This window comes from Pelophylax lessonae (assembly GCF_965119305.1).
Source record: "Pelophylax lessonae genome assembly, chromosome: 5".
Taxonomy (NCBI): Eukaryota; Metazoa; Chordata; class Amphibia; order Anura; family Ranidae; genus Pelophylax; species Pelophylax lessonae.
The window spans coordinates 556,636,218-556,705,325 of record NC_138772.1 but is presented as its reverse complement, the minus strand read 5'-3'; the positions used below and the strand labels follow the sequence as shown (position 1 = coordinate 556,705,325).

Genomic DNA, 69,108 nt, shown 5'->3' with positions numbered 1-69,108 from the left:
ACTAAACAATTAGATCACCTACTTCAAGCTCTTTATAAAACAGAAGCAAAACATAAACATGCACCATCAGCGGAGGGAAAGGATGAGCTTTTGAAAATAAGGAGAGATATTAATGAACTCTTATCCTTCAGAGCTAAAGCAGCAATTCAGAAAACTAAAAGGATTTTCTATGAAGCAGGGGATAAATGTGGGAAGTTACTAGCAAAATCACTTAAAGACCAAAATTCGACAACTTATGTACCACATATAGTTACAGACGCAGGACAGAAACTTACATACCCCAAGCAGATAACTCAAGAATTTAAAAAATATTATGAAACATTATATAATTTAAAAACCCAAACAGTCCTACAAACGCAGATGGAGGAATATGTACATACCTCACAAATGCCCCAGTTGTCAGAAGAGGAGAGTTAAAAACATAAAAACACAATACACGTTAGGAGGGGAGCCCTTGGGGGAATCAAAAATGGAGAAAGATCTGGGAGTCTTGGTTGATGATAGATTAGGAAACAGCATGCAATGTCAAGCGGCAGCTTCCAAAGCCAACAGAATATTAGCATGCATAAAGAAAGAGATGCATTCCAGAGATAAGACTATAATCCTTCCACTTTATAAAACTCTGGTCCGACCGCATCTGGAGTATTCCGTCCAGTTCTGGTCGCCAGTCCTCAGGATGGATGTGTTGGAGCTGGAGAGAGTCCAGAGAAGGGCAACTAAACTAATTAGGGGATTGGAGGACCTTGACTATGAAGAGCGTCTACAATCGCTCGATTTATTCTCCCTGGAGAAGAGACGTCTGAGGGGGGACATGATAGCAATTTATAAATATCTTAATGGGGATCCCAGCTTAGAAAAAAAGCTGTTCATTCGAAGGGATTGCATGAGGACTCGAGGGCATACAATGCGATTAGAGGAGAAGAGTTTTAACCTCAGGCAACGCGGGGGGTTCTTTACTGTTAGGGCTACAAGATTGTGGAATTCTCTACCACAAGAGGTGGTTTCTGCGGGAAGTATGGTGGCTTTCAAAAGACTCTTAGACGTACATCTCAAGGATCAGAACATTCAGGGGTATGAGAGATGATTACAGCCACACACACCTACACAGGTTGAACTAGATGGACTATTGTCTTTATTCAACCTCACCTACTATGTAACTATGTAACTATGTAAATACTCGAATCCCCAATTACACCTGCGGAGATAATGGAAACTATAAAAAATATTAAAGTAGGGAAGGCACCTGGACCTGACGGGTTTACTATTCATTACTATAAGAAGTTAATGCCATATCTGAAGGAATTTATGAGGGATATGTTCAACGCTTGGGGGGCAGAGAATAGAATCCCCAAAGAAACCATACATGCACATATATCGGTAATCCCTAAGGAAGGGAAAGACCCTACCTCGTGCAAAAGCTACAGACCAATTTCCCTGTTGAATGCTGATTTTAAAATTTTCACAAAGATTCTAGCAGTTAGACTACAGAAATACCTGATAAAGCTGATCCATTTGGACCAGGTCGGATTTGTCCCAACCCGAGAGGCAAGGGACAACACGACCAAGCTATTGAGCTTATTACATATAACACACCAAAATAAGATACCAACTGTCTTGCTTAACACCGACGCAGAGAAAGCGTTTGACAGGGTCAGGTGGGAGTATATGTTCACGGTCCTCCGCTATATAGGGATAGGTGAGAAAATGTTAAAATGGATAACACAGAGCTATTCAATCCCTTCTGCAAAAGTAAGGGTAAACGGAATCTTATCCACAGAGTTTTTAATTACAAACGGAACGAGACAGGGGTGTCCCCTGTCCCCGCTCCTGTTTGTATTATCACTGGAACCCTTCCTGTGCAGAATCCGAATGAATCCGGATATTTCGGGTATCAGCGTGGGGAGGGACCAATATAAAATATCAGCGTATGCCGACTATTTTCGATCACGAATCCAACTATATCACTCCCCAACTTGTTACGCGAGTTAGAGAGATACGGAACCCAATCTAATATGAAGATAAACTTCATTACATCCGAAACAATGGGAATAGAACTTACAGGGACACTCCAACAACAGTTAAGTGCAAACTTTAAATTGAACTGGACTAAGATAGCCTTAAAATACTTAGGGACATCGATCACACCAAAAATATCGCAATTGTTTAATCTGAACTTCATTCCCTTACTAAAACGTATAAGATTACTACTGCAAAAGTGGAGAGGAGGAATGCACTCATGGATTGGAAGGTGCAACATAATCAAAATGAGTGTCTTACCAAAACTCCTGCATATTTTTCAGGCACTTCCCATCCACATTCCACCTCGATACTTGTTACAGACTGAAACCATGATAATGAATTTCATATGGAATTCAAAACGTCCGAGAGTAGGGAAAAAATATTTATTTAAATCTAAAACAGATGGGGGGTTGGCGGTCCCGAACATAAAGAAATACTACCAAGCCATTCAACTGGGAAGAGTGATTGACTGGTGTCAACACAGAGAATATAAGCTTTGGCCAAACTTAGAGCAGGCACAATGTGAGATCTTGTTGAAAAGAGCCCCATGGTGTTATAAAATCCTACCAGCGTAACTAGAACCTTCAGGGCCCCGGTGCAAGAAACCATGAAGGCCCCCCCCCCGGAACCCCTGCCCGGGGCCCTTCCCTTCAATCACTGATCCTGGGGCCCTTTACTCTCGTTGCGGGGCCCTTTATTACAGCCCTGCAGCGGGACCCTTTCACAAGTTCTGCAGTGGGCCCCCTTCCTGCCATCTTGGGGGCCTCCCCGCGGTGGTGGAATGCCAGGGCCCAGTCGCAAGTGTGACCTTTGCGACCCTGGAAGTTCACCCACTGGTGTCAGTAGTTTTTATTTTTTGGTATTTTAATTGTATTATTTTTTATCATTTCATTTTATTTTTTTTTTATAGTGTGACTGACTATGACTCTGTCCATTCAGAAAAGGAAGGAGCTGGTAAATTACATATTTACCGACCCATTCCTGGTTCTCTATTGTGACACATCCCCTGCAGAAGCAGGAGAGGAAAGGGAGCACACAGGGGCCCAGAGACGGCAGAACACGAGTGAACTGGATAGGAGGAGTGGCGGGGGCAGCATACAGAGGAACCAATCTCCTCCATTTTCCTCCTGCAGCTACAGAAGGAAAAAGGAGGACAGTGATTTCTCTACATGCTTCCCCCGCCACTCCTCCTATCCAGGTGTACAGGGGAGCCACACAGGCCCCCTGGAGCATGGGGCCTGGTTGCAATTGCAACCCCTGCAACCCCTGTAGTTACGCCCCTGATAGGAAACACGATCAAAACATGCGCAAAAATATTTAAACAGGATAAATTAATACGGGAGAACTCCTTACTGTATCCAGTATTGGGAAACCCCCACTTTGAGACAGGATATCAAGACAGGAAATTTAAGGCCCTAGCAGAGAGAGGAATTATACAGATATCTGACTTCCTAACAGAGACAGGATGGGTAACGATAGAGGAATTAACAGACGTCTCAGGCCATTTTGGCCTAGATCCATGGAGGGCCTTTCAACTACGCCATTTTTTGGGAACATTGCAAGTTCCCTCTCAGGGCGATAAAGAGGTAACACCTTATGAAAAATTATGCACCCAAAATGGAATTCTGGAACACACCATATCTAAAATGTACTCCCTGCTAATGACATCAGTAGAACGGCGTAAACTTCCTTTTTTGAGGGAGTGGGAGAGGGAAATGGGTATTGTCTTCTCACTAGAACAGGAGAATCAAATAATTAAGTCAGTATTCTCAATGTGCGTTAGAATTCAAGAACTGAATTATAAAAATTTTTCCAGATGGTACTATACCCCGGTTAAAATGAATAAAATTTCTATATCAAATACAGATTTGTGCTGGAGATGTGGGACAGAGAGAGGGACAATGCTCCATATATTCTGGGAATGTCCTAAATTAGAAAAGTTTTGGGAACAGATTTGGAGGACAATACAGGAAATTATGAAATGTCATATTCCCAAAGAACCTGCCCTCTTTCTGCTCCATGCCCCCAGCATACTGATACAAAATTACAAAAAATCCATTATACCACATCTGGTGAACGCTGCCAGGATATGTATCCCTCTCAAATGGAAAGAGACTGAACCACCTAACATAAACATGTGGCTAAGGAAAGTTGAGGAAATAAATAACTTAGAAAAATTGGTTCTATCTGCTCATCAACAAACTGACAAATATGAGAAGAAATGGAAACAGTGGAAAGATTATGTTAATTCAGAAGAAAGGTAATCTCTAAGTACAAGACAAGAACTTGCGCGCAGAAAATAGATATATAATAACATAGGAGTATTGAGACCTATGTGCCCTCTTTCCCCCTTTTTTTTTTTTTTTTTAGGGGGACAGGGGGGAGAGGTGGAGAGAAGGAAAAGGAACGAAATGGGAGTTTTGGGTTCGGTTATAGAATGCCAAAGAAAGGCTAGTGTTCCTTTCAAGGGAATAAATGTTCTGTAATTATAACCCTGAAAGTTAAAATGTAATGAATATACTGTATATGTAACTGAACTTAAAGAAATAAAGATATAATTTGAAAAAAAAAAAAAAAAAAATTAAAATAAAATAATAAGAAAAAAATAAAATAAGAAAATACAGGCATTGCACAGTATGTACAGGCATGGCACAGTAGGTAAAGGCATGGCACAGTATGTACAGGCATGGCACAGTAGGTAAAGGCATGGCACAGTAGGTAAAGGCACGGCACAGTAAGTACAGGCATGGCACAGTATGTACAGGCATGGCACAGTATTTAAAGGCATGGCACAGTATTTAAAGGCATGGCACAGTAGGTAAAGGCACGGCACAGTAAGTACAGGCATGGCACAGTAAGTACAGGCATTGCACAGTATGTACAGGCATGGCACAGTATTTAAAGGCATGGCACAGTAGGTAAAGGCACGGCACAGTAAGTACAGGCACGGCACAGTATGTACAGGCATGGCACAGGAGATGCAGTGCTGCGGGCATGGTACAGGAGAATGTCCTGTACCATGCCCGCAGCACTGCATGAGGAAATGCAGGGGCTGCAGAGGAGTCTCACTTACCTGTCGGTGAGGCGCCTTTGATTTAAAAATCGCGCCACCCGGCGCCAATACATCACCGCAAATGCGCCGCCGATGCTCGGGAAAGCCCGAACACGTTCGGCTATTCCCGGGCATGCGGCACATGCGCAGTGACACTTCGGCGCAGAGCGGCGCCATTTTTAAAAAGACACTGAAGCCAGTGACTCGAGTATAAGCCAAGGGGGGCATTTTCAGCATGAAAAACCATGCTGAAAAACTTGGCTTATACTCAAGTATATGCGGTAGTATCAGGGTCAATGTATGTTTTAGGTAGGATAAAACAAAAAGCAAAATGCGTACCATTGTTTCTGGGCTGTACTACGGGTACAAGCAACAACTGACATACACATATGTGGTATCGCTGCGATTGACAGAAGAATCTGTTTTAGGTTGTTGTTTGGTGGAAGGTTATGGTAGTAGCAAGAAATATACAGCTACATTCGAAAAAATTTTTTTTTTTTTTTTTTTTTACTATTTTGGGCCGATTTTCCTTTGATAATAAAAACAATTTAGGAGATAGTCATTGCCCTTTACCACCATATAAAAACCCAATTTGTCCTTAAAAAAAACTAGGTATATACCACCTGGATGCACAAAGTAGTTGTGATGATATGTATGGTTTTACTAACACACGTAACAGTTGCAAAATTGTGCTTAGGCATTAAGATTTGTTTTACCCTTAGGAGTGAAGGGGTTAAGCCAAACACCATGGAAAGTGTCAAGGCAGATGATTGCCCCAAGAAGATTATGGGAAGGTGGGGAACTTTGTAAAACCACCCTCTGCTAGCTACATAATCTAATCACCATGGTGAAATGACGTTTGAAACAGGTAATCATTTTGCAAGTTAATTTTCAATCATTTTTATTGATTTTTAGAAAAAGTACAACAGAGTGTAACGAGCCAAAATGGCCCAACCATAGACATTGAAAACAACATGGAGCACATGGTGCAGAAAGCATTAAATGTGTACAAGTAAATATTGTGGATAGCAGGAGTCGAGAAAAAAAAACAAATAATAATAACAATGGCAGTCAAACCAGTGTGAAGCAGGTACTGATCGCTCTCTTCAGTGCTTAAAGGAGCGGGCCGTCCAGGCCCCCCCCCCCCCGGGTGCCCCTTACGGGAACACACTGCGCCCCCAGGGGGAAGCGGAACCCGACCCCCACCCGCAGTCTCATGGACCTGACTACAAAATACGACATCCCGCCATCAATACACAACAAAAGAAAAGAGAAAGCAGAGAAAGGGAAAAGGAAAGAAAGGAAGGGAAGTCAAGGAGAGCGGCAGCGGCTGGTTAAGAAGGAAAAAAGTCGACATCCAGGTTCAGCACCCTCCCAGGGAACGAGTCCCCGGAGCGTGCGGTCCGGCAATAGTAAAGAGCCGGAAAAAATCCCCCTAAGAGGGGCCTGCCAAATAGCGGATCCACGGTTCCCAGGTCTTGTCAAATATTTTCATCTTATCATTCAATATGGCTACCATCCGTTCATTTATCATAATCCAAGACAGCTTGGCTTTGAGCAGCTCGAGCGGCACTACTGAGGTGCGCCAGGATCGTGCGATTGCAATCTTGGCCGCTATAAACACGAAAGCTATAAGGCGTTTGTTATGCTTAGAAATCCCCGCTATCGGTTTGCCCAGGAGAGCTTGCAGGGGATCCTTGGTCAAGTTGACTTGCGTCAATGAGTAAATGAAATTGTAAACACGAATCCAGAATCGGCGCACCTTAGAACAGGTCCACCAAATATGGAGCACCGTGCCTGCCAGACCACATCCCCGAAAACAGTTGGGAGACGCAGTGTGGACCGCTGCAGCCAGCCTGACCGGGACCATGTACCATCTCAAAAGTACCTTGTAATTAGCTTCAATTAGAGAGGTGTTAAGGATGGATTTAGAACTACATTGAGCTAGAGCATTGCAATCAGCCCGGTCCAGGTCCTCACCCAGGTCCTCCTCCCAACGCTGCATATAAGACAGTTTAGTGTCATCGCTCTGCAATATATTATAAATCGTGGATATGTAACTCTTTTGTTTATCTAGCGTTCGGCAGAGGTTCTCCATCTGAGAGGAGGTGGTGATATCACTGGTACGTTTAAGGGAGGCAGCAAAATGGGATATCTCATTTTGCAAGTTAAATGACTACACAGTATCTCACAAAAGTAAGTACACCCCTCACATTTTTGTAAATATTTTATTCTATCTTTTCATGTGACAACACTGAAGAAATGACACTTTGCTACAATGTAAAGTAGTGAGTGCACAGCTTGTATAAGTGCTGGTTAACACTGTTCCGACTTGTCAGGCGACTTGGTCGCCTGACAAGTCGCAGGCCGTGCTGTGCAATTGGAACCGTTCTAATAGGAGTGACTCAAGTCACTCCGACTTAGAAAAAGGTTGCTGCACTACTTTTGGACAAAGTCGGAGCGACTTGCATTGACTTCCATTATGTGAAGTCGGTGCAAGTGAAGCCAAAGTCGCGGTGCACGGATACTTCATTAAGTCACCCCGAAGTCGTGTCGCCATAGTGTGAACCGACACTAACAGTGTCAATTTGCTGTCCCCTCAAAATAACTCAACACACAGCCATTAATGTCTAAACCATGAGGGGGAACCATGAATGCCAACATGTACTGTGACATACTGAAGCAGAGCATGTTCCCCTCCCTTCGGAGACTGGGCCGCAGGGCAGTATTCCAACATGATAACGACCCCCCAAACACACCTCCAAGACGACCGCTGCCGTGCTAAAGAAGCTGAGGGTAAAGGTGATGGACTGGCCAAGCATGTCTCCAGACCTAAACCCTATTGAGCATCTGTGGAGCATCCTCAAACAGAAAGTGGAGGAGCGCAAGGTCTCTAACATTATTTGCTGATTATTTGCAGCTTTCTGATTAGTCATGTCCATTATAAGGTGGTCCCCTCGAGTTTATGAATGTTATCTTCTCTTGAAGGCACTGTGCCAAGGCTCCATCTTTCTTCTAACATTCCATTGTCGGTGGTGGTGGGGGGGGGGGGGGGGTGGTATCTAGTAACGGCCATTTTGAGTAAGGAAGACAGAAAAAGATATGTACATGTACAGAAAAATACACATAGAAAAATAGACATTTTGCTAAATTCACAAGTGTTCATCACATTCCTTCACACAAGCTGTACACTCACTACTTTACATTGTAGCAAAGTGTCATTTCTTCAGTGTTGTCACATGAAAAGAAAGAATAAAATATTTACAGAAATGTGAGGGGTGTACTTACTTCTGTGAGATACTGTATATATAAATGTATACACTCACCGGCCACTTTATTAGGTACACCTTACTAGTAACGGGTTGGACCCCCTTTTGCCTTCATTCTTGGTGGCATAGATACAACAAGGTGAGGGAAACGTTCCTCAGAGATTTTGCTCCATAGTGACATGATAGCATCACGCAGTTGCTGCAGATTTGTCGGCTGGACATCCATGATGCCAATCCCCCGTTCCTCCACATCCCAAAGGTGCTCTATTGGATGAGATCTGGTGAGTGTGGAGGCCATTGGAGGACAGGGACCTCATTGTCATGGTGGAGAAACCAGTGGTGAGATGATTGGAGCTTTGTGACATGGTGCATTATCCTGCTGGAAGGAGCCATCAGAAGATGGGGACACTGGAGTCATAAAGGGATGGACATGGTCAGCAACAATGCTCAGGTAGACCGTGGAATTTAATCCATGCTCAATTGGTACTAAGGGGCCCAAAGTGTGCCAAGAAAATATCCCCCACACCATTACACCACCACCAGCCTGAACCGTTACCCCCCCTCCACATCATTATACCACCACCACCACCAGCCTGAACCATTACACCCCCCCCTTCCACATCATTACATCACCACCAGCCTGAACCGGTGATACAGGGCAGGATGGATCCGTGCGACAAATTCTGAACCTACCATCTAAATGTCTCAGCTGAAATCCAGACTCATCAGACCAGGCAACGTTTTTACAATTTTCCATTGTCCAATTTTGGTGATCCTGTGCCAATTGTAGCCTCAGTTTCCCGTTCTTATCTGACAGGAGTGGCACCCGGTGTGGTCTTCTGCTGCCGAAGCCCATCTGCTTCAATGAGATATAACGAGGGGTTATTTGAGTTACTGTTGCCTTTCTATCATCTGGAACCAATCTGCCCATTCTCCCCTGACATCAACAAGGCATTTTCCTCCACACAACTGCCGCTCACTGGATATTTTCTCTTTTTCCCACCATTCTCTTTAAACCAGAGAGATGGTTGTGTGTGAAAATCCCAGAAATACTCAGACCAGCCCAATTGCCACCAACAACCATGCCACGTTCAAAATCACTTCAATCCCCTTTCTTCCCCATTCTGATGCTCAGTTTGAACTTCAGCAAGTCATCTTCACCACATCTAGATGCCTAAATGCATTGAGTTGCTGCCATGGGATTGGCTGATTAGCAATATGTGTTACCAAGCAATTGAAAATGTGTTCCTAATAAAGTGGCCGGTGAGTTTATATATTAATGAATACAGAACTACAACAATCTACGTATTTTATATCTTTTTATAGCTTTAAATTTTTATTGGACTTCCATTTTTTTTTTTATTATTATAAATTTTTCTATACTAACATAAAAAATTCAAACTATTATTTAGAAAATATAAATTGAGAAATTAACATGATGACGTTTTCCTATCGCTCTGTTGTGTAGCGCAGGAAATTGAATTATTAATTAGCAGCTTTGTTTACTAATTAGTCTTTCTTTATAATCTGCTGATTTAAAACTCTGATTTATTATGTATTAAATGGAAAGCAATGGTGTGCAGATCTGATTATTACTATAATGTTCAACTTTTTTCTGTACATTAATTATAATAAAATAAATACTAATGGCACAATAATGGAGCTGATTGTGTTTGAACAATGGCTGGATGATGGATGTGGTGAAGGATGCCTATTTAAAGCTAAGAGGTTTTTATTTTTTTCAATAGAGTTGTAAAACCCTCTCAGGCTTTTTTGATATTTTCTATTTATTCGGGGAGATTTCCCTTCACTTCCCGTCCAAGAAACACAACAGGAAGTGGGGGAGACAATCTGGGAGTCAGTTGTCCCAACTACCAATTTCCCCATTAGAAGATTTCTCCTTCTATTCCTGTTCTAGAGACAACTGTCAATTTTGCATTGTCCCTCAATTTTAGTCTGGGTTTTAATGCTCACAAGAACAAAAAGAGAGGGTGAATCTCCCCAGTGGGGGTACAGATAGGAATAATGACCTGATGGGGGGTCTAATCCCTTTCACATCCTAGACCAGTGATGGTGAACCTTGGCGCCCCAGATGTTTTGGAACTACATTTCCTATGATGTTCAACTACACTGCAGAGCACATGAGCATCATGGGAAATGTAGTTCCAAAACATCTGGGGTGCCAAGGTTTGCCATTACAGAACTCTAGACAAAAGAAGAAAAAACACTTTTAGCATTATATACACTTTACTTCTCAGATCAATGTTGATAAAGACATGTATGAGCGAATTTGGGGTGGAGGAACTTGACTGGCCTGCACAGAGTTCTGACCTTAACCCAAAAGAACGCTTTTGTAATGAATTAGAGCGGAGACTGCGAGCCAGGCCTTCTTGTCCAACATCAGTGCCTGACTTCACAAATGTTCTTCTGGAAGAATGGTCAAACATTCCCATAGACACACTCCTAAACCTTGTGGACGGCCTTCCTAGAAGAGTTGAAGCTGTTATAGCTGCAAAGGGTGGAGCCAACTCAATATTGAACCCTACGGACTAAAACTGGGATGCCATTTAAGTTCATGTGCGTGTAAAGGCAGGTGTCCCAATACTTTTGGCAATATAGTGTATCTGGCTCTGGGGCTCCAGTTTTATGTTGAGGCACCACTGGATAGTTTGAGCCCTCCTGCACTGGTCCAGTGATGACCCACCCCGTACCTGGACACATGTGATACCAACACAACTGGAACTTTTGAAATGGACTTTATTAACAGGAAAAACCCTGTAATGAAAAGATTGGGTATGCAATAAAATACAGCAATGGACCATACAGAATGGGACAGTGCTGTGCCCTGCTATTGTGCTAGAACAGGTAAATGTCACACAGGGTTCCCGCAGACGCAAGCAAAAAGAACAATCTCCTAGACAATTACTCTGTGTTGGAAAAAAATAGATTTTGGTAAGAACTTACCGTAAAATCCTTTTCTCTGCTGTTCATCGACAGATGCAGCTCCATCTCTTCAGAGACTATAGGGTTATGCTCCTCTAATCAGGAATAGGCACTATGCAGGAAGAAAGCTTAACCACCCCTATGGGGGCTGTCCCTGCAGGTATAACCCCTCACACGCTATCATCAATCAGTTTAGTTGCAAGCAGTGTTTAGAATACAAAAAAAAACCCCATTCACTCAGATGTAGATGGGCCGTTGCTGCGTCTGTCAATGAACTTCAGAGAAAAGGATTTTACGGTAAGTTCGTACAAAAATTCATTTTTCGTTCATTGCCAGACGCAGATCCATCTATTCAGAGACTATAGGGATGTCCCAAAGCAGTATATTAATGAGGGGTGGGAAGACAACGCAAAGAAGCCATAATTCCCTAAAGGCTAAACTTAGCCAACCAGGTAACATGGAGCTCAACCAGGAACAATAGGAGCTCACCCAGAAAAAACACACACCCTCAAAGAGAAACAAAAAAAAGATTCTCTTCCAACAGCAGCCTGCAAAACCTTGCGGCCAAAGGAAGCATCCGAAGATGCCAACACATCTACTTTGTAGAATATTGTGAAAGTATGCACTGATGACCAAGTTGCCTCCCTGCAAACATGCATTACTGACGCCTGATGGAGAAAAACCCAAGAGGCACTCAGCACTCTCGTAGAATGTGCCTTCACAGGTAAAGGAGGAGCCTGACCCTTCAGTGAATAAGCCTGAACTACTGTCTGCCTGATCCATCTGGATATGGTAGCAGCAGATGCAGCCAATCCTTTTAGAGGTCCTTCGGTAATCACAAAAAGAGAGGCCGATTTTCTGAAAAATTCAGTAGCCACCAGGTAATCTCTAATGGCCCGAACCACATCCAAAGAATGCAAGGCAATTTCCTTAGGATGCTTGGGCTTAGAACAGAGTGAAGGCAACACAATGTCTTCATTCAAATGGAAATCAGAAACCACTATAGGAAGAAATTACTGATTAGATCAAAGTACCACTTTATCTCTGTGGACCACCAGATAAGGTGAGCGGCATGACAGCGCCGCCAATTCAGACACTCTGTGGGCAGATACCAACTAACACAAATTTCCCTGTTAAAGCTAAGACCGAAGTCCCAGCAAGGAGCTAGGTCCTATTGCAATGCCAAGCCGCTGCAAGCAAAGCCAACAGAATACTGGGATGTATAAAAAAGGGTATTCACTCCAGAAATAAAGAGATTATTCTCCCACTCTACAAGACTCTGGTCCAGCCACATCTGGAGTATGCTGTCCAGTTCTGGGCACCGGTCCTCAGGAAGGATGTGCTGGAACTGGAGAGAGTCCAGAGAAGGGCAACAAAAATAATTAGGGGAATGGAGGACATCAGCTATGAGGAAAGACTACAAGCACTGAACCTATTCTCTCTGGAGAAAAGACGATTGAGGGGGATATGATATCAATGTACAAATACTGTACTGGCGACCCTAGCATAAGGAACAAACTATTCAGAGAAAGGGAAAACAATAAGACACGTGGCCACTCACTAAAACTAGAGGAAAAGCGGTTTAACCTTAAAGTGCGTAAGGAGTTCTTCACTGTAGGAGCGGTAAGCATGTGGAATTCTCTTCCACAAGCAGTCGTATCAGCAGGGAGCATTGATAGTTTCAAAAAACTATTAGATGTACACCTTAAAGACCACAACATACAGGGGTATACAATATACAACATACAGGGGTATACAATGTACGGTTAACAGCAAACACACACACACATCATAGGTTGAACTGGATGGACTGATGTCTTTTTTCAACCTCACTAACTAACTAACTATTCCTAAAACTAGAAAGAAACAAACTGATGCTGATAGCAGAGTGTGAGGGGTTATGCCTGCAGGGACAGTCCCATAGGCGTGGTTAAGTTTTTTTCCTGCCTAGTGCCTATTCCTGATTGGAGGAGCATAACCCTATAATCTCTGAAGAGATGGAGCTGTGTCTGTCGATGAACGATAGAGAAAACCCTCTCCTTCCTCAGTCCAATACTGGCACTAACAGGTTTATGGCCCTTCCTTTTTTCTTAACCACTTAAGCCCTGGAAGATTTGGCTGCTCAAAGACCAGGCCCTATTTTGCGATTCGGCAATGTGTGATTTTAACGGACAATTGCGCGGCCGTGCGACGCTGTACCCAAACAAAATTTACGTCCTTTTTTTCCCACAAATAGAGCTTTCTTTTGGTGGTATTTCATCACATGTGCAATTTTTATTTTTTGCGCTATAAACAAAAAAAGAGCGACAATTTTGAAAAAATAACAATATTTTTCACACTTTTTTATATAAATTCTCAAAAATAATGTAAAAATCTAAATTTTTTTAACATTTTAGGCCAATTTGTTTTCTGCTACATATGTTTGGTAAAAAAAATCGCAATAAGCGTATTTTGATTGGTTTGCGCAAAAGTTATTGCGTTTACTAACTACGGGAAAGATTTATGTAATTTTTTTTTTTACTAGTAATGGCCGCGATGGCGGGACTGCGACATTGCGGCGGACAGATCGGACCCCTGACTGACATTTTTGACACTTTTGGGAATACCAGTGACATTACTACAGTAATCAGTGCTATAAATATGCACTGTTACTGTAAAAATGACACTGTCAGGGAAGGGGTTAACTTTACTGGTGATCAAGGGGTTAAGTGTGTCCCTAGGGGCGTGATTCTAACTGGGGGGGGGCATGGCTTGTGATGTAACCACAGAGACATACGATCCTACATAGCAGGATCGTATAGTCTCTGCACTTACATCAGGGAGAATGACAGACGGCTGTGTTTACATCAGTTGTCTGCCTTTCTCCCTCTCCTGCAGGAGATCGCGAGTGGTCGGTGATCATCGGAGCCGCCGGTCACTCATGCGGGGATGGCTGTGAACGAGCATGGGCGGGAGCGCACCTCAGGGGGAGCGCGCTTGCCCCCTACAGGCGGCTGAGCGAGTGACGTACCCCTACGTCACTTTGCCCAGCAGCGGCTGCCTGCCGCTGTATATCTGCGGTGGGTGGTCGTTATGTGGTTAAGGAATTAATTGATCTGGTCATGAGGGCTGCACACCACAATTGCAAATCTTTAGCCCGACTAGCAGTTGAACGCAAACACTCCAAAGCTACTGCTAGCTGGTCTTCTAATGCCTTAATTTCTGCCTCTGCCTTCTCCCTCCTTTGTGATTCAGTATAGAGAGCATGAAGAAAGTGCCATCCCACTGTCGATACTGTCCTCTTCTCTGCTTTACCTAAATCTAACCCCTTAAGGCTAAAATCTACAAAATGATCTGAGACTTTATCGCCCCAAGTCTTATTCAAGGGAGAAGCATCATTTTGCAAATTCTTCAGCAAAAGGGCTCCCACTTATCGTCTCCTCCAGGCTGCCTCCAGCTGCTCTCAGCCTCAGACAGTTCCTCCTCAGGACACCAGAAACCTCTGCAGCCTTGCTTCTACTAAACAGGTTACACAGCATTTTTACCTAGCACAATCTCGGTATTTGCAGACGATACTAAGATAAGCATGCCAATATCTTCTACACAGGATGTGGAAACCTTACAAGAAGACCCTAAATAAATAATGGGGTGGGCAACTACATGGCAGATGAGGTTTAATGTTGGAAAATGTAAGGTAATGCACTTGGGTGTCAGAAATATGAACTCTAGTTACTCGCTGGGGGGGGGGGGGGGGGGGACCTCTGGCTAAATCTAAGATAGAAAAGGACCTGGGGGTCTTAGTAGACAACAGGCTTGGCAATGGCATGCAAAGCCAAGCTTCTGCAAGCAAAGCCAACAGAGTACTGGCATGTATAAAAAAAAAAAAAGGGGATTCACTCCAGAAATAAAGAGATTATTCTCCCACTCTACAAGACTCTGGTCCAGTCACATCTTGTGTATGCCATCCAGTTCTGGGCACCGGTCCTAAGAAAGGATGTGCTGGAACTGGAGAGAGACCAGAGAAGGGCAACAAAGATAATTAGGGGAATGGAGGACATCAGCTATGAGGAAAGACTACAAGCACTGAACTTATTCTCTCTGGAGAAGAGACGATTGAGAGGGGATATGATATCAATGTTCAAATACCTATTTCAGTTCCTAGCATAGGGAACAAACTTTACAGAAAAAGGGAATTCTATAAGACACGTGGCCACTCACTAAAAGTAGAAGAAAAGCTGTTTAACCTTAAATTGCGTAAAGGGTTCTTTACTGTCAGAGCAGTAAGGAAGTGGAACTCTCATCCACAAGCAGTGGTATCAGTAGGGAGCATCAAAAGTTTAAAAAAACTATTAGATGGGCACCTTAAAGGCCACAACATACAGGGGTATACAATGTACAACATACAGGGGTATACAATGTACAACATAGAGGGGTATACAATGTACAACATACAGGGGTATACAATGTACAACATACAGGGGTATACAATGTAAGGTTAACAGCAAACACACACCCACATCAAAGGTTGAACTGGATGGATAACTATGAAACTATGTAACTAAGCTACACAACACACCACAGAAAACAGGTCTGCTTCAATTGAACTTAAGCGCAAATCCCGGACAAGCCCCCAATTGTTTTACTTACATAGTTACATAGTTACATAGTTAGTGAGGCTGAAAAAAGACACAAGTCCATCCAGTTCAACCTATGTGTGTGTGTTTGCTTTTAACCGTACATTGTATACCCCTGTATGTTGTGGTCTTTAAGGTGTCCATCCAATAGTTTTTTGAAACTATCAATGCTCCCCGCTGATACGACTGCTTGCGGAAGAGAATTCCACATCCTTACCGCTCTTACAGTGAAGAACCCCTTACACACTTTAAGGTTAAACCGCCTTTCCTCTAGTTTTAGTGAGTGGCCACGTGTCTTATTGTATTCCCTTACTCTAAATAGTTTGTTCCTTATGCTCGGGTCGCCAGTACAGTATTTGTACATTGATATCATATCCCCCCTCAATCGTCTCTTCTCCAGAGAGAATAGGTTCAGTGCTTGTAGTCTTTCCTCATAGCCGATGTCCTCCATTCCCCTAATTATTTTTGTTGCCCTTCTCTGGACTTTCTCCAGTTCCAGCACATCCTTCCTGAGGACCGGTGCCCAGAACTGGACAGCATACTCCAGATGTGGCCGGACCAGAGTCTTGTAGAGTGGAAGAATAATCTCTTTATTTCTGGAGTGAATCCCCTTTTTTATACAACCCAGTATTCTGTTGGCTTTGCTTGCAGCGGCTTGGCATTGCATGCCACTTCCAAGCCTGTTGTCTACCAGTACCCCCAGGTCCCTTTCCATCCTAGACTCACCCAGAGGTTCCCCCCCTAGTGAGTAGCTTGCTTTCTGGTTTCTGGCCCCCAAGTGCATTACTTTACATTTTTCTACATTAAATCTCATCTGCCATGTAGTTGCCCACCCCGTTATTTTGTTCAGGTCTGCTTGCAAGATTTCCACATCCTGCATAGAAGATATTGGCATGCCTAATTTAGTATCATCTGCAAATACTGAGATTGTACTAGATATCCCCTCCTCTAGATCATTTATGAATAAATTAAACAGGATTGGTCCCAGGACAGAACCCTGGGGGACCCCACTTTCCACACCCGCCCAATCCGAGTACTCCCCATTAATCACCACCCTCTGTACTCTCCCCTGGAGCCAGTTCTCTATCCAGGTACTCACCTTATGGTCCATACCTATCTTCCTTAGTTTGTACAGTAAGCGTTTGTGGGGAACGGTGTCAAAGGCCTTTGCAAAGTCCAGATACACCACATCCACAGGCTTACCTTTATCTAAGTGGCAGCTCACTTCATCGTAGAAGGTTAATAGATTGGTTTGGCATGAACGATTTTTCATGAATCCATGCTGATTACTACTTATAATACCGTTTTCATTACTTGCGTCTTTCTAGTAAGGTTGTTTTGTGGTAAAAGCAAGGAAGCTCAGACCTCTGCAGTGTATAAATGTGCTTTTACTAAACAAAAATGCTTTACATACAAAACCATTACAATTATAGGAAAACAATACAAGACTGACAGGTATACCTAAAACAAGCAAAATGATACCTACTTCCTAGAAAATAGGAAGCCTATGGTCTGTAAACAGTAGAAATACTCTTACTTACTCAGGTTATAGTGGGTTTATGATTTCCTGGTAACGAGGACCCAGGTCTCTAAAAGGAATTTCTGAAGATCACGCTAAAGCAGCTTCAGGTATCTTATTCTGGCTGGTACAACCTTCCTTCATCTTATGGCATTATGGAGTCTTGCTCTCATTTTCTGTTCTTCGTTTTTATTTGGAAAGTTTTGAGAAGAAAATCCCACCTGGGCTTATCCTTTTCTGCCTTTTTACACTGAGAACATCCTGCCGCAAGTTCAGGTGTTCGTCAAATGGGCGAACAGGCAATGTTGGGGCTGAAATTTTGCTCCCCTTGAACAGTGTGTCCAACACTAACGGTCAGTGGGATGAACGCTCCTTACATTGGTGGTCAGTAGAAAGAATGCTCCTTACATTGGTGGTCAGTGGGAAGAATGTTCCTTACATTGGTGGTCAGTGGGAAGAATGCTGCTTACATTGGTGGTCAGTGGGAAGAAGGAGGAGGACACACCCAAGGAGCTCTCTGTGAGAACCAGCCCTTTTCAAGCCTGGGCCTTGCTTGCTAGCTTGGCCCAGGAACAATGCCTGATCCTGGGGGAGGCCCTGGGAGGGATCCCCCTGATGACACGGGGCCTAGTGAGGAGGAGGTGGAGGACCTGTCTGTGGGTCCAGGCCCTGGTGAGAATGCGGATGTCTTCAGCCAGAAGGTTATCAATCGTTTTAGGGCGATTGGAAGAGCTGAAGAAAAACTTAAAGTTTTGAAGGCTGAACACAAATCCTTCAGAGCCAAATACTGCCAGGCCTGGAGTAAAAATCGCACAGCCATGAAGCCTGAGCTACAGGAATTGGAAGATAAGGTAAAGAAACAATCTTTATTACTGGAAAAGTTAAAAGACAGAAGCGGAGTGTTTAAAGAAAAATTTGACAATGAGAGGCGATTTGCCAGCCAAGCATCAGCATCTGTGGATCAGCAGCCTCCGTTAATGGATGACCAGGCTCCATCTGCCTCTGCACCTTTCCCCCCATATCAGGACTGGGAATCGCCAGCGGTAACCAGCCAGGGGGTTGAGAGTGGACATGGATCCCTGACATTTATCCAGGAGATGGAGTTACCCCTGAAAGCAGACAAGTTTGTCTTTTCTGATGATCCATCAGAAATCCCTGAGGACGGGCAGAGGAGATTCAAACCAGCAAAGCCAGTACTGGTGGAGAAATCCCAGTACACCATGTTGCCTTCCAGCATGTCTGCCCCACCTGCTGTAGTGGATGGTGTCCCAGGTGAGAAGGAACTGCATATTGGAGTTACTGCTGAGGATAAATCCGGTGCAGACATGCAGGGTAAATCCCTGACCGAATCACCAGATTGTGAGAAAAATGTGGATGGACCTGCATCTAACACCCCAGGCATGGATTTTTCTGCTCCTGCTGAGACCAGTAGTCCCTCTGCAAGCAAAATGGCTGCAAACTCCATAGAGTTTGCTTCAGCTGAGTTTCCCAGTGTTCCAGGGCTGATTGACCAGCTGATTGCTAGGGGGGGAGGGGATCAACATGGTGCTGCGAGTGGAATGGAAGTAGCAATGGAAATATCCTGCAATGCTTTACCTGCTGCTGTGTTAAAACAGGATTCTGTTTCTACAACTGAAAACTCTGTCCCAGTGGAAGAGAAGATGATCGCTGAAACTCTTACCAGTGCAGCAGCAGCTATGGATTCTGCTGTGAAGACAACAGCAATAATAAATATCCCAGCAAGTATAAAAAATGACATTAATGTTAAAGCAATGAATGTGGTGGGTGGTGGTGAAGGGGTTAGTAATGCTGGGAAAAATAAAAATGACATTTCTCCTCCTGCTCAGCAGAGGAAAGATTCAATTGCACAGATCAATCCCGAATCTGTGCAATCGTTATCTGCTAAGTGTGTGTCAGATAATTTAAAAAAAACTGATGGATTTTCTGCTGGGAGGAATGTTGGAAGCTATGCTTCAGCTTTGGGGAGTCACACCAGGGTGGGTGGTGGGAATTCTGTTATTAGTCAAAATTCAGGGAGGTTTGGTGGGTATAGGAGGAGGAATGTGGTACAGTTGAGGTGGGTGGGGGATGGAACTCCACCAGTAAGGGGGAGGGTGGCTGAGTTGATTTTGGAAATGGGGTTTAAAGCTTGTGATATTTTTGCTTTAATTTGCCCGGTGGGGAGTTATGAATTTGATTTGCCGTTTGTAAAACCTGAAAGTTTGGATCTCTTCTGGGAGAGATTTAGGAGGTGCAAGGGCCTTCAGCAGTGGAGTGGTTTGGTGCCAAAAGTGATCTCAAGGCAGCCTCTGATAAAATCAGTGACCATTTTGGTGCGTAACGAATCCATACCAGAGGCTGATTTATTAGTATGGCTACGCCGATATGGCGAGGTCCTCACTCCACTGCGGAAGGTCCTTGATGAGCATGGGATATGGACAGGGGCCTGGACAGTGTCACTAAAATTGGGGGTGCTGGGCGATGTAGTTCAGCACCTTCCCTGCTCAGCCTTTCTGGGTAGGGATAGGCTGACCATTTTCTACCAAGGTCAGCCAAAGGTGTGCAATAAATGTGGTGATAAAGGCCACTTTGCATCGTCCTGCACCCACAAGAAGTGCTCACTGTGCCAGGATTTAGGCCATTTGGCCAGAGAATGCACCCAGATTCGGTGCAATTTGTGCCAGCAGCTGGGTCATCCATATAGCCAGTGAGTGCCCAGAGGCACTGCATAACTTGCCAGGATTGGAGACTGAGCTGCAGAGGCTTGATAAAGAAGATGAAGCAGCTGAAGTTAGAGAGGAAATTGCTGCTGCCCCTCCTGTGTCTGTTGTGTCAGATTCTGTTTCCCCTAGTGAGGTGGTCCCTGAGTCTGTCCTTCCTGTGTCTGTTGTGTCAGATTTTGTTTCCCCTGGTGATGTGGTCCCTGAGTCTGTCCCTCCTGTGGTTGTTCCTACATCTACTGTGCGTAGATCCTCCAGACTAACGGAAGCTGCTGGGGGGGCGGGTATAGTGGATCTTCCCCCTCGGCCTACTCCACCTCCAGTCCCTGTCTCTCGACACCGCAAACGCGGCCAAGAGGGTGCAGGGGTGCTGGATGGTGGTGGGGTCGATGGGGTTGAGGGAGGGGTGTCCCATGTCCCATGTCTCACCCTCTGTTGTGGAGGATTCGGATGAGGAGGGGTGGGAGAGGACAAGGAGGAAGAAAAAGAAAAAGAGGAAAACCAGTAAAGCGGTCGTTTCCTCCTTACAGTTAGAGCCAGGAGGGGTTCCTCTTGGCAACTCATTTTCTGTGTTATCAGGGGAGGAGTTAGTATCCGATTTATGCATTTCTTTATCATCTATGGATGAGGGGGAGTCACATAGTGTAAAAAGAGCTGTCTCGGGTGATGAGAGTGTGGTGGAGGTTAAGAAACGACTACCCCAATCATCCTGATGGCAGTGCCCGCTCTGATAAAGGTGGCGACCATTAATGTCGCCAGCGTGAAATCTGCAAGAGCTCGTGATATTGCCTTATTTTTGCTCAGTGAGTTTAATGCTGAGATTTTATTTTTGCAAGAGACCTGGCTCAATACTTTGGCCGATGTCCATCTAGCAAAAAGGGAGTGGAGATGCGGTCCCTCCTTTTGGTCTCTTGCGGCTGAGCCTTGCAGCGGAGTTGCGGTTCTTTTTAAAACCGATATGGTAACGTGCCGGCGGGTAATTGAGGTAGAAATGGGGAGATGCATGGTCTTAGACATCTCTGTTAGGGGGCAGGACCTGCGCCTGATTAATATCTATGGACCGCAGTCAAAATGGGACAGGAAATGCCTCTTCACAAAGATCAAGCCCTTCCTTTTTACATCCCAGCAGGTTGTCTTTGGAGGTGACTTTAACACCATAATTAGGCCTGAATACAGGAGGGTCTCCATAGACAGGCTGGGTTATGATAGCGTTTTTCTTAGAGATATGGTTAGACAAGCAGGCCTAGTAGATGAGCACATTAAGCACTGCCCTGGCAGCACAGGATTCACATTTCAGAGAGGGAATAGTCAGAGTAGGATAGACAGGTTTTTTTTAAAGGAGAACTCTGCTTTCTCGGCTCCTGAGTTGAGGGCGGTGGAGTTCTCTGACCACTGTATGCTGTCTGTGACTCTGAATGCCTCGGACACTCCACCCAGGGGAAGGGGTACCTGGAAACTGAATTCGGCTCTCCTGGAAGATGTAGAGGTAAGACAATCCTTTGAGGATTTTTTTCAGGCACAGGTTTCTATTCTGGACTTTTGCAGCAGTAAGTCAGAGTGGTGGGAGCTTGTGAAACAAAGGGCGATTGGACTTTTCAAGGCCATAAGTAAGAAGAAGCAGCTTGGTATGTATATTGCCTACCAGCATTTGAGGAGGAAGCTTGATCGTCTTGTCTCGTATGGAGGAGATCCAGGGGAGATCTCGGAGGTAAAGCTTCTTCTTAGGAAGTGTCAATACGACCGGCATGCCTCCTTGGTTCTGGAGAGAGATTACGGGAAATATCACTCGCCTGATCCTTACCAGAACTGTAAGCAAGGCATAGCAGTTAAGACGGTCATAGGTCTGAGGGATAGTACGGGTTCCCTGGTGAAGTCCAGATCAGGGATCCTGGAGATCTTCAGGTCATATTACGCAGACCTTCTGGGAAGAAAGGACCTTAGTCGGGACAGGATGGAAAGCTTTCTGGATTCTACTCCAGGATTGGGAAATGATACATTGCCTTTGATGGATTTGACAGAACCAATTTCAGCGGATGAGGTAGTTCGTGCTATAGAGAAGCTGGCTACCAAAAAGTCGCCTGGGCCAGATGGGTTGACAGCTGAATTTTACAAGTGTTTTAAGTCCATTCTGGCTCCCTTTTTAGCGGAGGTTTATAACAGCTGTTTAGAAGAGGGTTCTCTCCCTCCCTCCATGAGGCAATCCGCTGTGATTCTTCTGTCAAAAGGTAAAGACCCCTCAATAATTGAGAACTGGCGCCCCATCAGTCTTCTCAATGTTGATAGAAAGATTTTGGCGAAGATTCTTTTTTGGCGCTTGTCGTCAGTAGCAGGCGATTTGTTGTCCAATCATCAGCACTGCTCGGTCCAGGGCAGAAGTACCTTTTCAGCAATTTTAGCTGTCCGGGAGGCTTTGGAGCGATGCAGGGCTGCTGGATGGAGAAAGTACTTGCTGGCATTGGATCAGGCGAAGGCTTTTGATCGAGTCAATCATGAGTACCTGTATTTGCTACTTGGTAGATACGGCCTGCAGGGGAGGTTTATTGATTGGCTGAAAACATTATATAAAGGGGCTGAGAGCTTCCCACTTGTTAATGGTTGGGTTGGACGGCCTTTTGAGGTTGGCTCTGGTGTGCGCCAGGGGTGTCCTTTGAGCCCCCTGCTATATGTATTCGCAATCGACCCCTTCATAAGAAGGTTAGAGAGTGGATCGTTGTGTGGGGTGCCTTTGGGCATTGCTGGTGTGCCGCCTTTGAAGGTCGTGGCCTATGCCGATGATGTGTCTGTTATTATCTCTGGGATGGAGGAGGCGCAGGAGGTGGTCTCTGTGATAGAGCAGTACACTGAGGCTTCTGGCTCTAAAATCAATCATGAAAAGAGTGAAGTTTTCTGGATGGGTGAGGAGGGTGAAAGCTTCAAACTTCCGGATGCCTTCCCAGAGCCCCAGCAGGAAATTAAAGTGTTGGGCATCAAATTTGGTCCTGGTGACTATGGTCATCGAAATAGGGAAAGCAGGTTGTTGAAAGCCAATGCCAAGGTGGCAAGCTGGAAGAAATGGAAATTTTCCTTGAGGGAAAGGGTTGACTTGATTAAAACTTACCTGATCCCAATCTTTTTATATGTCAGCTTTGTCTGTATCTTGCCGGAATCTCTCTATGCAAGGGTATACAGCTGCTTTTTCCAACTGTTATGGGGAAATAGGCTGAACCTGATCAAACGCAATGTAACTTACCTGTCCAGGCGGGAGGGTGGTCTAGGAATGGTCAACCCTATAGTTTTCTTTTCTCTGCTTTTTTTAAAGTATAATCTTGGTAATATGTTAGCAGAGACCCCGCCGGGATGGGTGGGTATTTTTCAATCTTGGTTTAGGCCTTTTCTGCGATGCTGGGAAGATGGCGGGCCAGTTAAAAGTCTGAGAGTCCGACATGGCAAGCTTCCGGCTTATGTTGCCCCGTGTCTGAAAATACTTAGGCAGTGGCAGGTGACAGTGGGGGATATCAAGTCCCTCCCCAGAAAGCTTCTGGAGAAGAGGATTTTGGGCTCTGCTTTCAGTGTGTCGCTGACCTTAAGGGATTGCCCAGGCCCCGTAATGAGGGAGGGGTTGCGTTTAATTAACTTAGGAAGAATCCCTTTGAAGTTTAGGGATCAAGCCTGGCTCGCTTTCCATGGAAGGCTCTATGTGAGAGGGAACCTGAAGCATCGCCCTGTGGATGATCGGGATTGTCCTAGAGCGGAGTGTGTTGGTAAAGTGGAGTCTATGGACCACTTTTTGCTCCAGTGTCCCTTTAACATAGAGGTGTATAAAAGGGTGGGGAGGGCTCTAGGCATCCCCTTTCTCTATCGCATGAGTTATGCGGAGTGGGTGTACGGGGCATTCCCGACTCGCTGGGATTTTGATTTGGATACACTTTTTCTAGTTAGTATAGTTGTCCGTTACTTCACGTGGAATGCACGGTGCCAGATTACCCTGCGGAAGAAAGTCCTCCCTGTCGAGGTGGTGGTGTACGATATTCTTGGTGAGGTTGGGAAGATTCGGGGTCTTGAGAAGGGCAGGGAGCCTCGAGCGGTCTGGATAAGGGCGTGGAGGAATATCAGACCTGCTTTTGGTGAACTGTCCATCTCTGGGTGAAAAGCTTTTTTCCTATGCTATTTCTTTCACGCCCTTAGCTTTTGTTAGATAATATCTTCATTTTTGAAGAAGGGCTGAATGCATAATGGGGGTGGTTTTGTTTCTTGACCTCGCAGGTTTGATGTCTGGTGTGGTGGTGTGAGTCTTATTAAGATAATTTTTTCCAGTAATGATGTGTTTCATGATGTGAGTTTTGTTTTTGCTGTTAAGGCAGTCTTTATTTGAGAGCAGAATTTGCTATGTATTTTTTCCCCCCTTTTCATGTAAATATGTATATATTTATTTATGTATATTGATTTTATGCTTATTGATTGCAAGACTTTTAAGTTTTAATAAACAAAATTGGGAAGAATGTCCTTTACATTAGTGATAAGTGGGAAGAATGCTATTTACATTGGTGGTGGTCAGTGAGGAGAATGTTCCTTACATTGGTGATCAGTGGGAAGAATGCTCCTTACATTAGAGATCAATGGGAAGAATGCTCCTTACATTGGTGGTCAGTGGGAAGAACATTCCTTACATTGGTGGTCAGTGAGAAGAATGCTCCTTACATTGGAGGTCAGTGGGAGGAATGTCCCTTACATTGGTGATTAGTGGGAAGAATGTCCCTTACATTGGTGGTCAGTGAGAAGAATGCTCCTTACATTGGAGGTCAAGGGGAAGAATGTCCCTTACATTGGTGGTCAGGGGGAAGAATGTCCCTTACATTGGTGGTCAGTGGGAAGAATGTCCCTTACATTGGTGGTCAGGGGGAAGAATGTCCCTTACATTGGTGGTCAGTGAGAAGAATGCTCCTTACATTGGAGGTCAAGGGGAAGAATGTCCCTTACATTGGTGGTCAAGGGGAAGAATGTCCCTTACATTGGTGGTCAGGGGGAAGAATGTCCCTTACATTGGTGGTCAGTGAGAAGAATGCTCCTTACATTGGAGGTCAAGGGGAAGAATGTCCCTTACATTGGTGGTCAAGGGGAAGAATGTCCCTTACATTGGTGGTCAGTGGGAAGAATGCCCCTTACATTGGTGGTCAGTGAGAAGAATGCTCCTTACATTGGAGGTCAAGGGGAAGAATGTCCCTTACATTGGTGGTCAGGGGGAAGAATGTCCCTTACATTGGTGGTCAGTGGGAAGAATGTCCCTTACATTGGTGGTCAGTGAGAAGAATGCTCCTTACATTGGAGGTCAAGGGGAAGAATGTCCCTTACATTGGTGGTCAGTGGGAAGAATGCCCCTTACATTGGTGGTCAGTGGGAAGAATGCTCCTTACATTGGTAGTCAGTGAGAAGAATGCTCCTTACTTTGGTGGTCAAGGGGAAGAATGAAACCCTTACAGTTGTGGTAAGAAGGTAACCGTTAAAGACAGCAGATAAAACCATTGATGTCATGCTGCTGGCTCTGCAAAGTAGTTTTGGCCCCGAAACTATGCCGGCACCATCAAAAAGCAGGTCAACCAGCCACAGCTAAAGGAACCCCTAGCAAACTCTGGAGGAACACTAGGGTCCTATGGAACCCTGGTTGAGATTGGCTGCACTAACCACTCGCAGAATGCACGCCAAACCCCATTTAAAAGGGCTGCCCCAATGAAGATGGCTGTAGAAGGTCACTAGGGATTGTAGCGCCCAATCAGACAGTTGCTCCTCATAAAAGCTACAGAGGCTCCAGAGAGAAAACATCCCTCTGGGTCTCCACTCCATCAACATAGCGACAGACGCTACATGCTGGATCGACCAAGAACTACACCTGCCTACAACTGGGCTGTTTATAAACATCCCTTGATAGACAAGGGGTTAAAAGGATCTTTAAAGCATGTAACTGAAGGGATTTGTTTGCTACCATCTTTGAACCTAAAAGTCGCATAAATGGAGGAACATTGATACATGTCTCCCATGGCAGAGCCCAGTTCCGCAGGCTCATTTTTTTGACAATCCCTTGCCTAATATCTCTGAAAACGTTCAGAAATTATTTTCCATCCTCCCCCTTCCCCACCCCATATGACTTTAATGGGGTTTGGATTTAACTTCGCAATTTCCACAGATCGAGGAGCAGCCTACGAATTTAACCCCGGCACATTTGCTTATCACTACCCAACACCAGCTAAAAAAAACAGCATTGCCTGGAGACGCCCCTGAGTTTAGTCCCTTATACAGGATTATTTTATATTTAATGCACAGCTTGTATTGTATACTTTGCATTCTGGAGGGAGACGTGGAAGTTCAGGGCTGAATGTTCTGCTTGTAGAAGTCAGGAGGAACAGAAAGTGAAAGAGGGTGAAGAGTATATCAGAGGTGCAGAGACCATGGCTGATGCTCCAGGGACGGGTATGACTACATATTGTTATAATTAGGGGGTATTTATTGTAGGGTGAAATTATGGGAGATTCATGGCCGGTGAGGACACCAATAACAGAGTGGAGCCTTTATTGGTCACATTGTTGGTGGGAAGACGGGTTTCTCTTTATTTGGGTCCACTGTGAAAATTGTAACATTTTATATCCCAAGTAACAAAATTATTTTTCATGTTGGTGTCCAGCAAACCCATTCCTAAATTAAAAAAATCTTCCAGCAGATTTGTTCTTATGGAATTCTTAAGTAAATTCTACATCTGGTCAGCTTTTTAATATTAAACCCCCCCCCCCCTTTTTTCCCTCTCCCCCCACCTTTTTTTTTTAAATCTCTCTCTTTCTTCTCTCTTTACTCCCCTTTTCGGATCCTTAACATCCTGCGGTCTCATTGCCCGGGACATCAACGTTCTGTTATATATTAACTATATCATGCTTAATAGAATTGACTGTCATACGATCCTTTTGCATAAATGGACTCGGGCCTTGGTTGCCTGCATATGTGAAACGCACGGAACCATGTGTCATTCTATAATATTAAGTCCAGTACCTATGACCTGTTATTGTTGTTATTATTATTGTTGCTTTCTTTTTGTACTGATCACGATTTGCTTCCGACTGCTGTTTCCTTGTTCTGGTTATCTTAGTATGTTGTTCTATGCACGTTTTTAAACTTTAATAAAAATAGATTAAACATAATATTAAACTTCTCTTATTAACCTTGATAAAAAGAATGCATCTCCCATGGGACTTTGTTGCAGCCAGAAAATATTATTCCGAACTATTTTTTTTTTTTTTTTTTTAAATGGAAAAGTTTATTGATACAAAATGATTAAAAATCAATCTATTCATTAAAAGTTCTGGTCTCTAACTGCAAATTGTCAAAAGTTTTCCTCTTAACAGGAAATTAATTTACAAACATTATACATGAATGGAAAATTGTGTTGCCACCGATCTTTCTCGCCTTTAGTAGAAGATAGGTGGCAACACAATTTTCACTTACAGACCAGAGCCTTTTATGTATAGAATGAATTTTAATCATTTTGTAAAATTAAACTTTTCTATTTTCTTAAAAGATAGTTTGGAATAATATTTTCTGGCTGCAACAAAGTCCCATGGGAGATGCATTCTTTTCATACAGTATTTAGGGACGGAGAAGCCCTTAATCACTTACGTATCACCCGCCGCAGTTTTACATCGGTACTTTGACGTTAAATACCGGGGTTATGGCAGCAGATAGCTGCCATAACCCCGTTATTTTTTTTAACTGTGGGCGGTCCGCTTTACCATAAGGGTGGTCCCAGTGACAGATTCACCGCGGGATCACCTTTATGGGCGGCGGGAGAGGTGCCCCTCCCGCCGCTTCCTGGTAGTTTTCCCCGCTTCCCGGACTCTTCGGTAGCGGGGAAAACAATGCGGTCTGCTGTCCTCTCAGGCAGGAAGTCGAGTGAGGGCAAGATGGCCCCCACTCCACTCCTAGGGCTTAGAGGACCATAGCAACCTCAAACGTTGCTTCCTAGCAACGGATTTCTATCACAAGGTAAGTTTACATTCCTTGTAATAGGAATAAAAGTGATCTAAAAAAAAAAAAAAACAGTATAAAAATAAAAAAATAAAACATAAAATAAATAGGAAAAAAAATTAAAGCGCCCCGTCCACGTTAGCTTGTGCGCAAAAGTGAATGCATACGCAAGTTGTACCCACATATGTAAACTGTGTTCAAACCACACATGTGAGGTATCACCGCGATGGTTAATCGATGATTTGAGCCCTACACCTCCTCTGTAACTCTAAACTGGTAACCTGTAGACATTTTTGAAGTGTCGCCTATGGGGATTTTTAAGTACTAATGTTTGTCGCCATTCCACGAGCATGCGCAATTTTGAAGCATGACGGGTTGGGTATCTATTTACTTTGTGTAATGTTATCTTTCACAATATAGAAAAAAAATGGGCTAACTTTACTGTTTTCTTAAATTTTTATTTAATTTTGGTTTGTAAGACCACTGCGCATCGGTCTGTTAAAAAAATATTTCAACAACCTCCATTTTATTTTCTAGGGTCTCTGCAAAAAAATATATGTAATGTTTGGGGGTTTTAAGTAATTTTTTTAGCAAAAAAAAATATTTTAACTTGTAAACAACGAGTGTCAGAAAAAGGCCCGGTCCAGAATTGGTTAACCCACCATATACTCACCTCAATTTACAAATGTCTCTTATTATTGTTTTCAAAATTTTACATTAACCACTTATCCACCGGGCACTTAAACCCCCTTCCTAACCAGACCAGATTTCAGCTTTCAGTGCTCTCACATTTTGAATGACAATTACGCAGTCATGCAACACATATGAAATTGTTGTCCTTTTTTTTTTTTTACACAAATAGAGCTTTCTTTTGCTGGTATTTAATCATCACTGGGTTTTTTTTATTTTTTGCGCTATAAATGAAAAAAGACTGAAAATTATGTAAAAAAAATGCATTTTTCTTTGTTTCGGTTTTAAAATTCTGCAAATTTAGTCATTTTTCTTCATACATTTTGGCCAAAAGTTATACTGCTACATATCTTTCGTAAAAAAACCCCAAATAGGTATATATTATTTGGTCTTTGTGAAGGTTATAGAGTCTACAAGCTATGGTGCCAGTCATTGAAAATTGATCTCTCCTGATGTACTGCCGGCCTAATTTCTTGAGACACTAACAAGCCAGGAAAGTACAAATACCCCCAAATGACCCCCTTTTTAAAAAGTAGACATTCTAAGGTATTTATTAAGAGACACAGTGAGTTTTTTTAAGTTGTGTTTTTTTCCCACAGTTCTATGCAAAATGAAGATTTGTAATTTATTTATTTTTTTCACAAAATTGTCATATTACCAAGTTATTTCTCACACACTGTATAGGCATACTTGCAACTACACCCCAAAATACATTCTTCTACTCCTCCTGAGTATGGCGATACCACGGGTAAGACTTTTACACAGCCTGACCACATACAGAGGCCCAACATCCAAGTAGCACCTCCAGGTGTTCTAGAAGCATAAATTACACTTATAATTCCCCACATGTTTTGAAGGCCCTGGAGCGCCAGGACAATGGAAACGCCCACAAAAAGCCCCCATTTTGGAAAGCAAACACCCCAACACATACATTTCTGGGAGGCATTATGAGCCTTTCGAACATGTCATTTTAATATATTTCTAACACATAGCATGTACATAGAAAAAATTACACCCCAAAATACATTCTGCTACTCCTCCTGAGTATGGCGATACCACATGTGTAAGACTTTTACACAGCCTGGCCACATACAGAGGCCCAAAATTCAGGGAGCACTGTAAGGTGCTCTAGGGACATAAAATTACAAATCTAATTTCCTGAATATATATGATACTTTTTTGAGGCTTTGTAGAGCACTGATAAGCACTGTAGTGGCACTGATGTGGCAAGGATGAGCACTGATGTGGCATAGATGAGCCACAAATGAGCACTGATGTGGCATGAATGAGCACTGATGTGGCATGGATGTGGCACAGGTGAGCACTAATGTGGCACGGATGAGCACTGATGTGGTATGGATGAACACTGATGAGGCACGGATTAGCACTGATGTGGCACTGATGTGGCATGGATGAGGCATGGATGAGCACTGATGTGGCATGGATGAGGCACCGATGAGCACTGATGTGGCGTGGATGTGGCAAGGATGAGCGCTGATGTGGCATGGATGCTGCACGGGTGAGCACTGATGTGGCATGGGTGAACACAGATGAGCACTGATGTGGCATGGATGAGGTACAGATGAGCACTGATGTGGCATGGATGTGGCATGGATGAGCACTGATGAGGCACAGATGAGCACTGATGTGGCATGGATGAGGCACAGATGAGCACTGATGTGTCATGGATGAGCACTGATGTGGCATGGATGAGCAATGATGTGGCATGGATGTGGCACAGATGTGGCACAGATGTTTACTGATGTGGCGTGGATGAAGCACCGATGAGCACTGATGTGGCGTGGATGTGGCAAGGAGGAGCACTGATTTGGCATTGATATGGCAGGAATGAGCACTGATGTGGCATGGGTGGACACGGATGAGCACTGATGTGGTGCAGATGAGCACTGATGTGGCATGGATGAAACATGGATGAGCACTGATGTGGCATGGATGTGGCGTTGATAAGCACTGATGTGGCACGAATGAGCACTGATGTGGCATGGGTGGGCACAGATGAGGCATGGATGTGGCACGGATGAGTATGAATGAGGCATGGATGAGGCACAGATTGGCATGATTGAGGCACGGAGGAGGCATGGAGGGGTATGATTGAGGCACAGATGAGGCAGCGATTGGCAAGATTGAGGCATGGATGGGCATGAATGAGGCATGGATGAGGCACAGATTGGCATGATTGAGGCATGGATGGGCATGAATGAGGCATGGATGAGGCACAGATTGGCATGATTGAGGCACGATTGAGGCAAAATTTAGGCATGATTACAGGCGTGCGGGGAGAGGAGAGAACTGAACCACGCCGGTTTGTTGACAACTGATCGCTCCATCATTGGAGGGAGCGATCGTGTGGTAAAGCCTCGCTGTTATTGGCCCTTTACCACGATCCCTGATGCGCCAGGTCCACAGGGCATGCGGGAAGTGCGATTCTGGGAGGAAGTCTGTGTATGCCCTCCCAGAACTAGCCGATCATGCTCTAGCTGTCACACCAGCAAGTGGTTAAAACCTCCTACACGTGTCTTGTCTTATCCTCCATTGTAGACCAGAAAACGTGTCACAGATGATCTGCAATGCTGATCTCTCACCTGTAGTTCAGACATGTGTCTGACTTGTTACCTGTAGCTGATCTGCCATTAAACCCATGGACCAGCAGGCAAACTGTTGTTTGTAGTTCCATGGAACAGCAGGCATGATGTTAGCTGTATGCAAGGCTCTTCTGTCAGCTGTTGTCAGATAGACATGCATTCAAAGATTGGAAATGATACAAGTCACCATGTCTTATCTGCTGTTGGATTAAAGCTACACACCCAGTCCCATCTGGTCATCTCTCTTTCAATTTAAGTTGGATTCATTCCAATATACGTTGACTTGGCAATAATTCTTTTTCCTGGCACCATGCCTCAGTGCCTTGTTACTAAGAGGTTGTTCTAGACACCAGTTTCTAATACCTGTTCTAGCTCTAGTGTGTTTCCTGCACACCCCAGCCATGTCCAGCATTCCTCCTTCTGTATGTTTCCTGTACACCCCAACAGTGTCCAGCATTCCTTCTTCTGTATGTTCCCTGTAGACCCCAAAAGTGTCCAGCATTCCCCGTTCTGTGTGTTCCCCGTGCACCCCAACTGTGTCCAGCATTCCTTCTTCTGTATGTTCCCTGTACAACCCAACAGTGTCCAGCATTCCTTCTTCTGTATGTTCCCTGTACACCCCAACAGTGTCCAGCATTCCTTCTTCTGTATGTTCCCTGTACACCCCAACTGTGTCCAGCATTCCCCGTTCTGTGTGTTCCCTGTACACCCCAACTGTGTCCAGCATTCCCCGTTCTGTGTGTTCCCTGTACACCCCAACTGTGTCCAGCATTCCTTCTTCTGTATGTTCCCTGTACACCCCAACTGTGTCCAGCATTCCCCGTTCTGTGTGTTCCCTGTACACCCCAACTGTGTCCAGCATTCCCCGTTCTGTGTGTTCCCTGTACACCCCAACTGTGTCCAGCATTCCCCGTTCTGTGTGTTCCCTGTACACCCCAACAGTGTCCAGCATTCCTTCTTCTGTATGTTCCCTGTGCACCCCAACTGTGTCCAGCATTCCCTGTTCTGTGTGTTCCCTGTACACCCCAACTGTGTCCAGCATTCCTCCTTCTGTGTGTTCTCTGTGCACCGCATCTGCCTCCAGAATTCCTCCTTCTGTGTATTCCATGTGCATCCCAGCCGCATCCAGCATTCCTTTTTCTGTCTATTCCCCATGCACCCCAACTGTGTCCAGAATTCCTCTATCTGTGTGTTCCTGTGCACCGAATCTGCTTCCAGCATTCCTTCTTTTGTGTGTTCCCTGTGCATCCCCTCTGCCTCCAGCATTCCTTCTTCTGTGTGTTCCCTGTGCACCGTAGCTGCATCCAGCATTCCTCTATCTGTATGTTCCCTGTGCACCCCAACTGTGTCCAGCATTCCTCCTTCTGTATGTTCCCTGTGCACCCCATCAGCATCCAGCATTCCTCCATCTGTGTGTTTCCTGTGGTTATGGGGGTCTGCGGGTGGAGGGGTTATCAGAATCTCAAAGACCTCCTTAACAAAGGGGCCCCCAGATCCTGACCCCACCTATGTGAATGAGTATGGGGTACATTGTACCTATATTCATTCAACAAAAAAGTGTCCCCTAGAAAAAAAACACAAACACAGTTTTTGACAATTCCTTTATTAAAAATCCCCAAAAAATGTCCCCCCGATGTAGATCCATCGTCAAACACGCCGCCCACCACCACCGCCAAACCCAAAAAAAAGCTCTGCACTCATCGAAGGCTAACTGCCGACCGCCTGCTCCTATGTCTGACAGCTCTTAAATAGGTAAGGGGCGGGGCCACCCATTGACATCACCTGGTGGCCCCACCCCCTTGTGATGTTACTGCCCAACAAGGTTTTTTTGGGGTCCTGTGGTCTGGTGATTCCTTTGGTTCCCTACAGTTTAATAATTTTTTTTTTTTAGGTTCTGGGCACCAGGTGGTTATACAAGTTGTGTCAAATTTTTGAATAATATGGAGAACAGAGAAAAGTTCATCTGGTGCTATACAGCTGGGTTTCCGTGTCTCAAATTTTTCCGTAATAGCCAACTATGGTTTTTGGGGGTCTCTGACATATGACCCCATGGAAGCGTAGGCAATTACAACACATTGTTACCACTAGTTTGACAGTCATAAGACCTGCAGATCTCCTTACTTTGTTTCGGTCTTTGCGCCTTATTGGCCACTGAAGGCCTGTTATCAGTTACACATAGGATTATATGTCAACCCAATCACCTGCAGACCTCCGTTATTTTAGGGAATGGGAGGGGGAGCTGGGGTTCTCTCAGAACTCCACAGAAACACTGTCCTCATACTTCCACTCACTTCCACCATCTGTTCTAAAATGGCAGAAACCAACTATAAAATACACAGTTACATATGTCTAAAAGAAATTAGTAAAAAATATATATATTATCGTGATAAGTGTGTAAATATGAATATTAAGATGTAAATAATAAATTATTAAAAATCCATTCAGTGTGTGATCCTAAAGGTATAAATATGATTTCATACAAAATACATTAAATCAATAAATAAAGTGATATATTAGATAACCTCAATAAATAATTAAAGTGCTAATTAATCAAATGTAAATTGTGCTAGTGAGCCAAGCAATAAATAGCTATGTATAAATTTGTACACAAAATCAATTCATAAATAGTGTCCCAGCAATTTAAATAACATAAATAAATAAATAAATGTAAAAAGAATATATAGAAAAATTGTCCATATAAATAGCCAAAATTAACTGGTGCTACAAATATAATTAAGTCCCAAGATGGAAAACGAAGCAGAGATTTAACAGGAAAAAAATGGATTCCAGGAGTTCCAGAATGATGGGGGTGCTCAATACAGGAATAAGTGCTCCCCTCCTATTACTCCCGCACTCACCAGATGGTGGTACCCCCACAGGGGTAATCAGCGTTTGGGGTGACTCTCAGAGGTCCCTCCGAAGGCTGGCTAGTAATCCACTTAATCCCGACTTCATATACTGTATTTTTCTCCAGGGGAAAAATTGATGGGAAATACCTCCTCTTTAAGTACTCCAATATAGGTTTGAGAGATCTTTAGTTCCAACAGACAGGACTTGTCCAGGATCTGTCTGTTGGAACTAAAGTCCTGTCTGTTGGAACTAAAGATCTCTCAAACCTATATTGGAGTACTTAAAGAGGAGGTATTTCCCATCAATTTTTCCCCTGGAGAAAAATACAGTATATGAAGTCGGGATTAAGTGGATTACTAGCCAGCCTTCGGAGGGACCTCTGAGAGTCACCCCAAACGCTGATTACCCCTGTGGGGGTACCACCATCTGGTGAGTGCGGGAGTAATAGGAGGGGAGCACTTATTCCTGTATTGAGCACCCCCATCATTCTGGAACTCCTGGAATCCATTTTTTTCCTGTTAAATCTCTGCTTCGTTTTCCATCTTGGGACTTAATTATATTTGTAGCACCAGTTAATTTTGGCTATTTATATGGACAATTTTTCTATATATTCTTTTTACATTTATTTATTTATTTATGTTATTTAAATTGCTGGGACACTATTTATGAATTGATTTTGTGTACAAATTTATACATAGCTATTTATTGCTTGGCTCACTAGCACAATTTACATTTGATTAATTAGCACTTTAATTATTTATTGAGGTTATCTAATATATCACTTTATTTATTGATTTAATGTATTTTGTATGAAATCATATTTATACCTTTAGGATCACACACTGAATGGATTTTTAATAATTTATTATTTACATCTTAATATTCATATTTACACACTTATCACGATAATATATATATTTTTTACTAATTTCTTTTAGACATATTTACATTTTTTAAGGATTCACCACATTAAGTTTCATATATCTGGATTTTTTTTATTCACTTTTATCACCAGTGCACTTATAAGACATATTTATATTTCCTATTTATTAGCCTGACAGCGCCATTTTACCTCCCTTTACCCCACATTCACTAAATATAGTTATCTATATTTTTGAGGTAGGCTGCAGTCATTTATTTAATTCCTCCAATAGTGCGGAAACTTTCCCCTATACACAGTTACATAGTTACATAGTACATAGTTACATAGTTAGTGAGGTTGAAAAAAGACACCAGTCCATCCAGTTCAACCTATGATGTATGTGTGTGTTTGCTGTTAACCGTACATTGTAACCCCTGTATGTTGTACATTGTATACCCCTGTATGTTGTGGTCTTTAAGGTGCCCATCTAATAGTTTTTTAAACTATCGATGCTCCCTGCTGATACGACTGGTTGTGGAAGACAATTCCACATCCTTACCGCTCTGACAGTAAAGAACCCTTTACGCAGTTTAACCACTTGCCGACCGGGCCATAGTCAAAAGACGGCTATAGCGCGTTCTGCTTATTCTGGGGTGCACGCGGAGTTGTCCGTGCTTGCCGGGTCCCGGGGACCCGGCGCATGAATGGGAGCGGCTCCATTATCCATTGTCCAATGACGGAGCGATCACTTGTCAACAAACCGGCGAATGTCCGGTTCATTTCTCTCCTCTCCTCGCACACTGTACACAATGATCAGTACGGTGTGCGAGGAGAGGAGAGGAGAGAAACTGCAGCTGCACTCCTTCTCTGCCTCCACCATACCTCAACTGTGCCTCATCCATGCTACATACATGCCTCATCCGTGCCACATCCATGCCACATCCATGCCCATCCATGCTACATCAGTGCTCATACATGCCACGCCAGTGCTCATCCGTGTCAGATTGGTCATCCATGCCATGTCAGTGCTCATCCGTGCCACATCAGTGGTAATTCATGCCACATCAGTGGTAATCCATGCCACATTCATGCCACGTCAGTGCTAATCCGTACCACATCAATGCCACATCCGTGCCTTGTCAGTGCTCATCTGTGCCACATCCATGCCACGTCAGTGCTCATCTGTGCCACATCCATGCCACATCAGTGGTAATCCATGCCACATTCATGTCACGTCAGTGCTCATCCCTGCCACATCCATGCCACATCAGTGCTCAGCCATGCCACATCCATGCCATATTAGTGCTCATCTGTGCCACATCCATGCCACGTCAGTGGTCATCCGTGCCACATCCATGCCATGTCAGTGCTCATCCATGGCACGTCAGTGCTCATCCATGCCACATCAGTGCTCATCCGTGCCACATCCATGCCACATCAGTGCTCATCGTTGCCACATCCGTGCCACATCTATGCCACGTCAGTACTCATCCATGCCACATCAGTGCTCATCTGTGCCACTTCCATGCCACATCAGTGCTCATCCATGCCACATCAGTGCCACTACAGTGCCCTACACTGCCTCACAAAATTGTAATGAGTAGTCAGGAAATGACGGTGCTTCCTGCATGTTGGGCCTCTGTATGTGGCCAGGGTGTGTAAAAGTTTCACACGTGTGGTATCGCCATACTCAGGAGGAGTTGCAGAATGTATTTTGGGGTGTCATTTTTGCTATGTACATGCTATGTGTTAGAAATATATAAAAATGGACAACTTTGTGTAAAAAAAATGCGTTTTAATTTTCTTTCAACTTTTTCCAAAAAAAAAACTTGTGGAAAAAAATGACATGTTCAAAAGACTCATAATGCCTCCTAGATTATGTGTTGGGGTGTTGGCTTTCCAAAATGGGGTCATTTTGTGGATGTTTCCATTGCTCCAGGACCTTCAAAAGTGTTATAGGTTGTCAGAAAATGATATGTGTAATTTTTGCTCCTAGAACGCCTGACGGTGCTCCTTGAATGTTTGGCCTCTATATGTGGCCAGGCTATGGAAAAGTCCCACACATGTGGTATCGCCATACTCAGGAGGAGTAGCAGAATGTATTTTGGGGTGTAGTTGCAAGTATGCCTATACAGTGTCTGAGAAATAACTTGGTAATATGACCATTTTGTGAAAAAAAAAAAGAAATCTTCATTTTGCAAAGAATTGTGGAAAAAATTACAACTTCAAAAAATTCACCATGCCTCTTATTAAATACCTTGGGATGTCTGCTTTTCAAAAAGGGGTTATTTGAGAGGTATTTGTACTTTACTGGCTTGTTTGGGTCTCAAGAAATGAGATAGGCCGTCAGTACATCAGGTGTGATCAATTTTCAATGACTGGCACCATAGCTTGTAGACTCTATAACCTTCACAAAGACCAAAAAATGTATACTTATTTGGGTTATTTTTACTAAAGATATGTAGCAGTATAAATTTTGTTCAAAATTTATGAAAAAAAATTACTAAATTTGCAAAATTATAAAACCGAAACGAAGAAAAATGCATTTTTTTTACAAAATTTTCGGTATTTTTTCATTAAAAGCGCAAAAAATAAAAAAACACCTTTCCTCTAGTTTTAGTGAGTGGCCACGTGTCTTATTGTATTTCACTTCTCTGAAAAGTTTGTTCCTTATGCTAGGGTCACCAGTACAGTATTTGTACATTGATATCATATCCCCCCTCAATCGTCTCTTCTCCAGAGAGAATAGGTTCAGTGCTTGTAGTCTTTCCTCATAGCTGATGTCCTCCATTCCCCTAATTTTTTGTTGCCCTTCTCTGGACTTTCTCCAGTTCCAGCACATCCTTCCTGAAGACCGGTGCCCAGAAACTGGACGGCATACTCCAGATTAGGCCGGACCAGAGTCTTGTAGAGTGGGAGAATTATCATTTTATCACTGGAGTGAATCCCCTTTTTATACATACCAGCATTCTGTTGGCTTTCCTTGCTGCGGCTTGGCATTGCATGCCATTGCTAAGCCTGTTGGTACTTACCAGGTGGTACAGATTTTCCAAGATATTAGCCTCAATATACCCTGAAGCCTCTGATAGAAGGAATTTAGAAGGAACTGTTTCCAATGCGCTTGCCTCTGCTGAGGCTGAAGGGGACACAGAGCAGCAGCAGCTGGGTTGAGTGAGTCACTGTGGGTGTATGTTACTGGCACAAACAGGTCCTGTATCTTGGGATAATCAGTGCTGTGCACGATAAGCTGTATAACCTTGATACAAGCCTTGGGTACATTAAAGTTAGTACCTCAAGTTTGTCTTGCTATAAAGCAATGTCTGCCCCAAAGAGGGTCGGGGGGGGGGGGGGGGCACAGTTGGAAGGGGCACAGTTGGAAGGGGCACTATTGTATCCTATGGAGGAAAAAGTTTACTAAGAAATGGAATATACCCACTGTGGATGCTGCCATGTCTTCGATTAACAAGAGTTTAACCTGCTCTGTGGATAATGCCCAGGTTTTTAAAGATCCAGCAGATAAGAACTTGGAATCTTTAATGAAAGCCTCCTTTGTGGTTGCAGGATCTGTGATACAACCAGCAGTAGCAGCCGTAGGATTTTGTCAGTCTTTAAAGGACCGTATGAAGTGAGTGTTCAAGACAGTTTCTTCTCAAGGAGAATCTGTGGAAGATCTATCAGATCTACCTCGCACTTTATGTTTCGCACTGGATGCTCTTATGGACTCCATGAAGCAAATGTCACAAGTTGCTCTGATAACAGTGCATATGCACAGAATCCTTTGGTTAAAGAGCTGGTCTGCGGAATTACCATGTAAAAAGTTACTGGCTGGCTTCCCTTTTCAGGGAGAACGCCTTTTTGGTGATGATCTGGATAAGTTTATCCAATAGATCTCAGGGGGGAAGAGTACGTTGCTACCTGTGAAAAGGAAGGGCAAGCGTCCTTCTTTTAAGATCCCCAGCACTCATAATCCCAGTGCTTCCAATTCCAGACGGTGGCGACGGCCTCAACCATCTGGGTGTGGAACCAAGCCTTCAGGGCAGGGTCAGAAAAAGCCCTTGGCCTAGAGATCAGCCAAGTCTTCCTCTAAGCCTACTCTGTGAAGGGGCACCCAAGTGAGTGGGGGGAATGCTGTTGCAGTTCTCAAAGGTTTGGGTGGAATCGATCCAAGACAACTGGTTTATCTCCACCATTTCGCAGGGGTACAAACTGGAATTTTGGGTGTTCCCGTATACTTGGTTTATAAGTTCAAGTATACCGACAGATCCCATAAAAAGAAGGTCTCTCTTTCTGGCGTTGGGCCAGGTGAGGGCCCAAAGAGTAATAATGGAGGTTCCGGAGAACGAAAGGTTCAGGAGGTTTTTTTTACTCAAACCTGTTCAGAATCCCCAAACCGAGCGGGGATGTGAGACCTATTCTGGATCTCAAAGCTCTAAATCAGTTCCTGAATGTTCGTATGTCCATATGGAGTCAATTCGTTCAGTCATGGCCTCCCTGCAGGGAGAGTAATTTCTAGCATCCATAGACGTCAAAGGATACATATCTTCACGTGCCTATATTCCAGGCTCAAAGGTTTCTACGCTTTGCAATAGAAAACTGTAATTTTCAGTTTGTGGCCTTGCCCTTCAGGTTAGCCACAGCTCCAAGAGTGTTCACAAAGATCCTAGCTCCAGTATTGGCTGTTCTAAGGTCCCGAGGGATACCTGTAATAGGATATCTGGATGATCTATTACTAATAGATCTATCGGCTTCGGCTCCACACAGCACAGTTCCTAGAACGTCTTGGTTGAATACTGAACTTGGCAAAGTCAGCATTACAGCCAGTCCAGCATCTGGAATATCTGGGTCTTCTTGTGGACACCGTACAGGCAAAGATATTCTTGCCAACAAGAAAGGTCACAGACCTGAATTATCTGGTCCGGTCCGTAGTAAGGCTGAGATATCCTTCTATACTTCTATATTTGCATGATGTTACTAGGGAAGATGGTGTCAGCATTTGAGGCAATTCCCTATGCTCAATTCCATGCCAGACCCTTGCAGAACAACATTCTGTCTGCGTGGAACGGAAGGATTCAGTCTCTGGACTGGTCCATGTCTCTGGTACCAAGAGTACGTCAGAGTCTGAATTGGTGGTTGTTGACCAGAAATCTGGAGAAGGGGAAATCCTTTCTTCCAGTGACCTGAAAAGTGGTGACTACAGATTCCAGTCTCTCTGGCTGGGGTGCGTTCTGGAGGAAGCCACTGTCCAGGGGAAATGGTCTTGGGTAGAGAGAGTTCTCCCCATCAACATTCTGGAAATCGGAACAGTCGGTCGGGCTTTTGGGCTTTAAAATACTGAATGCCCAGACTTCGGGGGTCACCCTATCAGGGTGCAATCTGACAATGCCAAGGCTGTGGCTTATATCAACCATCAAAGAGGCACAGTCAGTCAGCCCACAAAGAAGTGGATATCAACCTATCCTAGGCAGAGAAGTTTGTGCCGTGCCTGACAGCAGTTTTTATTCCAGAAATAGAGAACTGGCAGGCAAATTTTTTTTAGCCAACAGATGTTTCTGGGGGAATAGTCCTTATATCCCGAGATTTTTCAATCAATCTACCTTGATGTAGGTCCCAGACGTAGATCTGTTGGCATTCAGGTTCAACAACAAGTTGAAGAGATTTGTGTCCAGTTGGAGTGGATGCTTTAGTGACTCCCTAGGAGGAGTATTCCCTGATTTATGCCTTTTCTCCGGTGCAGCTTACCGTGTCTGTTGCGCAGGATCCAGCTAGAGGGGAAACCAGTAATTCTGGTAGCTCCGGCATGGCTGAGGAGGGTTTGGTTTGCACAAATCCAAAGGTTGGCAGTGACGAGGCCTTGGGCTCTTCCACTGCATCCGGACCTACTCTCTCAAGGTCTGAAGTTCCACCCTGCTGTACAGTCTCTAAATTTGATGGCTTGGCTATTGAAGCCTTAATCTTGAAGGAGAGGGGTGTATCTGGCCCTACAGTTCATACGCTAATAAACGCTAGGAAACCAGTCTCTAGAAACATTTTGTTATAGGATCTGTAAATCCTACATTGCCTGATGTGAAGCCAGGAAATGGCATCCCCGCAAATATATCATCGGGAGAATTCTAGCTTTCCTTCAAGCAGGGGTAGATTTGAAATTAGCCTTGAGCACTATTAACAGGGCAAATTTCAGTTATATCGATTTCCTTCCAAGAACCGATCGCTTCCCATTCGTTGGTTCAGACCTTCGTCTGGGAAATGTTATGTTAGCTTTCGCTTGTGAAGCCACCATTGTGTCCTTGGGACCAAAATTTGGTGCTGGCAGTTTTACAAAAACAGCCTTTTGAGCCCATGAAGCAGGTTCCCCTGGTTCTTTTGACCAGAAAACTGGTCTTTTTGATTGCAATAACTTCAGCTAGAAGAGTATCAGAACTAGTATCTCTTTCTAGTAAAGAGCCATTCTTGATTTTTCATCAAGATAGGGTGATTCTACGTCCACACCCAGGTTTTTTTGCCCAAGGTGGTGTCTGGCTTTCATTTGAATCAGGACATTATACTCCCTTCCTTTTTTCCAGATCCTCACTCAGGGGAGGAAAAGTTATTGCATTCTCTTGATGTAATGCGTGCACTTAAGTTTTACTTAGAGAAATCAGCTCGGATTTATAAGACCGAGAACTTGTTTGTGCTGCCAGAAGTGCCAAGGAAGGGGTTGGCAGCATCTAAGTCTACAATTTCTCATTAGATTCGCCAGGTTATTACCCAGGCGTATGGTTTAGAACGGAAGGTTCCACCTTTTCCTGTAAAGGCACATTCTACCAGAGGTGTAGGTGCCTCTTTGGCACTTCGCCATCAAGCCTCTATGGCTCAGATTTACAAGGCCTCTACCTGGTCATTGGTGCATACATTCACTCGTTTCTATCATTTGGATGTTGGGACCCAGGAGGAGTCTGCGTTTGGCCGCAGTGTTCTGCAAGCTGCAGTGTAATCCTCTTTTGGGGTCAGATGGCGGTATTTTTTGGTGTCCCCCTCCCCTCAGATGCATTGCTTTGGGACATCCCATATGTTATGATTTATGTCTCTGTGTCCCGTGATGTATGAAAAGAAAAATGTATTTTAATACATACTTACCTGTAAAATCCATTTCTTGAAGTACTTGTACTTCACGGGACACAGAGGTCCCTCCCCTCTTCCATGGGGTCTTTATTTCTTGCTACAAAACTGAGGTACCTGCTGTGTGGGAGGGGTTATATAGGGGGTCATCCTTTCTGATTGGTTGCCAGGGTACTTCACCTGTAGGTGGCTATATAACCCATATTTTATGATTTATGGCTCTGTGTCCTGTGATGTACTTCAAGAAATGGATTTTACAGGCAAGTATGTATTAAAAAATCAATTTTTTTGGACCAAGATTGGTAAATTGATTGGGGATATCAGCAAAGAACAACTGCAGGAGGATCCCATGTTCTGCCTACTACACTCCATTCTCTACAAGAAAAGTATTTCATACCCCCTACTCCAGAGGCGTAACTAGAACCTTCAGGGCCCTGATGCAAGAAACCATGAAGGGCCCCCCAGACCCCTGGCCGGGGCCCTTACCTTCAAGCCCAGGGCTCTTCCCACTAATCCTGGGGCTCTTTACATGCGTTGCATGGCCTTTTATTACGGTCCCGCAGCAGGATTCTTTCACAAGTTCTGCAGTGGGCCCCCTTCCTGCAATCTTGTGGGCCCCCTTCCTGCAATCTTGGGGCCTCCCCACAGTGGTGCAATGCCAGGGTCCGGTCGCAAGTGTGACCTTTGCGATCCTGGAAGTTCACCCACTGGTTTGCTACCGGGCCCCCTGGAGCATGGGGCCCGGTAGCGATTGCAACCCCTGCAACCCCTGTAGTTACGCCCCTGCCCTACTCAACGCTGTTAAAAGTTTGATACCTTCTATTGGAAGTGGCCACAAATGCCTTCAGTTAGAGATTGGGTTGCTAGATTCTGTTATGGAGGCTGAGAAATGGAAACCCCTCTGTGAGATAAATATGATGAATTCTATTGCATCTGGTCAAAATTAATACATTTTATGACTACCTGTAATGAGACTTTTATATACTAATATATACTCTACTAATTATATTCTGGGCCTCACATCTGATGTAGCCTTAGCTTAACGTCTGGATTTTTGCATAACGACGGCCATACACATATATGTGGGCTCTCGGCTGGTGGGACTTTACGCTGAGAGGCTGCATACATTGCTACCAAAATGTAAAAAATGCTGTCACAAGAGCACCCTGCGCGTTCCCAGCACAGTTACTGGTGGGTAACTGAAAGCCCCTGATTGCAATTGGTGAGCTTTCCGATCATGTGACCGCTGTAACAGCCAATCATGGTGGTCACATGACTGAAATGCCTTCTTCCGCCTCCCGACATCTGAATCCTCTTAAAGGGCTTGGGAGGCACCGGCGCTAAGGAGTTAGAACACAATCCTACAATATTCATCTGTCAATGGCATCCCAGTGTTTGATACCCCAACCTTATGAACTTAGTTTTTGTTTGTTGCCCTAAGTACCCCCCATTTAGTCCTTACATTCCTCTCTGGCCCCACCCCTCCTGTTCCTCCTCTTTGGCTTTCCCTTCCGGTGGCTATATTGATTCCAGTTTGGAACCAGTAAGGGTCATTAGCCCATTAGTAAAACAGTAGTAGGAGTTGATGACACTGAGACTTTAGAGGTTGAACGGTCTTTTATACTTGCTGTACAGAGGAGCATGGGCCTTGTTCTCTCCTATGATATTTATAGCCCTTATACTATGAGTTTGTCATAACTGTGAAACTTTCATTGCCTCTAAACTCATTCTTTTTTTAATTCTGTGATGAAAGTGAGACATGCAAATAGCTTCTGCTTATAGGTGCCTCTACTATGTTACATAGTTACATAGTAGTTGAGGTTGAATAAAGACAATAGTCCATCCAGTTCAACCTGTGTAGGTGTGTGTGGACGCAATCATCTCACATACCCCTGAATGTTATGATCCTTGAGATGTACGTCCAAGAGTCTTTTAAAAATAGCCATACTCCACGCAGTTGCTACCACTTGTGGTAGAGAATTCCACAGTCTTGTAGCCCTCAGTAAAGAACCCCCTGCCCAGCCCAAGGTTAAATCTCTTCTCCCCTAATCGCATTGTATGGCCACGTGTCCTCAGGCATTCTCATTAAGAGAGAAACTTTTTGGTTCATTTGAACCCACCCCACTATAACCTGTCTGGCTGTACCCTTGTATATTTTTCAATGTTTCGTGACTAGTGACCATATAAAGATATTGCCAATAATTGTTTGTTGATTTTGTAGGTAAGCAAGGCACTCTTCCAATGGAAGAAGATTGTAAAAAGTCTCTACTACTGAAACTAAACAAGTACCTGAGCAGCATAAACAAGGCTGAATTTCTGACCATTTACAAGATGAATATGGAGCGTGTGAAGAATCAGAAGATATGGGAATTTGGATCAACAAGGGCCGATAAGAAAAACAAAGTGATCATGATGGTTGGTGAAACTGGATCTGGTAAAACGACGCTGATTAACACTATGGTCAACTACATCTTTGGTGTGGACTGGAAGGATGATCACCGGATCCAGCTAATTGAGGAGAGCAGTGAGAAGAGTCAAGCTCACAGCCACACATCGAATGTCACCATCTACCAGATCCACCACGAAGATGACTTCCGAATCCCGTACTCCATAACCATCATTGACACTCCGGGGTTTGGAGACACCAGGGGGATAAAATATGATGAGAAAATCATGCGGAAGATACGAGAATTTTTTTATAAATGCAAATTCACAGAAATTGATGCAATTTGTTTTGTGGTTCAGTCACCTCTGGCTCGGTTAACTCCAACACAGAGTTATATTTTTGACAACGTTTTATCCATTTTTGGGAATGACATCAAGGATAATATAGTCTTCTTCACAACCTTTGCCGATGTCCAGGAGCCAAAAGTTCTCTCAGCAATTTTTGAGGCTGACGTTCCATGTGCAAAATCTGAAGATGGAAAACCTGTGTATTTTAAGGTCAATAACAGCATGGTGTACGCAAATAACCGCTCTGATGAAGAGGATGATGATGTCTGCGTGACTCATAAAATACAGTGGAAGATGGGAATGAAAAGCATTGAGAAATTTCTTTTACACTTTTTGCCTGGAATAGCCAGTAAAGATTTAAGTTTAACAAAGAAAGTTCTAACAGAAAGACATGATTTGGATGTAGTTTTGGATGGGCTTGTCCAAAAACTTGAGGAGGCAATGTTTAAGCAGCATGAACTGGAAGAAACAGAGAGAAATCTGAATCAACACAAGACGGACATTGAAAAGAATGAGAATTTTGAATTTGAGGTGACAAAAACTGTAAAAAAAAAGATAGACTCTGAGACTGAATACTCAACCAATTGCCATGAGTGCAGCTCTACATGTCACCGAGACTGCCTGGTGTATTTTGACTCCCTGGTTTATTCTTGCGAAGTTTTTAAATTGAAGAGAACTTGCCGTGTGTGTGGACATAGCTCTAGCAAACACTTTTCAGAAACATCTTACTGGGCAACCTTTGTTGAAACCATAAAGAAAAGTTATTTCAAAGTAAAAGAAAAATATGAAAAAGAGGAGAAGATGACGATGACCCCAGCAAAGGTTCTCATAAAATTGAAGGAAGACATTACGAAGGCAGAGGATGAGGCTCTGAATCTTATTCGGAAGGTTGCCAAGATCCTTAAACGTCTCCAGGATATTGCCTTAAAGCCAAATCCAATGTCTGCTGTGGATTACATCCGTCTGCTCATCGAAAAAGAGAAGCGGGAAGGAAAGAGCGGATTCATGGAGAGAATTAAAATGCTGGAAGAAGCCATTCAAAGATTTAATATTATCGGTAGTATTCAGTCTCAAGGAGTAGGTACCAACATTGACAGCATATTGTCAGAACCCGTCAAAACTTCTGACACCTTTGAATAACATGGCACTATAGTAAATCTGAAGGGTGCCAATTATAATTTTTTTGGATTACATTGTTCTCCAGCTGCCAAACTCTCACCTGCTAATATGATAGAGAACGGGTGGGAAAATGTATGCTTATGCCTTCAGCTACTTGCTGTTTTTTTTTTTTTTCCCTTGATCCATACAAATAAAATATATGATTTGTGAATTCGATAATTTGTGACTACATGGAAAAATATAGCTGGTAGTATTTATTCACATTCAACTAGGCTTGTTCTGTAACGTTGAAGAGATTTCACTGCTCATCCAAGTAGCTTCCTCAGCTCTAATGAATTTCAGGAAAATACCCCAGTATTTGTAGCCGCACGGGTAACCTAATTCAAATACAATGGAAAGTGCCAAGGTAAGATGAGTGTCCAAACGCATCATGGAAACGTGAGGACATTTGTAAAACCACCTGGTTCTAACTATATAATCCAGTCACCATGGTGCAGAGAAGTTTGGCACAGGAGATCATTTTGCAAGGGCATGCATTATTACATGCCCCCTCCCCTGTTTAGGGATGGTGGTTAGTCTGATAGATGACATATTTCGCAAATTTTGAAAACTAGTTCTCCTCTCTGTCCATAATATGACCACAATGTCCTCAAAAGAAGTTCCCTTGGTTTAGGAAAACTGCAGAGTTCACCTTCCTATATTGGGCCATCTGTTTGTTGAGAGGTCATTTTGTGATAGAATTTCAGCCAGATACTCATCAGTGTTATGTGGAACAGTGTTAATGCCGTTCTATGTTTCCGACTATCATTAGAACAAAATAAACCATTTGGATAAACAGCCTAACGTCTTCACCATTAATGAAAGTTCTAGTTGGATGTGACTTATTGCTAACTGCTACTACGGTGCCTTCAAAAAGTATTTATACCCCTTGAAATTTTCCACACTTTGTCATGTTACAACCAAAAAAGTAAATGTATTTTATTAGGATTTTATGTGATAGACCAACACAAAGTGGCACATAATTGTGAAGTGGAAGAAAAATGATAAAAGATTTTCGAAATTTTTTGCAAATAAATCTGTGAAAAGTGTGTGTGTGTGGGGGGGCATTTGTATTCACCAGTCAATACTTTGTAGAACCACCTTTCGCTGCAATTATAGCTGCAAGTCTTTTTGGGGATGTCTCTACCAGCTTTGCACATCTAGAGAGGGACATTTTTGCCCATTCTTCTTTGCAAAATAGCTTAATCTCTGTCAGATTGGATGGAGAGCGTCTCTGAACAGCAATTTTCAAGTCTTGCCACAGATTCTCAATTGGATTTAGGTCTGGACTTTGAATGGGCCATTCTAACACATGAATATGCTTTGATCTAAACCAGGGACGTCAAACTAAATTTCATCGCGGGCCGCATCAGCATTATGGTTGCCCTCAAAGGGCCAGTCTCACGTCTTTTCCAGAGTCTAACAGGTTTTCTTCTAAGATTGCCTTGTATTTGGTTCCATCCATCTTCCCATCAACTTTGACCAGCTTCCCTCTCCCTGATGAAGAAAAGGATCCCCACAACATGACGCTGCCACCACCATATTTCACATTAAGGATGGTGTGTTCAGGGTGATGTGCAGTGTTAGTTTTTCCCCAAACATAGCGTTTTGCTTTTAGGCCAAAAAGTTCAATTTTGGGCTCATTGAGCTGTGTCTGTGGCACCTTCTTCCACATGTTTGCTGTGTCCTCCATATGGCTTCTCGCAAAACTGCAAACAAGACTTCTTATGGCTTTATTTCAACAATGGCTTTCTTCTTGCCACTCTTCCATAAAGGGCAGATTTGTGGAGCGCACGACTAGACATGTGCAGAATGGAAACATTTGTTTTGTTTCCTTTTGGATAGATTTGTTGTTACAATTTGTTTTTTGTTTTTTTTACTTCAAGGCAATTCTTGCTTTCATCAAGAGTACCTCGAAAGGGTTATGGTGTGAAGGTGCCACAGACACCTAAAGGCCAATTTTTCCGCACCTGTTTGAATTTACAGGTGCATATCATTTAAATTTTTGACAGCAAGGCAATTCTTGCTTTCATCAATGATACCTCTATAGCGTTACATTGTAAAGGCACCTTCGACACCCAAAGATCAATTTTTCCGCATCTGTTTCTTCTGCAGACTTTGGATAGAAGTGACACCAGAATTTTTCCGAAAAAATCTCTAATTTTGTTCCCAGTGAACTACATTGTGGCCTCATCATACAGACTGGCTCCCCAAGCGGTTGTTTACAAATTAAAGAAAGATTGCAGAGAAAATGCCATTTTTTTGGGCTTTATAAATGCAATTATTTCTGCAGCAGCTTCTATACACATTACAGATTTTCCACTTTACAGGTAGACTAAGGAGATCCCCAAGGCACTATATTGAAAGTAACTTTTCATTTTTATTGTTATTTCTCATCTTGATGCTTTCACTTTAAGCATCAATAAATAACTGCTCTTTTAAAAATGATGTGTTTTACAAACTTTTTTTTCATTGATACATGTCCCCCAGGGCAGTACCCGAACCCCCATAACCATTGTATGCCCAATTACAGTACTTGCAAATAACCCTTCAAATGGGCTTTTTGATTTTTACAGTTCGTGTCCCATAGGGGTTCGTTGTTCGGTTCCGAACTTTTGCGATGTTCGAAAGTTCTGGTGCGAACCGGACAGTGGGTCGTTCGGCCCATCCCTGTCCGGGATCCTCAGCCCATCTGGATCCTCGGATGGACCTTGCCGGTAGATGACACCATCTTCCAACTGCATTCGTTCCCATTCTTTATTAACTACTTTGGAGTCTCTGACAGAACTAGTGCATCTCAAAGATCACAACATTCAGGGTTAAGGGAAATGAATACGTCACTGACACACACATACCTGCACAGGTTGAACTGGATGGACTGTTGTCTTTATTCAACCTCAGCTACTATGTAACTATGAAGTCAGCAGTACTTGAGGGTCCTGAGCTACCAGTGCTTGCTTGATAAGGTTAGAAAGTGGATCTTCACTCTGATCCCTTCTCAAGTCCTCCTTTGTCAGCTGGAGCAATTCTCGGCTGCGCACCTGAGTAAAGTCACAATAGCCCTGAGGCACTCTGGCAGGGGCAATTCCAACAGCTTTAGCTCCAGTGGCTCCCTTGGGCTGATGCTCCACCCCCTGGTGCAACGCACAGACTCCATCAGGGGTCAAATAAGCCCAGTCTTTTACATCAGCATCTGGAGCATAAGGCCCTTGAGATAGGGCATCCGCATCCTGGTTCCCCACTCTTGGCCGATACAGCAGGCTAAATTGGAATTCAGACAAAGCGGCCAGCCACCGATGGCCAGTGGCATCTAATTTAGCAGTTGACAACAAGTAAGTCAAAGGATTGTTGTCTGTTTTGACCACAAACATAGCTCCATATAGGTAGTCCCCAGAGGAGTAAATAGAACCTTCAGGGCCCCGGTGCAAGAAACCATGAAGAGCCCCCTTGACCCCTGGGGTGACCCAGCCCCATGCATTACCCCCATACACCTGGATAGAAGGGACGGCGGGGGCTGCCCCTCCTATCTAGATGTACAGGGGTGAGGCATGGGCTCCCTGGAGCATGGGGTTGGAATGAGTCGCAGCAGTGGTGGTAGTGACGGGGGGATGGAATGGGATGAGTGGCAGCAGTGATGGGGGGGGGGATGGAATAAGTGGCACCGGTAAAGGGATGGCATGAGTGGCAGCAGTGGCGGGAATGGAATCAGTGGCAGCAGTAGTGGTGGGGTAGATGAAATGGAATTAGTGGCAGTGGTGGGGGATAGGATGGGATGAGTGGCAGAGCTGATGGTGGGATGGAATAAATGGCAGGGATGGTGATGGGACAGGATCAGTGGCAGCGGTGGTGGGACAGGATCAGTGGCAGTGGTGATGGTGGTGGGATGGAATCAGTGGGAGTGGTGGTGGGTTGGGATCAGTGGCAGGGGTGGTGGTGGGATGGAATTAGTGGCAGGGGTGGTGGTGGGATAGGATGAGTGGTGGTGGCAGCGGTGGTGAGATGAGTGGCAGCAGTGGTGGAGGTGGGATGAGTGGCAGCGGTGGTGGTGGGGATGAGATCAGTGGTAGCAGTGGTGGGGGGAATGCAGTCAGTGGCAGCAGCGGTGGTGGTGAGGATGAGATCAGTGGCAGCAGTGGTGGTGGGATTGGACAGGGGTGGGATGAGTGGGGTGGGATCGGTGGCAGCAGTGGTGGTGGTGGTGAGGGGGTGGGTGGGATCAGTGGCAGCGGTGGTAGCGAGGGGGGTGGGATTAGTGACAGTGGTGGTGGTGAGAGGGTGGGATTAGTGACAGCGGTGGCGGTGGTGAGGGGGGGTAGGATTAGTGACAGCGGTGGTGGGGAGGGGGGTGGAATTAGTGACAGCGGTGGTGGTGAGGCGTGGTGTAACCCTATCCTCATCCCCGCCCAACATCATTCACATCCCTCTCCACAATGTAACTCCCATCCTCATCCCGCACAGACTCATCCGCATCCCTCTCCACAATGTAACTACTATCCTTATCCAGAATCATCCGCGTCGCTCTCCACAATGTAACTCCCATCCTCATCCCCACCCAGCATCATACACATCCCTCTCCAGGAGAGGGATGGATGAGGATACATTATGGAGAGGGATTAGGATGATTCTGAGTGGGGATGATGGAGTTACATTATGGAGAAGGATGAGGATGATTCTGAGTGGGAATGAGGATGATGGAGTTACATTGTGGAGAGGGATGAGGATGATTCTGGGTGGGGATACATTGTGGAGAGGGTTTAGGAGGATTCTGGGCGGGGATGAGGATGATGGAGTTACATTGTGGAGAGGGATGAGGATAATTCTGGGTGGGAATGGGGATGCATTGTGGAGAGGGATGAGGATGATTCTGGGTGGGGATGGGGATACATTTTGGAGAGGGAGGAGGATGATTCTGGGTGGGGATGGGGATACATTGTGGAGCGGGAGGAGGATGATTTTGGGTGGGGATGGGGATATAGTGTGGAGAGGGAGGATGATTGGGTGGGGATACATTGTGAAGAGGGATGAGGATGATTCTGGGTGGGGATACATTGTGGAGAGGGATGCGGATGATTCTGGGTGGGAAATGGTATACATTGTGAAGAGGAATGGATGAGTCTGGGTGGGAATGATGGAGAGGGATGAGGATAATTCTGGGTGGGGATAGGGATACATTGTGGAGAGGGATGAGGATGATGAAGTTACATCGTGGAGAGGGATGAGGATGATGGAGTTACATCGTGGAGAGGGATGAGGATGATTCTGGTTGGGGATACATTGTGGAGAGGGATGAGGATGATTCTGGGTGGGGATACATTGTGGAGACAGACGAGGATGATTCTGGGTGGGGATACATTGTGGAGAGGGAGGAGGATGATTCTGGGTGGGGGTGAGAATGATGGAGTAACATAGTGGAGAGGGATGAGGATGATTCCGGGTGGGGATAGGGATACATTGTGGAGAGGGATATATGATTCCAGGTGGGGGTGAGGATGATGGAGTTACATTGTGGAGAGGGATGAGGATGATTCTGGGTGGGGATAGGGATACATTGTGGCGAGGGATGAGGAGGATTCTGGGTGGGGATAGGGATACATCGTGGAGAGGGATATATGATTCCAGGTGGGGGTGAGGATGATGGAGTTACATTGTGGAGAGGGATGAGGATGATTATGGGTGGGGATGATGATGAAGAGGGATGAGGATGATTCTGGGTGGGGATGGGGATACACTGTGTGGAGGGATGAGAGTTACATTGTGAAGAGCCTCTCCACAATGTAACTCATCTCCACCCAAATACATTCTCATCCATTTTTACAATGTATCATGTCAGCTTATCAGGGTCAGGTGTATGATATCCCATCTGGGGAGATTAAATACAGTCCACTCCACACACCAATCTACAGCAGCACGCTGCTGCACACAAACTGACTTAGTGACTTACCATATTTGCATGCATGCATGAGAGGGTTGGGTCTCACCACGGACGAGGCTTGCCACACCCCCTCCCCAAGTCCCGCCTAAGCACATTACTGACCTAGCGGCAGGCTGCATCTCAGTAGGGAAGCAGAGCGAGTTCCGGATCACATGCAAGGGGCCCGAGGAGAAGGAATAAGTGACCGACTTGGACGGCTTGTGTACAGGGCTGTAGCCTGCAGGTAGTTTTTCTCTGCTGCGGGCAGCGCACGGGCCAGCGTCTGGCTGCTAAAAGTTTAAATTCATTATGCTGCTGCTGTAGGGGGTGCAGGCCAGCCGGGCCCCTTACAAGTGTACTGCCTGTACCCCCCCTGATGGCAGGCCTGCCTGGGGTACTCCACTTACCACTTCAGACCAGTCTGAGTACTACCGTTTATCACCACCCTTTGAACAAGCCCCTATAACCAGTTTTCTATCCAGGTGCATACACTAAGCTCTATGCCAACAGACCTCAGTTTGTTAATTAAGCGTTTATAGGGAACTGTATTGAATGCTTTTGCAAAATCCAGATACACCACATTCACAGACCTTCTCTTCTCTAGATGGCAGCTCATTTCCTCTTAGAATGTTAATAGATTGGTCTGGCAAGAACGGTCCTTCATAAATCCATGCTGATTACTACTAAGGATACTGTTATGTGCAAAGTCTTAGATATAGTCCCTTATCACCCCCTCCAATAGTTTACATACTATTGATGTTAGACTGACTGGCCTGTAGTTTCTAGGAATATATCTGTGCCCTTTTTTAATTATTAGTACCACATTTGCCTTTTGCCATTTGACTGGTACCATTCCTGTCCATAAAACTTAAGAATTCTAGTCTGGCTCTAACCTGGCTAAGTTCTTTGAGGACTCTCAGGTGTAAACCATCTGGTCCTGGTGATTTATGTTAAACTTTTCTAGTCTTTTGAGGACAGTGGCTTCTGTTAGCTACAAGGGTACACTCTGTGATGCATTATTGATACAGTCCTGGTCACTATACCCTTCCTTTTTCTTTCAAAAAACTAAGAATGCATTTAGTACAGTTGCTTTCCCCTTGTCATTCGTAACCAACTTCCCCTGATCATCTTTTATGGAGCCAATATCCTCTGCCCTTGCTTTCTTACTGTTATTATATGTCATGTCTATTTTAGCTGCTCTGATTGCGCTCTTATACTTCCCATTGCATTCCTGGTAGTGTTGGAATGCTGACAATGACCCCTCACCTTAAGCATTTTTAACCACTTTCATACCGGGCCTATTCTGGTACGTCTCTCCTACATGTAAAAATCCTTTTGTTGTTAGAAAATTACTCAGAACCCCCAAACATTATATATGTTTTTTTTTTAGCAGAGACCCTAGGGCAGAGGTCTTCAAACTATGGCCCTCCAGTTGTTCAAGAACTACAATTCCCATCATGCCTAGTCATGTCAGAGTTTTCCAATGCTTTGCGGGATGTGTAGTTCCGCAACAGCAGGAGGGCCATAGTTTGAGGATCCCTGCTCTAGGGGAAAAAAAATGGCGGTCTTTGCAACTTTTTATGTCACACGGTATTTGCGCAGCAATTTTTCAAACACTTTTTTGGGGAAATGTTTCCAGTTTCATGAATTAAAATAAAACAAAAAAACAAAAACACTTAACGTTAGCCCAATTTTTTGTATAATGTTAAAGATGATGTTACATCGAGTAACTAGATCCCTAACATGTTACGCTTTAAAATTGTGCATAATCAAGGAATGGCACCAAACTTTGTTTATTTTTTTTTTGTTTAATTTTATTACTATTATTATCTTTACACTTTCACTTAAAAAAAAATTTTTGATCACTTTCATTTTTATTTCAAGGAATGTATAATTAGGGCAGGACAGGTCCTCTTCATGGAGAGATGTGGGGTCTAGGCAGGAAAGATTGAGGGGAAAAAAAAAAAAAAAAAACCCACGATCTCAGCCTTTCCAGCAGAGTCCTCATCAGTATTTACAACTGCCAGGCCGAGAGTGACATCATAACGTCGTGCCCGGGCCTCCGAGAGTCAAAGAGACTGCAGGGGACCATCTGGTCCTCAGTATTCTCTATGGTGACTTCTCCAACTCACCCATCAGTAGAAGCACCGGAGGGTGGCGGAAGGGGGGACGTCCTTAACTGCCGCTATGATTGTTCTTGCAGTGCAGGGAATCGCTGGCTGAAAAAGATAACTGAATGATGCCTTCAGCTGCACCCATAGTCCAGGATGTGATAAGATGTCCTTGGGCTGGAAGTGGTTAAAGGCCATTTTGTTCTCTTTAATAAAACCTTTTTATGTTCAAGTTTAATCACTCAGGTTTGATCTCAGCTCTCTTCCATTTGTTGCCCATTGGAGTGCACTGGCTCATACCCTTATTTATGTTCTTAACCACTTCCCGCCCACCCTATAGCAGAATGCCAGCGGGTGGTTGCACTATCCTGACTGGCCGTCATATGACGTCCAGCAGGATAGGCAGCTCTGCGCGCCCCCGGGACACACCGCATCTCCGATCTCGGTAAAGAGCCTAATGACGTAGGCTCTTTACCATGTGACCAGCTGTGTCCAATCACAGCTGGTCACATAGTAAATACGAAGTGCCGGTGATTGGCTTTCCTCAGTTCGTGCCTGACAGGCACGAGTAGAGAAGAGCCGATCGGCGGCTCTCCTGACGGGGGGGGGGGGGTCTGTGCTGGTAATCAGAGCACTGATTACCAGTGCAGACCCTTGGGGGGATGCCATTAGAGTCAACAGGGATTGCCCACCCATGGCCACCAGGGATGCCAATCAGGGCTCAGGGACCCTCTCAGTGCCCTCCTCATCATAGCTTCCCATGATTGCCATCTATCAGTGCCGCCCACCAGTGCCCACCATTGCCATCTATCAGTGCCACCTATCAATGCTGCATATCAGTGCTGCATATTAGTGCCATCCCAACAGTGCCTCCTCCTCCGTGCTCATCAGTGCAGGAAAAAATGTATCTATTAACAAAATTTTATAACAAACAAAAAACCTTTTTTTTTTGTTTTCAAACTTTTCGGTCTTTTTTTTATTTGCGTAGCAAAAAAGAAAAAAACCTTGCGGTGATCAAATACCACCAAAAGAAAACTCTAATTGTGGGAAAAAAAAGTGACATAAATTTGGTTTAGGCACAGTGTTGCATGACCGCGCAATTGTCATTCAAAATGCAACAGCGCTAAAAGCTGAAAATTGGCCTGGGCAGTAAGGGGGTGAAAGTGTCCGGTATTGAAGTGGTTAAAGCATTCCCATTTTTTTTCTCAGTCTTCAATGTTTCTAGTATTTGATCCCATTTAATTACTTGCAGTATGGAGCGCAGTTTGGAAAAATTGGCTCTTTTGAAATTTGGTGCACTACCCCCAATGCTTCTATTATGATTTACATTGAATACAATTACTCCGTGATCACTGTTTCCTAAGTTGTCCCTTATTTCCACATCTACAAATAGATCTGTGTAATTTGCAATTAGTAGATCTAGCAGAGCATTATTTCTAGTCAGGGCATCCACCAGTTGACACATAAATTTGTCCTGTAAGACATTTTAGGAAATGACGAGCCTTAAATGAGTGAGTAGTGCCTTCTTCCCAGGCAGTATCTGGGTAGTGCCTTCTTCCTAGGCAGTATCTGGGTAGTGCCTTCTTCCTAGGCAGTATCTGGGTAGTGCCTTCTTCCCAGGCAGTATCTGGGTAGTGCCTTCTTCCTAGGCAGTATCTGGGTAGTGCCTTCTTCCCAGGCAGTATCTGGGTAGTGCCTTCTTCCTAGGCAGTATCTGGGTAGTGCCTTCTTCCCAGGCAGTATCTGGGTAGTGCCTTCTTCCCAGGCAGTATCTGGGTAGTGCCTTCTTCCCAGGCAGTATCTGGGTAGTGCCTTCTTCCCAGGCAGTATCTGGGTAGTGCCTTCTTCCTAGGCAGTATCTGGGTAGTGCCTTCTTCCCAGGCAGTATCTGGGTAATTGAAGTCCCCCATTATAACATTGCCCTGCCTCGCCGCCATTCCTAACTGTGATAGGAGATCCGACTCTTCCCCCATCCTTCAAGTTAGGGGGCATACCCCCACTATTAATTTCATATTTGTTTCTTCACCTTTGAAGCTCCAGTCACATGGATTCCACCTCCTCCCTTGCCCTACTAGCAATGTCGTCCCTCTCTTTCACTAGTAAGCCACTCTTGATGTAAAGACACATCCCTTCCCCCTCTTCTGCCTTCACTGTGCCTCAAAATAAGGAGTACCCCTGAACGCCAGTCATGCGAGCTGTCAAACTACGTTTCAGATACTCCCACAAAGTCGAAATCCTCCTCGTGTATCAGCACCCCCAGTTCTTTTCTTAGCTGGACTTCTAGCATTTGTGTACATACAGTATCTCACAAAACTGAGTACATCCCTCACATTTTTGTAAATATTTTATTCTATCTTTTCATGTGACAACACTGAAGAAATTAGACTTTGCTACAATGTAAAGTAGTGAGTGTACAGCTTGTATAACAGTGTAAATTTGCTGTCCCCTCAAAATAACAACACACAGCCATTAATGTCTAAAAGTAAGTACACCCCTAAGTGACAATGTCCAAATCGGGCCCAATTAGCCATTTTTCCTCCCCGGTGTCATGTGACTCGTTAGTGTTACAAGGTCTCAGGTGTGAATGGGGAGCAGGTGTGGTAAATTTGGTGTTATCGCTCTCACTCTCTCATACTGGTCACTGGAAGTTCACCATGGCACCTCATGGTAAAGAACTCTCTGAGGATCTGAAAAAAAGAATTGTTGCTCTACATAAAGATGGCCTAGGCTATAAGAAGATTGCCAAGAGACTGAAACTGAGCTGCAGCACGGTGACCAAGACCATACAGCGGTGTAACAGGACAGGTTCTACTCAGAACAGGCCTCACCATGGTCAACCAAAAAAGTGTAGTGCGCGTGCTCAGCGTCATATCCAGAGGTTGTCTTTGGGAAATAGATGTATGAGTGCTGCCAGCATTGCTGCAGAGGTTGAAGGGGTGGGGGGGTCAGCCTGTCAGTGCTCAGACCATACGCCGCACACTGCATCAAATTCCCAGAAGGAAGCCTCTTCTAAAGATGATGGACAAGAAAACCCGCAAACAGTTTGCTGAAGACAAGCAGACTAAGGACATGGATTACTGGAACCATCTCCTGTGGTCTGATGAGACCAAGATAAACTTATTTGGTTCAGATGGTGCCAAGCGTGTGTGGCGGCAACCAGGTGAGGAGTACAAAGACAAGTGTGTCTTCCCTACAGTCAGGCATGGTGGTGGGAGTGTCATGGTCTGGGGCGCTGCATGAGTGCTGCCGGCACTGGGGAGCTACAGTTCATTGAGGGAACCATGAATGCCAACATGTACTGTGACATACTGATACAGAGCATGATCCCCTCCCTTCAGAGACTGGGCCGCAGGGCAGTATTCCAACATAACGACCCCAAACACCTCCAAGACGACCACTGCATTGCTTAAAAAGCTGAGGGTAAAGGTGATAAACTGGCCAAGCATGTCTCCAGACCTAAACCCTATTGGGCAACCTCAAACAGAAGGTGGAGGAGCGCAAGGTCTCTAACATCCACCAGCTCTGTGATGTCATCATGGAGGAGGGGAAGAGGACTCCAGTGGCAACCTGTGAAGCTCTGGTGAACTCCATGACCAAGAGGGTTAAGGCAGTGCTGGAAAATAATGGTGGTCACACAAAATATTGACAATTTGGACCCAATTTGCACATAGGGGTGTACTCACTTTTGTTGCCAGCGGTTTAGACATTAATGGCTGTGTGTTGAGTTACTTTGAGGGGACAACAAATTTACACAGTTATACAAGCTGTACACTCACTACTTTACATTGTAGCAAAGTGTAATTTCTTCAGTGTTGTCACATGAAAAGATAGAATAAAATATTTACAAAAATGTGAGGGGTGTACTTACTTATGTGAGATACTGTACCTTTTTACTTATATGCAAGTGCATATTAATCTCTCTTTAGATGCTTTGCAATGATCTCACTTTGCACTCTTCCCCCCCCCCCCTTTATCATCCCACCCTGCTCTCTCCCCCCTCCTTTAATATCCCACCTTACACTCCCCCACCTACCCCCTTTTATTACCCCACCCTGCTCTCTTTCCCTCCCCATTTATCATCTCACTCTGCTCTCTCTCTCCCCCCCCCCTTATCATCCTACCATGCTCCCTCCCCCTTTATCATCCCACCTTGCTCTCACTCTCTCTCCAACCCTCCTTTATCATCCCACCCTGCTCGCTCTCTTTCCCCCTTCCCTTTATCAACCCACCTTGCTCCCCCCCTTTATCATCCCATCTTGCTCTCACCCCCATTTTATCATCCCACCATGCTCTCTGTCCCCTTTATCATCCCACCTTACTCTAGATCCCCCCCCTTTACTATCCCACCTTACTCTCCTCACCTTCCATCATCCCACCTTGTGCTCCCCCCATCATCCCACCTTGTGATCCCCCCATCATCCCACCTTGATCTCCTCCTATCCTTTTCCCCATACCACCTTGCACTCCTTTTCTTTATTACATCTAATTAATTCTGTATAGTGATCTCCAACTGCAAGCTGCACCATAGCTTACAGCACATGATGCTGGTATAAGATATATAAAAAAAAAAAAAAAAAAGACATCATAACTTGTGAAGAAATATATACATGAAGGAAGGACATGTTTTATACATTTACAGAATGTCGCCTTTAAATGAACCCTACATAATTTAACACGGGTATGTGGTTCATGGGAAGGTGTTACAGGGGAACTCCACCGTTAACAGTATCTATTAGTGGAAAATGCCAGCATGGGCTCCACAGTGACAAAGAGAGACGATCACAGAAGGTGAAGATGCACATAGAGGGAGTTGTCTTAGTGTAGTGTAAGGCAGGGTCCTCACATCATATATAGGTCACCCTGAGTGACCTAAAAAGTGCTACATTAGCCCCATTCGGGTGACTCGGGCGTGCATGCCGGAGGTGGGGCGTCCTGTATATCTTGTAGGAGGATTACAGCTTTAGCAAAGCAATAAGTGCGTGGCTGATGCTCAACCAACTTTCAGACAGTAATGACCAGGTGAGGTCAGCAGATGCTCCATAATTACGTCGTCTTAAGGCTTTCATCGAGAGACACTACAAGTGTAGTCTTTATATCTACTCTGTGGGTTCCCATACACCATTAGGAATACAACCCCCAAGTCCCTAAACGTGGACAAGATTCGGTCTAAAAGGGACCCCAATGACGGAGTGCACAGGGACCACTGTCCAGAATCTACTGCAAGAGAGACAACCCCGTCTAAGTTTTATTGAGTGTCCAGAGAGGGTCCAGCATGCTCAGGGGATCATCACCAGCCTTGCTCACCCTGGCCAGGCCACCATCGTTCTGTGGCTGCAGGAAGCTGTGCTTGTTCATCTTCTGCTTTCCTCTCTGAGAGGAGTCCAGGTTGAAGGCCTCAGGGGTGAGAGAGGCTAGCAGGTTCAGAGAGGACGATGACGGCACGGCAGGAACGTTGCTGGCCTCTGGTCCGGCCACCACATCTTCAGAGACCAACGCATGATGGTTCATTGCTTCTACGGGGACATCAGCAGCAGGACCGTTGGAAGTCGGCTGAGGCGGTATTGGAGATGGTGCAGATTCTGCGTGCGTCTGCGTCACAAGATCTGTCTGGGAGGAGCTCGGAGGAAGAACCAGCTGGGACAACTCGGTTGTTGCTTGTTCGCTTATGACAGGAATAGGAGGTGGTTGATAATGGTTGGTGGCCTCGGGGCTGCCGGAGGACGGCTTAATACTAAGCTTGGCAATGGTAGCTTGGATGGAGCTGATGGTCATATCCCCTCCGAGCACAATGTCCTGCGGATCCTGCAGAGAGTAGAGCTGGAAGGGAAAAGCAATCAAAAATTACAAACATGATGCAGTCAGGCAGTAGCATGAACACCTTTTTTTAAACCACTTGACCCCCCAAGGCCCTTTCTGGCACTTTTTTGTGGTCATGTAACAAATAGAATTTTTTCCTAGAATATTACTTAGAACCCCCACTTTTTTTAAACACAGAGGCCCTAGAGAATAAATCGGTGAGGTTTGCGATATTTTATGTCACGCGGTATTTGCGCAGTGGTTTTTAACCACTTAAGCCCCAGAGGATTTGGCTACTCAAAGACCAGGCCCTATTTTGCGATTCGGCACTGCGTGACTAACGGATAATTGCGTGGTCGTGCGACGCTGTACTCAAATAAAATGGACGTCCTTTTTTTCCCATAAATAGAACTTTCTTTTGGTGGTATTTGATCACCTGTACAATTTTTACTTTTTGCGCTATAAACAAAAAAAGAGCGACAATTTTGCAAAAATAACAATATTTTTCACATTTTGTTATATGAAATTCCCAAAAAAAAAATTTAGAAATCAAAATTTAACATTTTAGGCCAATACATTTTTAAAAAAAAAAATCAAATATTTTTCATCAATTTAGGCCAATTTTGTATTCTGCTACATATTTTTGGTAAAAAAAAATCCCAAAAAGCGTATTTTAATTGGTCTGCGCAAAAGTTATAGCGTTTACAAACTACGGGATAGATTTTTGGAATTTTTATATTTTTTTTGTTTTTATTAGTAATGGCGGCGATCAGAGTTTTTTTAGCGGGACTGCGACATTGCAGCGGACAGATCGGGCCCCTAACTGACATTTTTGACACTTTTTGGGGACCAGTGACATTACTACAGTAATCAGTGCTAAATAATATGCACTTTTACTGTATAAATGACACTAGCAGGGAAGGGGGTTAACACTGGTGGTGATCAAAGGGGTTAATGTATGCCTAAATATGCTTGCTGACTGTGTGGGGGGGACTCTGTGACAGGTACACAGAGATCGGGGCTGTAGCTTAGCTGAAACTTCTGATCTCTCCCTGCCTGACAGAAGACCCGCCTGCTTTGTGTACATAAGCAGGCGGGTCTTCTGTCAGTTTCTCTGATGATCCCGGGAGACGGCGGCAATTGCCGCCCTTTCCGCTGTATCTAATCACAGCGGGAGTGCGGCTCCGGCGGCGCACGCCGCCGAGACCTCGTGCACAAAATCACGTAGTACTACGTGATTTTGCGCAGCCGAGCCACCCTGCCGCAGTAATACTACGGTGGGCGAGAGGTTAAGCACACCTGTGCAACGCCGCCGACAAAGTAAATTTTACCATCCATAAATGCGCAGCTTTAAAAGACTTTACAGGTTACATTTTCAGATTCACAGAGGAGGTCTGGTGCTAGAATTACTGCCCATGATCGGACGTTCAAAGTGATACCTCACATGTGTGGGACGATCGCTGTTTGGATGGGGGACTGATGCATGCGTTCGCCTTTGCACAGTTATTTTTTTTTTTCTCTGTCACAAGGAATGTAAACATAATTGTGTCAGCAACATGCATGTGATAGGTACTCTTTATGGAGATATCTGGGGTCTAGAAGACCCCAAATCTCACCCCTGCCCTTAAAAGAATTCAAAACACCTAGATCAGTGTTTTTGAATGCTTTAAATTTTTTAAAAATGGCACTGAAATTTAGGTAAATTGGACTTGATGTCAGGTCACCACTTCCAGGTTATCATAGCCCAGAGCCGATCCTGCCTTTGTCCGGTTTTGTCCAAACATCCTCTCCCACTGCTTGTAAAAGCAATCCAGCGGCTAGTTAGCCGATTGGTTCTCCTGTAAAAGCAATCCTTTCATTCACCTTACCCCTCAAGACACTCACATTTCTCCTCCAGGCGCTCATCTCCAACCACCCACCTTATCCTGCAAGATGCTCAGCTTTCTCCTGCAGGTGCTCATCTCCAACCATCCACCTTACCCTTCAAGAGGTTTGCCTCTTCTCCAGGCACTCAACTGCAATCATCCACCTTACCCTTCATGACGCCCACTTTCCTCCTCTCCAGTAACCCATCGCCAACCATCCACCTTATCCTTCAAGACGCTTGCCTCTCTTCTCCAGGCACTCGTCTCCAATCATCCACCTTACTCTTCAAGACAATCTTTCTCCTCCAAGCGTTCCTCTCCACTTTACCCTTCAAGACGCTTGCCTCTCTCCTCCGGGCACTTACCTCCAACTATCCACCTTACCCTTCAAGACGCCCACTTTCTCCTCCAGGTGCTCATCTCCAACCATCCACCTTATCCTTCAAGACACCCACTTTCTCCTCCAGGCACTTCTCCCCAACCATCCACATTCTCCCTTCAAGACACCCACTTTCTCCTCTAAGCGCTCATTTCCAACCATCCACCTTACCCTTCAAGACGCTTGCCTCTCTCCTCCAGGCACTTATCTCCCCAACTATCCACCTTACCCTTCAAGACACCAACTTTCTCCTCCAGGCACTTCTCCCCAACCATCCACCTTCTCCCTTCAAGACACCCACTTTCTCCTCTAAGCGCTTGTTTTCAACCATCCACCTTACCCTTCAAGACACCCAGTTTTTCTCCCCAAGGCATTCATCTTCAACCATCCACCCTTCCCTTCAAGACACTCGCCTCCAACCATCCACCTTACCCTTCAGGAAACGTACTTTCTCCTCCAGGCTGCGTATTTTCAACCACCCACCTTACCCTTCAAGATGCTTGCCTCTCTCCTCCAGGCACTCATCTCCAATCATCCACCTTATCCTTCAAGACACTCCCCTTTCTCTTCCAGGCGCTTATCTCCAATCATCCACCTTATCCTTCAAGACACTCCCCTTTCTCTTCCAGGCGCTTATCTCCAATCATCCACATTATCCTTCAAGACGCTCCCCTTTCTCTTCTAGGCGCTTATCTCCAACCATCCACCTTTTCCTTCAAGACGCTCCCCTTTCTCTTCCAGGCGCTTATCTCCAACCATCCACCTTTTCCTTCAAGACACTCCCCTTTCTCTTCCAGGCGCTTATCTCCAATCATCCACCTTATCCTTCAAGACACTCCCCTTTCTCTTCCAGGCGCTTATCTCCAATCATCCACATTATCCTTCAAGACGCTCCCCTTTCTCTTCCAGGCGCTTATCTCCAACCATCCACCTTTTCCTTCAAGACGCTCCCCTTTCTCTTCCAGGCGCTTATCTCCAACCATCCACCTTTTCCTCCAAGACACTCCCCTTTCTCTTCCAGGCGCTCATCTCCAATCATCCACCTTATCCTTCAAGACACTCCCCTTTCTCTTCCAGGCGCTTATCTCCAATCATCCACATTATCCTTCAAGACGCTCCCCTTTCTCTTCCAGGCGCTTATCTCCAACCATCCACCTTTTCCTTCAAGACACTCCCCTTTCTCTTCCAGGCGCTTATCTCCAACCATCCACCATATCCTTCAAGACACTCCCCTTTCTCTTCCAGGCGCTTATCTCCAACCATCCACCTTTTCCTTCAAGACGCTCCCCTTTCTCTTCCAGGCGCTTATCTCCAACCATCCACCTTTTCCTTCAAGACGCTCCCCTTTCTCTTCCAGGCGCTTATCTCCAACCATCCACCTTTTCCTTCAAGACGCTCCCCTTTCTCTTCCAGGCGCTTATCTCCAACCATCCACCTTTTCCTTCAAGACACTCCCCTTTCTCTTCCAGGCGCTTATCTCCAATCATCCACCTTATCCTTCAAGACACTCCCCTTTCTCTTCCAGGCGCTTATCTCCAATCATCCACATTATCCTTCAAGACGCTCCCCTTTCTCTTCCAGGCGCTTATCTCCAACCATCCACCTTTTCCTTCAAGACGCTCCCCTTTCTCTTCCAGGCGCTTATCTCCAACCATCCACCTTTTCCTTCAAGACACTCCCCTTTCTCTTCCAGGCGCTTATCTCCAACCATCCACCTTTTCCTTCAAGACACTCCCCTTTCTCTTCCAGGCGCTTATCTCCAACCATCCACCTTTTCCTTCAAGAGGTTTGCCTCTTCTCCAGGCACTCAACTGCAATCATCCACCTTACCCTTCATGACGCCCACTTTCCTCCTCTCCAGTAACCCATCGCCAACCATCCACCTTATCCTTCAAGACGCTTGCCTCTCTTCTCCAGGCACTCGTCTCCAATCATCCACCTTACTCTTCAAGACAATCTTTCTCCTCCAAGCGTTTCTCTCCACTTTACCCTTCAAGACGCTTGCCTCTCTCCTCCGGGCACTTACCTCCAACTATCAACCTTACCCTTCAAGACGCCCACTTTCTCCTCCAGGTGCTCATCTCCAACCATCCACCTTATCCTTCAAGACACCCACTTTCTCCTCCAGGCACTTCTCCCCAACCATCCACATTCTCCCTTCAAGACACCCACTTTCTCCTCTAAGCGCTCATTTCCAACCATCCACCTTACCCTTCAAGACGCTTGCCTCTCTCCTCCAGGCACTTATCTCCCCAGACTATCGAGGTTGAGCAGCCCTCCCCACCCCCCACATACACCTGTACTCAATCAGTGTCCACCATCAAGTGGATATGGGAGGAGTCCCCTGTAGTGCATTTGCACATTTTTCCCAGCAAGGAGTGTTATCTCCAAGGGTTAGAAGGGCTGGATTCATCTCTTTTTCATGGATAGTGTAGGACCCACTGATAATGGGGTACTTTGACGCAGTAGTGGGCTTGAGCACGATATGGCCATATTGGGACCAAACCCCCATTTTTATTTATGGACTCTCTTCAGATTTGGTAGTAATTTCTTTTGCATTTGCGCGCTATTCTTTTTTAATATCTCCCCAACTATCCACCTTACCCTTCAAGACACCAACTTTCTCCTCCAGGCACTTCTCCCCAACCATCCACCTTCTCCCTTCAAGACACCCACTTTCTCCTCTAAGCGCTTGTTTTCAACCATCCACCTTACCCTTCAAGACACCCAGTTTTTCTCCCCAAGGCATTCATCTTCAACCATCCACCCTTCCCTTCAAGACACTCGCCTCCAACCATCCACCTTACCCTTCAGGAAACGTACTTTCTCCTCCAGGCTGCGTATTTTCAACCACCCACCTTACCCTTCAAGATGCTTGCCTCTCTCCTCCAGGCGCTTATCTCCAATCATCCACCTTATCCTTCAAGACACTCCCCTTTCTCTTCCAGGCGCTTATTGTTAACTTCATGTACAAGGGATATAGTTGTTTAATATACTGCCATCTTGTGGTCATTTCGGTTACTGCATCTTTTTCAGTATTCCCTCCTATTCTATGATGTATTTCCCCTTCCTGTCTAGTTTGGTTGGATTTCCCCCTTCCTGTTCAGTTTGTGTGGAGGTGAAATAAAGGACGGAGTGCAGAACCACGTCGTGTCTGTGGATTAATTTACATGGTAGCAGAGGATGGTTTCCAACTATAGAGTACCGCCTAAGTTTGACGAAGCCAGACCATACGAGTGCTGGAAGAATGAAATTAGTATTTGGAAACTTGTTACGGATCTGGACAAGAAGAAGCAGGCACTCGCGGTTGTGTTGGGGCTTGAGGGGCGAGCCAGAGAGACCGCTTTGGAGATACCTGCGAGCGATCTAAACAAGGACAATGGTATGGAAACTTTGATAGCTAAGCTGGACTCTGTATTTTTGAGAGAAGAAAAAGACCGGGCTTATGAAGCGTACTCTCATTTCGACTCGATTTCTAAAGACAGCGAGGTGTCCATGACAGACTACATCATAGACTTTGAGCAGAGATACAACCGCATGAAGAGGTACACCATGACCTTGCCTGATGCTGTGTTAGCATTTAAACTACTGGACACGGCTTGTCTTGAAGAAAAGAGTAGGCAACTAGCACTTACAGCGTGCACGGATTTAACATTTGCATCCATGAAGTCAGCGTTAAAACGGATTTTCGGAGGAAAAACCAGTGGAGTGAGCGGAGGCAGTGAGACTCAAGATGCAGCGTTTTTCACGGAGCAGAGGCCACCGGGTAAATTCAAACGGAACAGCCAGTCACAGAGCAGACAGTGGCAACCACAGCAAGGTACTAACCCACTCGACAAATATGGTAAGCGATCAAAATGCGCAATTTGTCAGAGCACATACCATTGGGCCAAAGACTGTCCTCATCGGAGAAATGAAGTAAAGCTAGCAGAAGATGAAAATGTTGAGGAATGTAACATTACACTGTTTACAAAAGTTATGACGGACTCTGAGATTTTCCTAACTGAATCACTGGGATCAGCTATCATTGACACAGCATGCACACGTACTGTCTGTGGTGAAAAGTGGCTGGATAGTTACATGAAAGACCTGAGCCAAAGCCAAATAAACAAACTGATGCAAACAGAATCTTCAAGCTGCAGACCTTTCAGATTTGGTGATGGTCAGGTGGTACACTCCAACAGAAAGGTAAAGCTTCCCGCTAAGATCGGACCAACAAAATGTCACATTGAAACGGAAGTTGTTCCTGTTGATATTCCTTTATTGCTGAGCAAAATGGCTCTAAAGAGAGCGGGAACTGTCTTAGACATGGAGAATGACAAAGTTGTCATGTTCAAGCAACCAGTGCCTCTTGAGCTCACTAGTTCGGGACACTACTGTGTTGACATTAGAGATGGTAATACTGAAGTGGACACCAATGTAAGTGAAGTCCTTGTCATCACAGCAGCGATGTCTACAAAAGAGAAGCGTAAAGTCCTTTTGAAGCTTCACAAGCAGTTTGGCCATGCCTCTGCAGACCGGCTGCAAAGGCTTATCCTCAGCTCTGGAAATACTGACAAAGACTGTCCAGTTATTCTGCAAGAGATCATCCGTGACTGTGAGGTATGTCAAAGATACAGCAGGACCAAGCCCAGGCCTGCTGTCGGTTTGCCTTTAGCCTCAGAGTATAATGAGACGGTGGCAATGGACTTACATGAGCTGGAACCTGGCATATGGTACCTCCACATCATCGACCATTTCACACGCTTCAGCGCTGGAAACATTGTGAGAACAAAGAAAGCATCTGAGATCGTCAACTCTTTCATTCACTCGTGGATAAGTGTTCATGGTGCCCCAAAACGGATTTACACTGACAACGGTGGTGAGTTCAACAATGAGGAGATAAGAGAGATGGCAGAAAAATTCAACATCGAGATGAAGACCACAGCGGCATACAGTCCTTGGAGCAACGGGCTGCTGGAGAGACACAACATGACTCTGACTGAGATCCTCCTGAAGGTGAAAAGGGAAAATGGGTGTGGCTGGCAGATTGCTCTAGATTGGGCTCTAATGGCCAAAAACAGTATGATCAATGTGCATGGTTATAGTTCACACCAGCTGGTGTTTGGTCACAATCCTAATCTTCCCTCCGTTTTGGTTAATGAGCTGCCTGCTCTAGAAGGCACTTCTATGAGTACTAGAGTAGGACAGCACCTAGCAGCATTGTATGCTTCCAGAAGAGCATTCACAGAGGTGGAATGCTCAGAAAGAATAAAAAGAGCTTTACGAAAGCAGCTCAGGCCTACAGATGAAAAGTATGAGACAGGAGACAGAGTGTACTACAAACGAGCAGACAGTACAGAGTGGAAAGGTCCAGCTGTAGTTATCGGTCAAGATGGCTCTGTAGTGTTTGTCAGACATGGTGGTATCCTTGTTAGAGCACACCAGTCCAGACTGAATAAAGTTAATGCACAGGATGAGGATACACCTGTACTACCTGATATCACTGAAAATAGTAAAGAAAATGTAATCCACACTGATGGGTCAGAGAATTCAGATGATGAAATGAGTGCCAATAGCGAAGTGCAAATCCCTGAAAACACAGAAACTGACGATAGAGAAGATGTGAGACAAACTAATACTACTAATACAGGGGGTTCCACGGGTGTCCAACTGAGAAAAGGTCAGACAGTGACATTTACAAACAGAGATGATGGTGCTGAACACACTGCCAGAGTCTTAGGCAGAGCAGGGAAAGCAAGAGGGCAATATAGAAACTGGTACAATGTGCAGTATCTAGAACCAAATGGCAGCGAGGGTCAAAAGGAAGCTTTAGACATGTCACAAGTTGACGATCTTCTCACTGGGTGTGAAAACACCGATGATGATGTACTTATCACCAAAGACATTTCTTTTGATGCTGCTAAACAACAAGAGATTGAAAACTGGCAAATTAATAATGTTTACGAAGTAGTCACAGACAAAGGTCAAAAATGTATCTCTACTAGATGGGTCTGTACGTTAAAGGAAACTTCTAGTGGTGTTGTTCCCAAAGCCCGTCTTGTGGCGAGAGGTTTTGAAGAGGCCAATATGCATGAACTACAGAAAGATTCTCCCACATGTGCATCAGAGTCACTCAGGCTGCTGTTAGCTGTTATTTGTCAAAACAAATGGCAAGTGAACTCTATGGATATTAAGTCTGCTTTTTTGCAGGGAATGGAACTCTCAAGAGACATTTACATTCGTCCCCCTCCAGAAGCGAGCGTGGACAATGTGTTGTGGAAACTAAAGAAATGTGTGTATGGACTTGCAGATGCTTCCCTCCACTGGTACAACAAGGTCAAAGAACTCATGCTGAACAGTGGGGGTAAAATGTCACGGGTTGATCCTGCAGTGTTTTATTGGCAGAATGAGCAGTCTGAGGTGACAGGAGTACTGGCATGCCATGTGGATGATTTTTTTTGGGCAGGTTCAGAGCATTTTGTAACTAATGTCATCCCTGTGCTTAAATCTGCATTTCACGTGGGTCGTGAAGAGTGTGAGAGTTTTTCATATGTGGGGATGAACATTGCTACTGTGGGTGGTGTAGTGCAGGTGCATCAGCACAGTTATATTGAAAACCTACAACCAATTCATTTGCAGGCAACACGTGCTGTACAGAGAGAGGCCCCACTGAATGAGAAAGAAAGAGAACAACTCAGATCCAAAATAGGACAGGTTCTGTGGGTTGCTAAACAAACAAGACCAGATGTTATGTTTGACACATGTAGCCTAGCATCCAACATTAAGAATGCTACTGTTCAGTCCATACATGAAGTGAACAAAGTGATCCGTAAACTTAAGTCAGAGAAGGTAACACTTAAGTTTCAATACTTGGGTAACAGTGAGGATTTGAGTTTGGTAGTATTCAGTGATGCTTCACTGGGCAATCTTCCAGATGGAGGTACACAGGGTGGGG

The 69,108-nt window shown here is 44.7% G+C and overlaps 2 protein-coding genes across 2 annotated transcripts in view; one reads left to right on the top strand and one right to left on the bottom strand.

Annotated features, from left to right (window-relative positions):
- The first annotated feature begins 26,552 nt into the window (after positions 1–26,552).
- On the top strand, positions 26,553–46,123 carry LOC309555478 (uncharacterized protein). The gene is made up of 2 exons (XM_082257506.1): positions 26,553–26,576; positions 44,440–46,123. Exons 1-2 carry the CDS (start codon positions 26,555–26,557, stop codon positions 46,089–46,091), a joined length of 1,674 nt encoding a protein of 557 aa, XP_082113632.1. The 5' UTR covers positions 26,553–26,554; the 3' UTR covers positions 46,092–46,123.
- A 13,173-nt stretch (positions 46,124–59,296) lies between these two features.
- PTPN23 (protein tyrosine phosphatase non-receptor type 23) overlaps positions 59,297–69,108 on the bottom strand; it is a 125,116-nt gene continuing 115,304 nt past the window's right edge. The window contains exon 25 of the mRNA XM_082259230.1: positions 59,297–59,948. Within this exon, the coding sequence (XP_082115356.1) occupies positions 59,370–59,948 (579 nt within the window). The 3' untranslated portion in view covers positions 59,297–59,369. The remainder of the gene's footprint in view (positions 59,949–69,108) is intronic.

Coding starts and splice junctions, on each gene's coding strand:
- LOC309555478 (XM_082257506.1), top strand. CDS start 26,555: ATGGCTGATGCTCCAGGGACGG. Junction 26,577..44,439: donor GGCTGATGCTCCAGGGACGG/GTATGACTACAT, acceptor TTGATTTTGTAG/GTAAGCAAGGCACTCTTCCA.